Genomic DNA, 72,089 nt, shown 5'->3' on the forward strand with positions numbered 1-72,089 from the left:
ATTTGCAAAATTTGATGCGTGATTTGTGATTTTTTAAATAAACATGAAAATTATTTCATGAAAATCATTTTATTAAAATAATTTACTTGCTCTTCCAACAACAATGTAATGTTTACACAGTTATTTAAATAATACAACTCGTTTTAACAGGTGTTCAATTTAATTAAAGGAAGATATTTCAAACATAAAATTTTTTGACAATAGATCCAATCCAATTACATCTTAGACATTTGCTTAGTCATATGAATAAATCAAGTGGGAGGCATTTTTGCCCGGCTAAATGGTACGTTGAATCTGAGGTAGACTGTTATTATTTCCTTATATAAAACGAAAGAATTAAATTTCACTGTTTAATTTTAACACACTAAATTTAAATTGGTCCAATTTTATCGGCGACGTCAGATCTGATAGGTATTCAAATTTCATCGATCACATAACAGGATGTCAGAATAAAATAAACTATTATTCCTTTTAAACAGGAATCAACAAACAGTTAAATTGACATAATGTAACAAAAGTTTTCGTGGTTACTGTGTCAATTAATTGAATTACTTTAAACTACTGAAGATAAAAAAACAGTGTTAATTTATTTATCCGCCCACATATAGGTACGCTAAATTCGAAAGACATCAAGAAATGTAAATCTAGAGTATAAATTTTCCGAGGAAATAAGTACCCATAAATACCGCCCAACAACCATAACGTCCGTGTAATTGTCACTGGACAAGTAAACGAATTCTTTTACTTTGCCTTCACGATAACGTAATAAAATAAACAAGGTAATGGCTAATGACGCTTGGCAATTAAACAAGCACAACATACGATCTGAATAATACAACCACAGGTCGAAGATGTCCTGCTTAAGATTTAAAATTTAAAATAGCGGACGATTCGATTTTATTCCAACCAACTTATATTAGCATTCTCTGAGTTTTGTCGTTTAAATATGTTAACTTCCGTGTAACTATACCTAGCTTCTATCTTGCTTCTATCTTGGTCAGAAGTTAGAAATAGATTTTTGTGGAACAGCAAGCGAAACGTTTCCTTATTGTTATTCGTCAGACCATCAAATGTAAATTTAATTGTCACTTTTGTGCTCATTAAAAAGCTGTTGGTGCTCCACTGCGCTGTCTTAATTCATGTGGAAAATCGAATTATTCGAGATAAACGGTGGTGACAATGATGAGACCGACAGTTCATTATATGGCGTAACCGCGAGGAAGTTCACAAAGCTAATTTAAAACAGACAGAGTTCAAAGCATCCTAATGTATGGTAATTATACTAATACAATCGTGCGACACCCATACCGGTGATGTAAATAGGTGTAGATGTAGCGGTTAGTATGGTAATTCGCCACCAGGGGCGCGCGGATTCTGTGATTTATTGCTCAGAATATGCATATGTCTTATGTACCAAAGGATTTATAAGGCAAGGATGCACCAAACTTCGCACAATTCACGGAAAAATATTAGAACAATAGTACAGACAATTGTCTACAAGTGCGTAGGTTGGTGATTTATTCCGCTTTGTTTGTCGCATATCACACACTTTCTAATTGGGTAAAGAATATGTGTGGACCATTCCTAGACGGAATTAGCGCAAGAATTGAAAAATTTTTAATTAACATATTAATTCTCATTAGGTGGGTACAAGGAAACGAATGATAGAAGAAACGATGTTAATTTATCGTTTAAGAAAGTGTGAAACATTCCGCGCGGCGCTGAGATCACTGCGGGATTCCATGTTACAATCTTCTTTATCTTTACCATTGGACTACTACAAGTTGGTCATTAACATTCAGATATTCGGTCAGAACATACCACGTGAAACACATAGAAGTTAACTCCAATAAGAGTAACCATCGTATCTAGAGAAATAATAGAAAATACCTAGAGGAAAGGTGCGTTTTGTGCTAGCAATGGACATTCTGAGGGCGGACCACAAGATGAAACAAGGACTACAGTAAAAAATATACGACTTATAATTTAGTTTTATGGCTGATACATAACGAGGAACGTCTTAAATAATTTTCAGGTTACAAGCGAAACGTGGGAATTATTTAAACACAAACACACATTTTACGGTTATATTTATTTTACAGACGACTTAATGTTCTATTCAAAACTGACATTCGTCTTAAGATTTTTGCCTTTATGATAATTCCCAAGTAAAATTCTTTTTAAATTTTGCTGCAAAAATTTTCGCCGCCGCTGTCGGTTTTGCTTGATGTCGTTTGAAAAGGATCGCGACATTTGGTCTTTTGGAGCAGCGAAGCCGCCTTTAATTACGACAATTTAAATTTATAAGTATCGTTAAGGTTCTCACTGAAAATTAAAATAATAATTTTCGAAGCTTCTTAACCGCCGCCATGAAGACAAGACAATATATCCTATTCAATATAATTAATACCAGTTTTAAAATTCAACACTCGACTAATGAGTAACCGAATCCGGTTTTTAAACTTATTTAAATGAACCACTGAAATTAATGTTGCGCCACTTGAAATAAATGTAAATTTACCAAAGAATGCCCCCCGCAAGCGCAAATTATGTCAAACTCGAAATTTTATGAAATTTTTTGCCGAACAAATACAAACACTTTACCTCCGTGAAGCACCCACTTAAAAAGCAGCTCCACGCGCAGGACATATTATAATACAATACAGCCCTTAAAAAAATGTAAATAACGTTAATGATATTTTTGAGATATGTCGACAAAATTGAAATTCTTGCTTAGATTCCAATAACCATAAACCGGGGTTGTGTCTACATTTTAAAAATAAACATGACGGACGGCGGGCCGCCACTACAAAAAAGTTTTTGGTTTGATTTTTTATAATTACTACCTACAAGAACGAAGGCAGAGCATCATAAGTCATAAAAGTTAGCTTTGTAGCCTATTGTGATGGTAAAAAGGTGTATGAGTTATGCGACAGGTATCTTTTACCTGCCGCTGCCAACAAGCAGTTAGTACTAGTATACTAAAAATTCGGCCAGGCTGTTCGAATTTTGCGGTTACAAACTTCTAACCTAAGCGGTTTTTTAATTTTTAATTTTTTTTTTAATTTTTAAACAAATATAAAATTTGATTTGTTTTTCTTTTGTTTCATTACAAAACTCTTTAAAAGCTTTCAACTAAAACTGCAACATTTTCTGTTGGGAAGCTATATAAGTATGCAGCAAACACTGACTTGCCGCTTTTCCCCAAGGAACAAGCATCTTAGGAAGCATGAACAAGTCTATCCATTACTAAATTTGTCTGGAAGCAAGTTCACCATCAACTTTACTAAAATATACGATTTTTGTTAAATTTTAAATTCGTATCTCGTTTTTGTTTTACAAATCGCCATTTTTTAATAACATATTTTGTATGTGGCAAGAATCATATATTTACTGTAATACGTGTAAATAATATTATGAGGTTTAGTACACATGTAAGTAGTTGTGTATGTGAGAAAGGTCGTCTAACAACGAAAGAATGTGAGTGCTGATATAATCGCACTGCATTTCCTTTTGAGGGTGGCCGTTTAATTGATCTAAACTTGAGTGGTTCACGAGTTGCTACTGATTCATGCATTGTTTTGACTGAATTATAATTTCAAATCCAGCATTTGCATGGCGTATGGGGGACAGTTACAAAGTAAACCTCTAAGAAGTTTCAGCTTTTTTAATAGACAGCGGTCAGAGTGCGTAAATTCCGTCGTTTCGGGCCGTAAACAACACCGTCAATGTTGAGGTGTTGGTGTGACCAACAACAAATCGAACATTTCTCAAGAAGACTTGACGTTCAAATCGACACACGTAAATCAGTCTGCTCGAGACAACTCGTCTTCTTCTTCCTTCACGCAGTGTCTTTGTGTCTCGGTCGTCACCGCTAGTGATATCCCAATAGTCAACAAACTGCGTAAAGTTTGTACAAGAACTGCTCAATATGCACGAAGAGTGGGACATGCATGTCTCGATCCTCTTTATTGAGTTTCGATGTGTACAGCCGGCAATTTGAATAAATGAGCGTTCAAACTTGGAACATTCCATCGTATTTAAAGTTTACTTGACCTGTCGTTTAGTCCATACAAATTACCTGATTATAACGTGATTCTTAATAAACTCCTCAATCGTATTCATCTACCACTTAGAGCGCTAATTTGCCTTTATTGAATGTTTACGGGCCTTTCCCTTGAATAATGAACAGAAGATAGGAAGAATCTACAATTCATCCTCAGTCATCGAACGATTTCTACAGCCAATCTTCTAATTAAGAACATTATGTTTGGAATTTATAAGAAAAATTTTGCTTCAAATACACTTTTGTTGACTTTAGTAGTTTTCCGTAGCCTTTGATCTCTACTGTATTTCTATATACTTTACATTTTCTACTTTCTGTAACGCAAAACTAACGAAACAAAATTGGAATGCAGTATTGAAATGCACTTCGTCGAATTCAATCAATGCAAATTTACAGTAGATGATGTTTTAACAAAATTTTGAAAATTGAATTAAACTTTTTATCAGCAAAATATATATGTAGGTACAGGCTGTTTCAACTAAAATTTGCACATCCTAAAATCTCCAATTTTGTCTAAGTTTAGAAAAAATACTAAAACAGATAAAAAAAAATATTTGCTATTTGTTTTTTTTTATTAAAATTGACCTGTTTCAGTATTTTATCCAAACTTGGATGCAAATTTTTGTTAGGACACTCTGTGTATATACCAGGTAAATCACGTATGGTGACGGGTCTTAGAAAAAAAAAATGTAGGTTTTTATTTAATTCTCGATATAAATTTAACGTCCAACTTAAGAATACCTACCTAAAGATTTAGTTTAGTACCTATTTAGTTCCCCGTAGTTGATCGTTAGATTTATATGGAAAATTAAATAAAAATGTACATTTTATTTTTGTAAAATTCGTCATATTACGTGATTCACGTGGTATATACCTATGTATCCTATTTTCCTTGACATAATGCAATAATGATGACAGTTAAACCAACGACAACAACGGTAAAGTTCCCAAGTAGGTAAATATATGTTTTTAACCATATATGTCGTAGTCCATTTTAGACCATATGCTAAATTTGATCTCGTTTTTAGAGTCATTTACATAATTGAATCACGATTTATTGCGCTGATTGTTTAATTTTGATTTTAAGATTGCTATTTTTGTTTTGATATGCGCCAATTAATTTGAGCTCAGAACGGGTATAATAATTTAATTTAATTTAGCTTAAAAAATAATTTTATACAAGGCCTCTATAAAAACTTGCAATGATGTTGCATTGAATTTTTAATTAATTAATTAATTAATTAAATTAATTAATAAAAAATAAAGTTCCGAGCAGCTTACATGGTTCTGTAATTATTTATGTTTTAATTAGTTAGAATTCGTTAATATATTTTCATTAATGGTTCACCTCTCATGACCTCCGATATAAGTAAGGTATGTACACTTGCTGAATTAAAATTTCGGGCTGCATTGTCATTTTCATAATGTAAAGTCTAAAACAACCTTTATAACCTCATATTTTACTCTTGTCATTTTCATTTATGTACTTTCAAAAATACTAATTTGTGGCATAATAACGGGTAGGCAGCAGATCAAAGCGATAATTTAAGTACACTTAGTTTAATTAATACATTTCCTAAGACATTTAATTAACAATAAAAAAAGTTTAATTGTCAAACGCTAGTCACGATGACAGTAAAAGATAGTTTACAGTGAACTTTTTAAAGTGACGGGAAAATACTCTGCCTGAAATTTTAATTCCGCAACTGTACAGGGTGCTGCATTTTGGATGTCCGAATAGGGAATCTCCGAAACTAAGAGGTTTAGCCAACAACGAGTAATACATTTATTTTTTGAGGAAATAATATTGGTTAAAACCTCATCCCGCTATCGTCATATCTTTGTTATTATAGCAGACACAGATTTGAAATAAAGACATTTTATTCGTACAGGCACTTTTTTACGTAGAATTTAATAATGTAGTTAACAATTTTTTTCTGTTGTTCGTTTAACCGTAATAAAATAAACTTGTATTTTTTTTAAATGGGAATCATTTGTCATTTTTAAAAAGCTTGTTTTTTTCTTATCTAAAAAATATATATTTGTAACAAATTATTATAATACACTTTTAGCACAAAATTATCTTTAATATTTGTTCCCAGTTGGCCATGAAAAACTGTTGCATCTTCAACTAACAGGATTTAAACTATATTATTCAACCAGTGACACTAATGAAAGAGTTTTCTAATTACTAAGTAATGAAAAAAATGGAAAATAAATCGCAAATCAACTTGTTCGCGACTAATAACATTTCTTTGTTTTTAAACAAGCTAACATTACCATTGTAATTTCTAGTGATACACAAAGTGTTGTATAAAAAAGTCGCTTTAATTCTTCAATAAAATATATTTTATATGACACAAAAATGACGATATTCAAATACCCAAATTCCGTCTATATGTGAAACGTTATTCTACCTCCATTAGATCATCAAAAAAATGTTTTTCTAATTGTGTTAACTGTTTTATATTTTTGGATTTTTTAAAAATATGTAATAATTTTGTTCTGAGGCGCTCGCATATTTGTTCAATACTTCTAACGTACCTATCGTATTTTTTACATTTTTATAATGTTATCTATTTTTTCATCTATTTTACTATTTTACAGTTTACAAAACTCTTATTGATTATTATTTACACATTTTGAGTGAAATAGTTATTCCATGGCCAACTGTTATCAAACAAAACATTTATTTCATTTTTTAAGTATAATTATAAAAAAATATTCTGTTCAATATACAGGCTGTATTATGAAAAACGCCCCAAGCCATAACTCCATAATTTTTAAAGTTATGACAATACTTCTTAGAACAAAGTTAAACATTTTTTGTTCTCTATCGTTTAGGATAGATGCTAAATTAATGCTGTTTTCTGTTTCACCGGAAATCACATCAACTTAATTTTTTTAATTGGAACACCCTGTATATTTTACCACTTTTGGATTTTTTGTTTAATCGTCTTTTAACAAGTTTTAGTAACATATGCCTAAAACTAACCGTTCGTGAAATATTCACCAAATAATGTATTTATTAAAGTAGGCAGTGGAAAACAATAATATCAAGTAATGTTGACAAATATTATTCCTTTGCATTTTCTCTTACTGTTTTTATACTTTTTAATATTAATCATGGATGATAATGTGTTAACAGACATATTTTGAATAAAATAAAAATTGTAGGAGGGCACTACGCTTTTACACTAGGTGATTTCTGATGAGAGACGTTTCAAATCATCGAAAATTTAAGCGACTTAAAGAAAATTTGAGGATGTTTTGGGCTTTTAGAAAGCCCAAATTAAAACATCTCCAATTTCAAAGAGATACAGAATTAGATAGGTATTGAAGAAAATGCAAGAACATGAATTCAAGAAATTGCAAGTAACGTTGGTTTATCGCACGCAACTGTTCTAATTTGGGGTTTCTAAACCCCCAAACATCCTCAAATTTTCTTCAGGTCGACGAATTGGAACTTCTCTTATTGGAAATCGCCCAGTGTAAAGGCGTTGTGGTCTCCAACTATTTTTATTGCTTTCAAAATATTCTTGAATCATGTCTGTTAACACATTATCACAAGAACACCAAAAAGTATAAAAATAATAAGAGAAAATACAAAGTAATAATATTTGTCAACATTACTTAATATTATTGTTTTCCACTGCCTATTTTAATAAATTTTTAATTGACTCATATCACGAACGGTTGGTTTTAGACGCATGGTACTAAAACTTGTTAAAAGACAATTAAACAAAGAATCCAAAAGTGGTAAATTATACATTAAAAAAATAAAGTTGATGCCATTTCCGGTGAAACAGAAAACGGCATTAATTTAGCATCTATCCCAAACGATAGATGACAAAAAATGTTCAACTTTGTTCTGAGAAGAATTGTCATAACTTTAAAAATAATGGAGTTATGGCTTGGGGCGTTTTTCATAATACAGCCTGTATATTTTTTAGATCAGAAAAAAATAAGCTTTTCGCCTATGATTTCCATTTAAAAAAATACAAGTTTATCTTATTGCGGCTAAACTAATAACTAATAACTGAAAAAAATTGTTAACTACATTATTAAATTCCTCGTAAAAAAGTGCCTCTATAATGTCTTTATTTCAAATCCGTATCTTCCATAATAACGAAGATATGAATTTTTTTAGATTTCGCCGAAATGTCAACTTTTCTCTGTAAGTCGAAAACAAACGACGATAGCGAGATGCTGTCTTAACCAATATCATTTTCTTAAAAAATGAGCCCAAGAATGTATCACTTGTTCTTGGCTAAGCATCTTAGTTTCAGAGATTCCCTATTCGAACATCCAAAATGCAGCACCCTGTACATATTTCTCATCTGATAGATTATCATTTCGACATTTGTCCTCAAACTATCTGACTTCAAAAATTTTAGGCTCATTTCAGAACCTCAGAAACGTAAAGAATTTTAAACCGGGGCGTAAATAATCCACACCTGAGTATCTACAAAGTCTGTTCCACTGATTCTCCACTCTAATGTGTAAATTGTTTCCCATTTATTTTCGTGCCTGAAACCAAATTAAGTTTCGAAATAAGTTTGTTTCAGTCGCCGCTAGTTAGCTTGGCGGTATATCAATACGCACGTCTTCAATAAAACAAACTTCTTTTTATTCTCGCAGGGGTTTTCTTTGTGTATGTTTCAATTTATTCAGCGCTTAGCATACTGCGCGCCTGCATGCACGGTGAGATGTCACGTTTTTCTTTCCACCGACTTGGTTTGCACCACTGAGTTACAAGAAATTTTTGCCAAATAGAATATAATCATTTTTGACCAAACGTAAACACATTTTTATATTAAACTGAATTGATAATTGCATTGAACAGTGGACATGTGTACTTGGTGTCGACATTTATTTCGATTCGTGTTGTGCAAACAATAGAACAGAATTTTCATTTATTTTCAACAATATATTCTGTTTTCGAGTCAATTAATTATTAATTTGATTATTTTCGTTTCAACTAAATCAAATGTATTATTCAATTTCAATTTGACGAATTGAGGACTGTTATTTTATAGTCAAGGTTTGATGGTTATTTATTAATTAAGCTTAAAAATAACACATTGTAACTTTGGAAAACAATTTACATTTTAACAAGAGAATATTATTTCAGTGTATCAGAATATTTTAAACCGAAACTACCAAATGCCAGAGTTAAACTTGATGTGTAACAAAAAACGCATTTTATGGCAACTGATCTTTATGGTTGTTGAAATATAGATCCGGCTAAAGAAAGAATTAAAGTTTCGGGTTATCTGTTTTATCTAAGCTGTAATGTTCGGTACATGTACGTCTTTATTCGTAGTCTGTTGTAGATGGCATAGAGATACGCCAGCGCAATCTGGTGGGCGATGAGCGTGACTTCCTACCGCAACACAACCTCAACTCAAGTGCTCACTTGTCTTAATCATCGGTGTGGTATATGATGATGGTGTAGTTACAATTAGCAAGATAACACGACTAGGAATTTGAAATACATACCTATGTATACAAGAATTAAAAAAATCGTGTATTGTTGGAAGCAAGAAAAATAGACGCATTTTAATTGAAACAGTGAAAACAGTATTATTACCATACCTGAGGCGGCAACGAATTACAATTAAGACCTTCCGGCGAAGGAGTTTTGCTTGCCGTCGATCATTTCCAATTCATATCGGAGCTCAGGAGCACCTATTTACGAATTTCATGTATTATTAATGCTCATAGTTATTTATTTGCTTATTTAAATCAGCTTTTTATTTTTTCTTTAGATGAAATTGTGCTGAATCATTAATTGGCTGCCGGTTTTTAAATGCAGATAATAAGATACAAATTGATAGAGGTGGAAGCACTCATATTCGACGTCAATATTTAGTAATGGGGTTTAAAAACAAATAAAACCAGTGTTTACCACAACAAGACCAAAAGGTAAGGTAAATATTGAAATTTCTGTTGTATGTATGTGCAGAGGATACGGAATACTGTCTGAAGTGGGTTGTTCGACAGTTTTTGTTTTGCTTCGAGCAGGTATATAAGGAACATCTAGTATGTATTTTCGTAATTAAATATTTTCCTTCCCATGTTTATGTGCAAAATTAATTAAATTAAAATTAAACAAAACTTCCATGTTTGTATAAAGGTTGCTGCTATTATGTAAATTGCGCCTTACTCTGTGTTTATCTATTCGCAAAGATTCGCGCGTCGTCTCGTCTAGATTACTTTACGTTTTTTGTGCAATTTCTCATCTGATCCAATTTCACAACTCGATAACCAAAATACACCCCATTACATATGCATTTCCAAGTTTTTTCTTCAGACAGATGGAACTGTTTTTTAAAACTGTCATGGTAGAAATTTGAAAATTAACCCAATTGAGAGTGAGCTTACCATAATGAATTCCCGTCAGGCATCATCAGTATTCACAATAAATTCGCTTAAATGTTTATGACATTACAAACGAGTTATAAATAGCTATTAAAAGCAGATAAACAAAATGCTTAAGATAATCTAATACAATTAAATAGTCAAATATAAATTATCTTGTCGGCAGCTGTCGGGATGGACCTTCGGCGTTCACCTTTCTTCAGAATCGTCTGTCGTCTTAACAAGAATTCACGCACTCATCTACCCATCACGCACGACCTCTATAATCATGCACGTCTATGATTATGATCCCGGAGCCAAATTAGACCCAATACAAACATCGTGTCCGCTAAACCAACAATGCCCTTCCCTCCAGGCCCGTATTTAGGCAGCACACCTGTCTCGCCGCTTTAAATTTACAGCAAATCAGCTGCCGTTTTTTGAGCATTTCTAATTTCGGTTTAGTAGAATTCAGGCCCAAGTAGATTTTTATTGTCAGTCGGAATTTATTGCCCGCTTTACAGTCTCTAAGCTCACGTACTTTCCACAACTAATTGCCATTTTATTCGAATAGTTTTACTGTAGCTCTACCTTTAATTACCATATTTATTGACTCAACTTTCACAGTAGATATCTATATCTAAGCATTTTTTTTAAATAAAACGCAGTAAAACGTTACATTTTGCAAAGAGATAGTACTAGATGTTTAGTTACAAGGAAGTAAGAACGCCTTATACAAGATAAATATTTGAAAAGCATTTGCAAAGGTTCATTGTGTGATTAAGATGATAACACAATCCGAAATATCTTAGTCGGGAAGGTGGGTAATTGAAGTCCAAAGTACTTGGGCTGAAGCAAGTTATGTTTCTGGCCGGCCAGAATGCTTTGGAAAGAGTGTGCGTAGGCTTCACATATTTTATAATATATTTGAACTGACCGCTATATATTTTAACAGATTAAACAAGTTTGACATCCAATTTACTGTTTGGATGGTCTTTGTTCTGCTTTAATTATATACGAAGGGAATAAGACAAACACCGTTTTGTAAATTATTAGTTTGGTCAATTTGTTAGGGTCGTTATTTATTCAAAGATAAACACAGTGTTACTTTTTTCTTGTACTTTACAATTCTCAAATAAACGTCGCAGTCAGTATAAACTCAGGTGTCTTATGACTGCAAATAAACACATACAAGCAACCGACAAAATATTTTTTGCAAAAATGTGATGATAATATAGTTTCTTTTTGAGAAAATGACCACGTATGAGAAACTGCTGGCCGTCTATTTACCATTTATTACATATTTTGATAAGTAGACTCACGTTCCAACAGATCATTTACTAAAGATAGGTTCTCATGAGTCGCATTTCGAATGCCAGGCATTATTATTTCGGTAACCTGTAATTACCGGGACCACCGCGTAGTCCTAACAAGAACAAAAACCCACACCTTATTGAATATCTCTTTCAGCAAACTTCGCGTGTTTACGAATTTGTTTCCTTCCCAAAAATTTACAAAAAAACTTCTTGTTAGCACGTCAGCGTGCCTTTTTATGGATTTTTCACGTACAACTTGCAATGAAGATATTAAGCCGGCGTTCGACGGAGCTACATCAGCTGCGCTCCCAATTATATTCCAAATTGAACAGAGGAAATATAAAAAGTAATAACCGAGCTGCGATACAACTTAGTAATTAGTACCGTTCTTTTAATAACAATGCCTACATTACAATTAATTAATTTTGGCAGAAGCAGACATTCATTTCGTTTATGATTGCTTTATTATTTAAAATAAATCCAATCATTTTAATGCTTAGCTTGCAAGCACTTTCGTTTAAAACTATCGAAAACTTAGATATTTATTTATTGGAGAGGAATTGTTCTCCACACCATATCATCAAGCATCATATTATCATCTTATGCAAATGCGTGATTCGTCTATTAAATCATAATAATTGTCGATATAGGGTAATCATCGGTCTCATTTTCAATAAGCCAGGTTTACACAGCAAGCCAGACTTGAGGCATTTCTTTTAGAGGAGCGACAACCGTTCACGTCTCATTTCATCGGTGTGAATTAGGTTTCATTAGATAAAATCATAGAGAGAAGACGAATGGCCTTTTCGTGACGACGATAACGATATCGAAACTTTTTTATGACCAAACAATGATTATTTAAATAAGTAATTTACAATAAACCAGTTTAATTTATGTTGAAATTAGATGATTAAATGTGCAGTAGCAAATCAAAATTTAATTAAAAACCAAGATTTATTTTATTAGTTTGACAGAACCTTGCGTAAAAGAGAGAATTAATTATTGTAATTTTTGTTAATTACACAGTTTAAACGTACACACAAGATGCTCAGTTATCTAATAACAATATTATTTATGAGATTTGTTTATTATATGGTGTTTATGACTAAATTTAATCTGGTCACGGAATATTTATAAAAATTAATTTAAACGCAAAAAAACGTGACCTAAACAATTTAATATAGTCGAGGAAAATGAAATCATTATAAAGGTGAGGGATTAAGTGATATTACGGACTGGATATAATAGTGCAAAAGGACGAGCTAGAAGCTTCTAAATTTACTTTCTTTATTTTCCATTTTGCTGAGAAAATGTATCCAACGAAAAAACGGTGAGGTATTACAACTGTCGATTTGAAGACGCATACCTACCCTACTATGAAGTGGTTACGCCGTTTAGCGTTGTTCAAATTAGCGTTAAACTGGCAGTAAAATACTTATGATTCACTAAATTTACATGGTATAATAATAGGTAAAATTAATTTAAAAAGAGCAATAAATTACACATTTTTATGAACAATAAAGCCACAACTACCGTCCGAGGAACGTAAAAGGCTATACATCATTCGAGTTATTTGTATAATTAAGCATCACCTAATCTTTCATAAATCCGTTGGTTTTCTATCTGATTTATGTCCTTATCGTAAATTTTATATAACTTTCACACACTAAAGCTCGTCGATTGGTGGCGTTCTTCGACCTAACGGTGTTAAAATACAAAATAGGTAAAGATGAAATCAAGTCAACGGAATGCGTTTATTATTTAAATAATGTGATAATTATTTATGAGTTTCGCATTGTTGATGGCAAAAAGCTCCGCTACAATAAAATTAATTTTAATGCCTTGATAATAATAACGATTTACTGACACGCGAACTGGTAAAAGGCACGGTGAGGAATCTACCGTATGTGTGCTTGAAACTGCCACTTTATACAAACTTTATTAATTCAATTAATAATGAAAGCAGAACATTTTCTAACATTGTTGAATGACTTTATCCACTTTTTTCTGACTTAATAAGGCTAAACAAATAAATACTACGATAATTGTAGCGATTGAAAAATCGAATAATTGTTTAATCAAGTATTTGCCTACTGTTAGAGAACTTTATTTTTATGTTTGTGATATTTTTTATTTATGTATACCTATTTTACAAATATTAATATTTCAGAAACACTTTGTTTGCAAAACATAAGTTTTGCGTTTCTACAATAATACCTACTTTTTTTGTATACGCTCTCGAAAATAGCTGGGAATCAATTGAGTCTTTCCTGGATAGGAAATAATACGTAAAATGATTATTTCAGGTACATACGACGAAAAAGTCGATTTGGTTACTGTGGTGGCGAAATTTTTTTAATTAATAAGAGGTGTGAATTCGGTTTTTTTTTGGTAGCTTTAACAAAAAAATGTTCGTTAACACGTACGTACCTACAATGATTTTGCGAACTCATCTGCTATTCCAGACTCGGCTGGAACTGTATTTTACGTATTTGTACAAGTAACAAAAATAACTAAAACTTGTCTATATTTGCTTGAATTTTATGGTTTTGACTTACCAAACTAATTTAAGAGGGATTTAATGACGGTGGTTGTAAAGCTATTGTTACCAAAGCGACCAGCTAGCCATTGAAGCAACCTCGGAGAAACAAACCAACTGAAGAAGGGCTGGGGTATCTTTATCGCTAAAGGCCCAAAAAATTAATTACCTCTATTGCACCATAAAATTCAAGCAAATATAGACAGACTTTATAATGAAATGAACTATATAAAACTATATTTCAAACATTTTCGCAATTTAAAGTTGATCGACCAATTTTACGATTTTTTAAAGATCAGTCATAAAAAAAAAACAGATAGTTAGGTATATGTATGTTACATGTATTTATTTTCTTACACTTGATGTTTTTGCCTTTCAGAAAATTGCAAAAAAATAGTAGGTTTGTATTGTAAAAATTAATTTTTTGCTTTTTTACATTATCTTTATGTGCTTAGCTAAAATATTAATTCATGTCGTTTATAACCAATAAAAGTAGTTAAAAAAGTATGATTTTTAATTTATATATTATCACCAAGCAGACATGTTATCGTGTCATTATTAAAAAATATGGATACACACTAAACTATTTCTTTTCCGCAGAAACTTCTGGATGTTTTAATTCTAAAATCATACGCTCAAATTCTTTTAGAAACATTATATTTGTATTTTATTTGTAGTAATAGTAATGAATACAGTAATTTTATTTTGTCAAATATAATTGCAATGTATTGATTAAGAAAAATTATTTACAACTATATGGCTGATATTATAGCTATGTCGTTATCAATTTAAACAGCAATTTATAATATGTAAAATGTAAATGGTTTGATGAGACACAGTCTAAAATATGTAAAAAATGAGCGGTAATCATAGATGATTAATGAAGAGAAAGCTAGACGAGTTTTAAACACTCGCGTACTCTATTTGACGGCAATTCGATTAAATTCAGTGATGAGTTTTTGGAAGCGATACAAAGAAAGAAAAACCAAATTTTGATGTCACTTCTATTAGCATTTCTGTTAATTACAAGCAATTACCAGCAGGCATTACATTGTCTGGTTTTAATTGAAGAAATTAACATTATCAGCAAATTACCACATTCGGGAATTTCATAGAGAATACTTGACCACAGAGGGTGCGTTTCCCGATAATGTAAACATAATAACACGCTAGAAATCGAGGAACATAATTATGCATATACACATATATTATTTGTTGACTTTAAATCTCTAGGGTTCTTTTCAATTGACAATGTAAAATATATAAACCATGTAAATTAAAAGTAACAGTTATCGTGAGGTGTTTTACATCATTTTTAATATTCTTTTTTATGAGAAACCAGAGAGCGACTGCAATTAAATTTTATTACAGTTTATCTAAGAATCGGACTTTTATATCCCAGCTCAGAAAAGGATTAACACTGACAGAATTTTTTAATTGGCTTCTTGCATTTTCGTAATGTTGCTACTCCATTTCTGGTATTTTGTGCTCCCCTGTGCCTATTATATCACGTTTTGTCTCTCCCTTCAGCGATTTGTTGAAGTTTTATTGCGTAAAGGGCATTTTTAATCTGGAATGTGTTTGTCATGTCTTTCACAATCACATTTTCGCGTCCATAAATCATGAGTCAATTTCACATGTCTTATCGTCGATGGGGTTATTTTCCATCATGCACTTAGGTAGGTATTTAAAATAAGTCGGCGTATGTGAAACGTGTACGCGCCAACAAGCGTGCCAGAAGTGATTTATCTGACTGTACACGTCACTTGATATGTTCCTCTAACACCCTTGATAAGGGGCCGCTGATTGCACACGGCGCATTCCGAGATACCCGATCTGGAGGTAATTTGTTAAGGCTCGCGGACCCAAGTACCCAAGAAGTGCCCTTTTGCCGACGACAAAAATGGGGAAGAAATGTCGCGGACATAACGCTAATACAACGCAACAATAAGCGGGGAAAAAATAAAACTATTCTCTAGTTAATAAAGAAAATGTGCCGAGGAAGGTTTACAATACACAGCCATAAAACAGCTTTTAAGTAAATTAAGGAGAATTATTCATACCGAGTTAGTGAGTTATAGCTCAGGGAGTGCATATCCTGATTACTTCGTACTTAAGATTCTTCACTCTATGAAAAAAAATAAAGGTTTGCATTGTTAAAAAGAGTAATGGAAGGATTTTATTTCAGGAAGTAAAAACAGTCTGCACAAATTACCACTCATTTTTTTAATTTGCTATTATATTTTTTGTTGCAAACTTTATGCAACAGATAAGTGCGCAAAAAAATCAACTTACGTTTTCGTCGACTTTATGAGTTTATAACATCGTAATTAGGATCCTAATTACAATTTGCATTATTGATTTAAAAACTGTAGTAGACAGGTTCGTAAGTCTCGTTATTTTTAGTGCATAATTCGATTTTAATAAATGTTACATTAGTGAATCATTTTCGTTGATCAGAGGTTATTTTTATTGTACTTTTCTGATTAGTTAATTAAAGTTGTGAATAATGCACGAAAAATGATTTTTACTTTATTTACAGGAAAAATTCAAGTGAATCAATTTAAAACAATTTACAAATTAGTTTAGTGGCATTTGTTGCAATAAACGGTAATCACTGAGCAACATCAGCGTTACGCAATTTTGGTAACAATGATCATTATCCAGAGTAATCCAGACTGTCGATTAGTGGTCCATCACGTTGAAAATTGATTACACTCCACATACATGGAAACTAGAAATTCATTTTACATCGCTTAGAGAAAACTCATTTGTTAACATGCTTGTCTGATTAATTACTTTCGGCTTCCAGAATTCACTAATACGTTCCATGTGTGAAGTGAGGATTTCAGCTATGTTTAGCATACCGGTTGAAAAAACTCCATAAAACTCCAACATTGTGCGACTTGTGAAGTGAGACTAAACGATAATTGATTTTAGTCTTCTAATTAAAAAAGAGTCATCCATTAAGTAAAAAAAGGTGAGGGTATATCAAGTTGTCGCCGCGTTCTCACGAGTACTGGAACAAATCGCAAAAAAGTTCACTTTGGAAACGGTGGCGGTTCTTTGTTCGATTTTATTTTAGTTGGTGTCGCAGAGAATTATTTTAATAGCCAGGAAATGTAAAATTACTTAGGTGTAGTCAAGTTTTTTAATTTCAATTTTTTTACAAAAGTCTTCTTCGTTTTCCTATTTAACAATCATGTAAGATTAATTTGTTTTATTTGAAAATAGAACAATTTTAATCCACCCACACAAGATTGTGCTCTGATAAACCTTTATAAATAATGTCATCCGATTTCTGCCCTCATTATTGCCCAATCAAGGAAGCGTTAAATTATACATATAATTTGTTAATCCAATCAATGTTTTTTGTGGTAATTTCGGGCTAGTCCCATCCAATTTTCCAACCGATTGTTTTCAGTTGAACTGCAAACTCGACATTGAGAAATTGCTTTCAATACTGTAGAATGAAAATTATTCCAATAATCACGCACAACATGTGTTATGCGTGCCGTCATCAAGCTGGTCACGTCCTATTAAATTTTCTAAAGGGATGAAAGTGAAACGGGACTAAAAAGTGAAATTGATTTTTGTATCATAGCGCCACACCTGCATTTTTACACCATCTGTGATTTGTTAGTGTCATCAGATTGAGTCATTAAAGTGAAATAAATTTGCACAACTCACAACTCTCAGAAAATTTCGCCAAACTTATTATCGGTTGGATGGAATGAGCAACGCGAAGAATTCTTATTAAATTATCAGTTAGAGACGATAATTGCTATCCGAGAGGACACCCGTATAGAGCCGAAGGATGGAAAAACTTGTCGACTTGACTAATACGATATAAATTACAGCCGTATCGTAATTATGTTGTCTGCAAAGACATCTCTGATTGGATAATGATATTGACATTGTGCATTGTGTGTTATTAAAGGCTTGTTGAATCGCCGCTCCAACCTGTAATCAATGGACGACATAACACAACGCAAGATATCAGTCATCTCGTTGCCTCCAGTTTTAAAAGCGTCTTCAGATGGTACTTTATGCACGTGAACCGTTACTTACATGCCCATTGTGTGTTTGCTCTTTTTGCATCTCTTCAACCATTCCAACCTCATAAATTATTTCCCAATATTACTTTTGTAAATTACTCCAAAAATTATGCGCATTTTCAAGTTAATCTCGTTACTTAAAATTGTATTCTAAAAAAAATAAAAATTATTATGTCAATTACTTTGGTATTATAGTCGCAAGTCTGAGACCCTAAGTGAGCTTCACAGCTTTGTGCTCGAATCATTGTTTTAAGGCTCTTCATCGTAGAAGATAACGGTAAATCCTGAACTGCAGTTGTATGTTTAATTTTTTTGTGTCATACAACATTGCAATTCGTCATTTTTAACCGATTTTCTATGCGTCAGCCGGCTATCACTGTTGCACTCATCGGTGTTCATATCTCCTTCAACGACAGCAAATTTGAAAGGCTGATAGATACGACCCGGGTACCTACTGGTAATAAAGTAATAAATTTTAGAATAGGGCCTCATCGCAGGGTGTAACCCACAAACATGATCGTTTTATTTCGTTAGTTCCAAGCAAAGATATGCTCTGCACCCCTCAAGAAGAGAATTGTTAGTTCATTTCAAAACTTCAATTTTTTAATTATTCATCTATTTAAAAATAAATTAAAAAATTGATAGGTTTAATATAAAGGCACTAAGTCCAATACGTAATCCTAAAAAAAACTTGATATTTATATTAATTTCACTGAGGACGGTTTGTGCTTAGGAATTATGTGTATTACAAAAAGTTAAAAAAAATAAAAACATTTTGAGAGACAAAAATACTTCACAAAGTACTAATTTTTTGACAATTACTTATTATCATTTATTACTGTCGATTTGTGACTTGTACTCTCCAATCTAGTGATCGGAAAGCAGGGCACTCTCCGATTTAGCGATCGGAAAGCAGGGTACTCTCCGATCTAGCGACCGGAAAGCAGGAACCTTGTAGGGCTGAATTATTTATTTATTTATTTAGCACTTATCACAACAACAAATGGAATAAAAAACACTAACGTTACAAGTTACAAGCGGCTGTACTTTACATAGAGCAACTATTTTTTAAACACATTTCAGCATAAGCTGGTAAATAGTGAATGTAATAAAATTGTTTGATTAAAAATTATCTGAATTTCTTCAGGAGTTTTATTAATTACTTTCAAAACATCTTTGCACAACACAACCATAATCACCATCCGTTTCTTCAGTAATTTTTCTTCTGTTTACTAGATTGTTGTCATTATTTTTATTTAATATTCGTTTTAAATTATTTGCTTTTACTTTTTGTTGTGCATTTACATATGTAGTAGTATAATATCCCCGACTTTTTTAATTTACAGCCTTTTTCAAACAATGTAAATATTTACCTTTAGAATTATATGAAATCAGAGCAGCATTTGGTACTTAAATTAAATTTATTCATCTTTTACATCAATTCTTAAAATGACCTAATTTTACAGCTTGTACTTTTAGTTGTTTCCTTATAGATGCGAAACATCCCTCGTAAGGTCATAAATCAGATAAAACCGGTGATGGGGGTCTGCTTACGGTAAGCTCAGTTTGTTGTGAAAAAGAACTAGGGTTGAGAGAGACAAGACGATTTTCACACTACGAAAGTTAATAATATTTTCCACAAGAGATTTTTCAGTTATTAATTATCCGAATGATTTCATTTTTTTTTCTTAAGGTCTTTGGTACATGTAGGAAGGACATTGTTAGTTTCCATATAAATACTATAATTTTATTATAAAAAATAAGTTAAAAAATATATAAAAAATAAGAATTTAAATTAGCTACATAACAATATCCCTAGAAATATCTAAAATGGTTTCATCAAAAAAATAAAAACCAAAAAATTCCTTATAATAGCCGAGAAAAACCTTTTCGAAAAATGCATTGAAATTCCCTATCTTGGCAAACGATAAGTTAAGCCTTAAGCTCGCTATCACCACTTGAAAACTTTTAAAATTCTGGGCAACATTTACAAGACAATAAATTTCAATAAACGCCAACAAGATAATAAAGGCGCATTAGGGCATAGCTGAATTTATATGCGATTGAGCACAAGTTCTACGAAATCAAGACAATGCGGTTCAACGTCCCCATTGCACTAACCACCTAATCGTAAACTAATAAACCAATAATTCTCCACCATAACGAAAGCTGTCATAACTCATAAATTTCAATCGGGATGGTGGTCCTTCAGCATTGTGCTTCCTCACCCTTAATGGGAAATATTCAATTTTCCGCTGAGCATCTGCTTTTTTCAAATCATACGGCTTGAGGCTGGAACACTTTAGGAGGTCATTGTTGATCATTGTGACGGTTTTGCCTTTTCGGGGTTGTTTTCGCAGTTGGACGCCTTATAAGGCGAACAAATGCGGTTTATTTTTGAAAGTTTGAGGTTTCAAATTATTTCAACTTCTCGGAAAGAAAGTTCGCAAAAAGTAAGCCAGGTGGCTTCCTAAAAATCATTGTATTTTATACTGCAGACAAACTCATCAGATTAGTGAAAAATTATTTAATAGCAATTTAATGAACGTTTAATTGAAACGAAACCAGTTCAATTCAAAGTTCAATTAGAAATTGATGAAAGTATAATAGTTTCATTTCCACTGCAAAATTAAATTTCATCAGTTAAATTTGTAATTATTATTAATAACACTGTTGTGGACAGTTGTGAGTGCGTTTTCCGCCAAAGAGTCTTTCTAAACATCCTGTTCCTTTTAAGCTAACATTTTAATCTTCGTTCAATCAAGTCGTTTTGTAGGTACTAATAAGTCCTGTCATCTTTTAACAAAGACTTGAAAACGTACTTTTGTAATGAAATTTTTCCAATTTTGACCTCGAAATATTCTCCTGTTTGGTTTAGTGTAATCCTCTTTGAATGGAAGACTTGTGTTATTTTAAATACTCGATGAAGGTGTTGAAAAGGAACAATGTAGGTTTTGTATGAACCAAGTGCTCACTTTTCAGTCAAATGTACGGCTTTAATTTAAGCCACTTTTTCTTCTGTTTATTATCTAAATTTTAACTTTTTCCAGTAAATAAAATATCCAATATGATCCAGGTAGAAAGGCCCAACTGTTAGATAAAGCTAATATAATTAATAGACTTATCTACTTAACCACTGGTATTTATACCAACAGCTTCTGTAGAACAATTAGGATAAGATATCGGTTTGTTTACAAGTAAACTATTTGTGCCGAGCGGTATCTAAACTGTCTGTAATTAACAGGTATTCGCACTTAGGTACACTAGTTCGAGTCACACTAATCTCTTCAATTGATAGCAACCGGCTTACAGTGGCACGTCAAACACATTAACGACCATCAAGTCGTGCCCAAGTCTAAACTTCAGCTTCGACCACAGTAAGAATGACACGAGTCATTGGAATTATAAATGATTAAGATAAAAAATACGTGGTATTTAGTACCATTTGGGACCACAATGGTCATTTAAGATTAAGAAAGCGCTTAAATGAAACTGATATGCGAAAGAAGATTGGGGCTAGTATAACAAGCGGCAATACTAAGGCCAAACAACATAATTAAAATACCTTCAAACTTGGATTAAAAAATATTTATTTGTTTGTCTTGCAAATTTAGATTTTTGTAGTAAATCCCGAAATTGAATTAAATTTCAAATGAGGTAAAAATAATAAATAGTGGGATATTTTGATAGGACGCTAGATTTTGAAGACCGACGCGTCCGGTCTGCCAACAATAGAATAAAAGTCTAAATGCCGCCACTATATGGATGCATTGTTTACGGTTTGACCCTCGTGACAAGCTGTCAATCATTCACTCCCTCCGTAGTTAAGGCACTTTGTTAATAAAAGAAAGCTTCCTATGCAACAATGGTTTCGGCAGTGATATGCCTGATCATAACTCATGTAAAAAATGCGAAACTATTCGAATGACTAATGGCTATCTCCGCTAGAATCTATTCGAAACTTATAGAGCAAATTGAAATTATATTTTCCCCATGGTTTATATGATGATAAGCTCAACAATAGGAACGTCCAAGCCAAAGATTATGATATTAACTTTTCTGATTAATAGATTAAAATCTTGGATATTGGCATATGACAGGTCATGGGGGAGATGTCTCGATAGCAGCTTTTATCCTTTCCAGTTCGATTCACAATAAAACACCACAATGCAAGATGATCTCAAGCAAAGCACTTCAATCAATTTACTTTAATTAAATTTGAACTGACCCGCACACTGGTGCGAACTTTATTTGTATTGGATGAAAAATTGTTAACTTAATAGTGTAAAATTTTATCGGAAGGAAGCAATAATTTGACCTTTCCAACCGATAGTTTGGTAATGTTCATTCGAGCTTATAAATTAATTATCGCTTGAGTAAATGACTGCATAAATCTTTCTCATCGCTCTTAAAGCGGTCAGGTAATCGTCTCGATAAATCTTTATTAATACATATTCAATGCAGAATTCGTTTGAACGAGATCGGAGGGATCCTCGTAGCTATTTACTTCGAAGAACTTATTTCGGGTATGTACCTAAAGATCAGCTTTGGGAATTTGCGGTCAGTTCCGACTATTTACTTAATTTACTTCCAATTACCGACCCCTCTTATCTTGGAATTTGATCGCGCTTCTGAATTTTAATTGAACCTCTTTCCCAAACGAGAAAAATCTCATACCTCCATTTGGATGACAGGTAAAAGTCCTAACGAGACCACGATTAAATTACATAAATCTGATACCAAACACTACGTCCATATGCTTACCGTTTCTGCAGAAAAATTATAAGGTGTGTAAAGAACCAGTTTGGTAGTGCTGCCATATGGCGATGGAGCGACGCGATTTCTTCATACTTGGAAGACGTTAACGAGGTGATGACTTACAAGTAAATTTTGGCAAAGATAACTATGTGAAGTGCATTTTTTCAACATTTATGGTTTATTCGAATAAATCAACAAAATATTGATCAATGAATCAATGATTCTTTTGTAGCCGAAACGAAATGTTTTGTCTTGTTTGTTTTTCGTTTTTACTCCCTCAAACAAAAAAAAAATATTCAGAGGGGTCGAGTGATGAAGATCATTCATTTTGTGTGTCTGTTTTTGATGAATAGCCGAAGTTGCTCACTCTTGTGGCGAACGGACCATTTTCATTACTTAATTTGGTGTATACAGAGTAGGACTATTGTGTTCATTGAACATTTTGCGAATTAAATGCTACAGGCAATTCTTTTTATTTGGTAAAATTTATTAAAACTTGAAATCAGATTTTTTCATGTTTAATTTAATTAAAATGACGATTAGAGAAAAATTATTACTATGCGATCCCGCCTTTAACACGGTCTCGCTTGGAAAATTATGATAGATACTGCAATGTTGGTGGTCGGCATGAAGCAAAAGACACCTTCATGCTCATACATAAATAAAGATCGTAAGCTTATGGTACACTCTTCTCCGTGCTGTATACACCACTGGAATAATCTTTGATAATTAATATGGCATTCTGAGCTTTCAAGCTTCTTAAAGCACACAATCGCTATGTTTTCTCTTGTTAGTATGAAAGTTTGTCTCGAAGCATTGACGGTTAAATGAACGCCATCGTATATCACTGGTATTATAATGATGTTTCTGAAATGTATTCCAGAAGCACCAGCAAAAGTCGTGGGTAGATACAATACAATAAATAACTTGCACGTAGGTGCTCCTATACCCTACATGTCGTATTTCAAATTTTTCCAGAATACAAACAAAAAAAATATTGAGAGAGAAAAATCACTTGTCATTAAAATACCATTAAAACAGTTATTAATTATAAGTACTATTGGTGTAAGAGTTAAAAAATTTCACATGCGATCGGCGCGTTTCGTTTTTAACACTGAATTTGATGTTATATGTAACGAAGAATAAATTTAGAGAAAGTGTAACGAACTGGATTAAAAATAGTCTAACTCAATTTTCAAGATTCTACGGGCTAAATTGACCAGATAATTGAGATAATTACTGTTAAAAAGAAACACAGTAGAGATAATTATTGGATTACTAGTCAGAGAGTTTGCAGACTCGTGTTTCCAATGATCCGAAGTGGAAAGGTTGACGGCGTGTGGGCTTCCAACATCCCAAACACGTGGCGCATTCGTCATCCAACCCTGTTAGGCGCTGCCACTCTCCATCTGTCTCTTTTAATCTTTGATATTCGATAGTTGAAAAAGCTGTTCTTAGCTTCCCAATCGGATAACACTGAACTGCCATTAAAACTTTTCATAGGAACCTACAACACATAAACGACAATTTTGAAATAAAGGGAGGAATTGAAAGTGAACAAAAATACAGAAAAATGATTAAATAAGTATAAAAAATATAGGTAATGTAGGTATTTTTTCTTTGAAAAATGTTAAAACAAGAAGATGATGAGTGTTTATCTTTAAAGTTGATGTTTTTGATATACATAGCATAGTTGCTTCTTAATTGGCTACAATGTTTCAACTTCTCGGTAATAAACTGCCGTAGAGATTTATGAAAACGTAAATTAATTTTTTTAATACTTCGGTGCGACTACAATTAGGTTCATCGCTCCTGTTGTAACAACGTAATTACGCTTGTCGATACGGTAATTACCGTCGAGACAATGAAAAAATTAACTTGCTTGTTAAGAAAATACATATCGTGATTACCAACGATGCATCTTCATTTTATAACTTTTGGAAAGGGTTGTTTTGTTTGAAATTTGAGTACCATAAAAGATGCCGTAACAATCAAGCATCATCTACAAATAACTGCTTTAAAAATATTTCTCCGACTTTGAGACTGATGCTGTGACAAATGGCCATCGTTGTCTTAAATCAACAACTTTATTTTGTTACAGAAACGGTATCACGTTTAAACCACGTAATAACAAAGTTTAATTAGTCGCATTGTATGGCATCTTTTAGACAGTAGATCAGTGCACACACAATTAAAAAATTCTTGTCGTTAAGATCTTGCAGTTGACATAAAAAATATGAAACCATGAGACACTTATACTCGTACTAGTTTCCGGTAATTAATTTCAAAACTTTTTGTTAAGATACTTAATTAATTTTAATTTTTTGTTTAAGTAGCTTGTGTTGCTTTCAAACGTGACGAAATTACAAATCGTTAGACGATCATCTGTGTTGGTTTTCGTCATGGCCAATTAATTACAATTAAGGCCGTTATGGGACATACATTACGTGATGTATTAATCAGTAAACGTAACAGAGTTATGCAAGCAGTATAATAGGAGTTATTAGACATTGATTACGTTTAATAGGGTCCGGAGAGCGACGTCCTATAACGAATCATACGCATAGTTGGAGGGTCTGTGATACATGCCTTCCAATTATCTAAATTATTGTACTGTTATTGTTCTAGAAACATAATTAAATAATTTATGAAGATACTGTCACATTAAGGCAATTGAAGCTATGACTTAATCAAGAAGTTCACTTTCTTAAAAACCCCTAAAATTCTATGCGTCTTAACATTTTTTTTATAAATAAATGGGTCTTATTAAAAAATCCAATAACTTACTAACAGAAATGAGACAGGCGGTGTCAACAGTAAATAAATTCTATACCTAATTTCAGGTTTTAATAATTTGTCATAAGTCTTGTTCTATTTATAACTGTGATTTATTACTTTAGTTACACGTGTTCTTTCGCTATGCTTATCAACAGTGAAAATCATCCTTAAAGCCTGAAGATCCGGAATTTGTTACATTTTTCAGGGTGTTGAAATTTTTATAATTTGGTATTTTATATAAAAAATTATAAGAATTAAATTTTTTGCTTGCTGAAAAATATTGAAAATGTAACATAATAAATTAGTAAAAAAATTTGTAAAAGTCATATTTTTTATTTCGGTGGTAAATTACTTTTCGGAATCTTTATGTCAGCAGTAAAAATTGGTAGATGAAATTGAAAACTTCAACTTTCCTTACGGCAATTTGCTGTTTAGATAAAACGTAATTTTCGAAAAAACAAATAATTTCACTAGAATAAATTCTTTAGAGAAATTGAAAAATTTCAACTTTCCCTAGGGCAATTTACTATTTTACTAAAAGAAAAAAGAAAAAAAAAATATTTCACTGGAATAAATTCTTTAGAGAGACTAGTTAGTATTTTAGATAAAGCAAAAACTTTGTATGTATATTTGAAGGAAAGGTGATTGTAAATACAGTTTATTTAATTTTATTTCAAGTTAAACACAATGCCCACATTGAAAGTTGTAACCAAGAGTTCGAGTTGAAGACATTGCATTAAAAGTGTTAAAAGTCTTTGTTTTGAGTGGTCAGATTTGTTGCGATTGTATATTTTTTATAGTAATTGTCTATAAACTCAACAAACAAAGATACATATGTATTTTGGTAACACAAATGATAAAAGTTGTAATTTGAGTTATTACATTTCCAATCACTGTAATACTTGTTTGTCGAATATGATTGGAACTACCAGAGTTTAATTTCAACGTTTGATTTAAAATATTTAATGTTTCGTTGCGTTTTACGTGTTCCAGAACAAATTATATCCGTTTGTTTGCAATAGAAATTATATAATTCAATATTTCGCCTAATGGTTGCGGAATTGTTTGGCTGTAATTATTGTAACTAGAGGAAAGCACATAACAGACGATTTATTTTTCCTAATCCTGAAAAAGATTAATTAATTTTAGTTCAATAAGGATGAAACATTTACAAGTAGTAATTATCGAAACATTTAAATTCTCTTTTAATTAGTAAATTTGTTTGCGTAGGCTGGAAATACATTTTTTATCCAAAAATGTATTACCAAATGCATGTTATTAATTAAACTGGATTCGTTTTTTGCTCTACAATTATTTTATTTACTGAAAACTAAAAGAGATTGAGTGATATTTATGGAAACTCCTTAAGCGACAGAAAAACATCATCTGGCAATTCAGTCCCAAATACAAACTAGAATATTATTGAATATTATGATTCCGCCATCCAATAGCTTTAAAACAAGACCAAAATCATTAAAATCGGTTGACGTAGTCGGGAGTTGTCGAACTTTATCTGGAATAAAGTTCCACCTTCCCCTCACTCCTTATTTCAAGAGAAAGACAATGTCGAATAGATTATTTTATATTATTATTAGGAGAGTCCAAAACCATTTCAACTTTAACTACCTTCACTCTGAATTTTACATTCAGGCCGTCCCACGAGTAATAATGAGAATAAAATTTTTTTTGAAGCAACCAACATTACATTTCAAAGATAACGTGGATATTAAAATATTTTGTTTTAATTAGCTAAACATAGTAATCGTATTTTTATTTTTGACAAATTTCGTTCAGTCAAAATGACTTTAGTTTTTGGGAGCCCGTCTATTTGGATATCGCGCTGGATAGAAACGTGCAGTCTGTGAAGCGTTTTTTAAACATTCTTTATAAATAAATGTTGTTTTTTTCGTCAACATTTTAGTAATTCTCATCAAATTCTCCAAAATTTGATTTAAAGTTCTGTTTGGTCACTATGTTTAATTTATTAAAACAAAATATTTAAATATCCACGTTATCTTTGAAATGTAATGTTGGTTGCTTCAAAAATTTTTTCAGGTTCATTATTACTTGTGGGACATCTGTAATATTTATTTATAAAAAATTGTTAGTAAATTTAAAATTAAAATAATTTTAAGTGCACTTCTAGTTTATGGTTCTGTTACAATGTAAATTTTGCTATTAATTAATTAATTTAATAGTTTACGTTTATTTATGTTAATTGAATACATGTATTTAGGAATACTTGATGATATCCTGAGGGATAATATTTAATTATTGTATATAATACGAAAGTATACAGAGTGTTTCAGAACTCGCGCCTCTGATAAAAATGTCAAATAAGATACCAAAAGCATAAAAAAAATAAAATTCAATTTGTCAAACAATTTTACATTGATTTTTTGACATTTAACTGTGTTGTGTCTATATTTAATGTTAATGCTATGTGCAAAATTTTATTTTGTCAGAAAGTAAAAAAACAGTTGCAAAAGTCAATCTTAAGAGTGTTAGTAGTATTTAATTTGATCGATTTTATATTATAAATGGAGTTAAATCAGATATCTACAACCATGTATGTACAAACTTCCAAAAATTTGCGTGAGAAGGTATAAAAAAATACAATCACGTATGTTGTTACACAAAATTAGAAAGTATTGCTTAGAAAAACCAGCAGTGACAATTTACAGTTTTGTTTGTGTAAATGGCCAAAACCGTAGAATTTTTTTCCCGTATACCGTTGAGCGCGATGTTTAGTTGATAATTATTCAGGTAGCCATGTGGGACGTATTATAGTTAAGATAAAATTTATTGTCGTTTCATAAAAATACCAGGCGAGTCAATTGTCTTTTAAGAACAATCTATCTCTAAATCGCATCCTTTTTTTCTGAGATTTGTTGAATGTGGGAGTTTCCTTTCGTGGCAGTTCCAACAAGATTACGAGTATGTAGTCGATTTAAAGTGATAATCGCAAGTGCAACGTGTTAAAGTTTTTTATTTTGATGTATACAACAATGAGCAGAAGTAAATATGTTGGTGATGTAGTGCTGGATCTGCTAACACTGGCCGCACCTTCGGCTTAAAATCTGTGTAAACCGTACATCCACCCAAAGGAGTGGTGAATAGTCTAGTAAAGGAACCGAAGGCTCCTTAATTCCGGTCGCACCCACGTTCTCTCATATCTGGAGTATATCGAACAGAAAAAGACGCAAAAAGCAAGCACGTTACATAAAGTAGTAATCTCGTCACGTAGAAAAGATCATGGACCAGACAATGCGGTATAAAAGTAGCAATGACGAAACACGAGGCAACATTACGCCGCCATTGAAGACGGTAAGCCTCTGTCATAACGTCGGGGAATTCTTGAGTAAGTTCCTTAGCAGCCTTCTTAATTATGTTATAAAATGAGTAGTCCACCGTATTATGCTTCGTACATCTTCTTGTTACTTTTGATATATTTAGTCATTTTATGTACAATATGATCTCAACGCCGGAATGAAATCGTGTTATAGGATTCAGCATCATTTTTACGGCTGTTGGATTCTCTATTCGTAATTACAAGCTAATTAAAACGGTATTAACTTCAAAGCGTCCAAAAATTATTTAATTGTTTCTACGAAGTCGACAAATTGGAGACCATTTAGTACTTTGCATTGAATACGCGATTTGTTCCCTGTCAGAAACATAAAACATTGTCATTACATCTTCGATTGATGCATCACGACTTAATTTGAATAAACTTATTAAAACATCTTAGGCATTCATGGTTCATGTACTTGTTGTCCTTGCATTTATGACTATAACCCTCATTGTAAATTTAAGTATGTATCTCGAGAGAAGCGATACACTATTACGTGAAACTGCCTTTTTAAGCAAATATATGAATTAACTATTTTAGTACACACTTTGCGCTTTATAGTTTATTCAATATCTGATGCTTTCTCATCGGTACCACATAACTGGCATTTTCATTATATTGAAAACTTGTCGCTTTTCTTTAAAAAGAAAAGTAGTAAAAACAATAATAATCATATTGTTGTCTTTTTTTTTGTAAAAATCGTGAAACGAATGAAGGGAGCGTTGCACCCGTTGTCGGCACTGAGTTTGAAGGGGTTGTTGAGCGTGTGTATGAAGTGATGGCTTATAGGATTGAGGGTCGATAGGGTGTCTGTAGCCTCCACTATGCATGTCGATCTGCACATAATACGTGTACAGAATCGCTATTCAACTGATTTTGTGTACATTTCTGTCTGTCTTATTTTGCAAAGACTCGAGGACCTGACCGAAATCCATGCACCTAGAACCTGCTTCCTTAGAATGAATCATCGGAAAGTTACAATGACGGAATCGCCCGGAAAACTACCCCATTGTCTAGTTATCGACGTTTTAATCACAAATTAACACAAACCACTACTTGAAATTCACTGCAGAATTCCCTTTAGATCCTGCGGTAAACTAGTCTCGAATTAATTCGGCTTCTCTCGACTGAATTATGCAGATTTTCTCAGAAGCAGTGCCCATAGGAAGGAGTTTCACTTAAATAAACACTAAAATTTCACATGTCGGCTGCGTAAGCCACAGGTCATATTCCTTATATAGATAAAATTGTGCGAGCGCGAGGCGTATGCTTCATTTAATATTAAATTAGATTGGGGGCTTGTTACGGCCAGGAAACTAAAGAAAAGGGCGAACTTTGCCGGAAGGGCGGGTTATTACATTGTTTATAAACTTGTTAACCTGGTGCTTAATCGGTTTCGTGTTGACAGGTACCAATTACAGTGTAATTTTTCTGTCTCCTTGAATGATTAATACGAAAATAATATCACAGACTGTTTACTTCAAGAGTTAAACATTGACGCATGTATTGCATATACATTTTTAATACATAACAGTCAGATTAAAAAAAAAAAAAACTGAGTTTATTATTGCGAATGAATAAATAAATATAAAAGTAGAAAAAAGATTAAAGCTAATTATCGATATAGAGATTATTAACAGGATATTTTACCTTCACTCTTCATAGGAGAGTATTTTTTATTCACGTTCGTTGTATAAAAGTAGATTACAATTAAAAAGCTAATTAAACAACCGGTTCTAAAAATTTTAATATTCATATTTTCAGGGCATTTTTTTACATTAAGCTGGTCTGTAACAAACAAACTAATTCATTGCTGATATAGACATTATTAAAGGTAATAATAACAACGAACAATTTAAATATTGCACATGAGTTAACAATGTAATAACACAGAGACAAATTAGTCGCCTTTTAGATCAACGGCTTATTTATGTATTATAAACGTGAATCGATTAAAGATAATAATAAGCTAGAAGACTGTCTCATGCTGCTTTTAATATTGGAGGAACGTTCAGACTCAATTAATCAGAAAACAATAATTTATGCCGCACTAGGTTCATTCACATTTATTATAAGAAAAGATTTTCTGTATTACTGGCGATGACACATAAATAGGTAGTGCAGATGTTTAAAATCTTAACAATTGAATTTCCAATTAGTCACGATTATGTTATTGCTCTAAATTGTTTTGTACTCAATTGTTATTAAAGTGACGATTTTATGAATGTATATCTGACAAGAGTCATTATTTGTAAAAGTACTACAAAAATTTTCATAACGTGATTAACAGCCGTGAAATATAATTTTGACACAAATTAGTTATTAATTAAAAATTGTTAATATGTAATTTGTATTTTATAGCAGCAGCTAAAAATAATAATGACACGTTTATAACAAGTTTTGCCTAATAAAATTATGTATTAATTAAGTGTTTCGAAAATATGTAAATCATAAGTTTATTACAATAAACAATTTTTAATTTTAATTTTAAATGTAGCATTTAGGTTTTGATTATTTTATTGGGTAGCTGCAAGAGTTAAAAGTACACAAAACAACTGGAAATATAAAGAATTAAAAATAAAATATTCAGTCCCGTGTCTAGAGAGTAATTTAACTTCATATTATTATGCATCATTTTTAAAAATAAAAAACATTACATAAATGCATTCATTTTCACTGAAAGGATTTTAGTCTCGAATCAAAACAATGTAAGCAAATATACAAAGCATTTTAAATCTTTTATTCGTTTATCAGCACAGTAAAATTTTACTTCGTTTCCATATTCGAATGCAAAGGTAGCAAATACGATAAAATGTTTAGAAGAGGGTATTTAACCACCCAATAACAATACTGGAGAGAATCTAATATGGAAGGATCCAATACCATTCAGTGGAAATTGTATCGCCCGGTTTCAATAAAACTGTCTATTCCTTTCTAATTCAGAGTTGTTTTTGTAAGTTGGAGTAACGATGTAGCGAGAAAGCTCATCCAGCTTAAAGTTTTAAATTAATCTCCAAACATTGTCAGAAGAAATTATTATTCTTGGTCAAAATTAGCACAAACCTGTGCTAATTTTCCGTGTGTTAGCGAAAATTGCGCGTAAAACTCGTCCGTAACCGAATTTTCATGCAGTTGCCTTCGCAAAGCAGTTTATAAAATCTCATTTGATAGCCGAGCTCAAAGCGGCACAGTGACGACTAATTACTCCAAGGGCCGGTCAATTAAAGACTTGCCGTCCGCGGGTAATGGTCGAGATTTGGCAAAGTGACCTCAAGGGGTCATAGGTCAGTGCGACAGATGCTCCGGAACAATTTAATATGGGACGCCTAACAAGACAACCTAAATGAAATTATGACCTAAAAAACGCAAACGAACCAACACTAGCTCAGCACGAATTGTACAAGCAGCTCCACATTCCGTACGGAATTAACCCCGACCCCGGTTTATTGTCATTGCAACTAAATTGACTCATGAATCTCAACGTAGCCGCAACTTTTCACAACGGCTCGATTACAAAGCCTTGCATATTTGTTACGAAACATTTACAGAGGACTTATTATGTTAAATTCAGATTAACTGCATTACTGCATTCCAGAGCTATCACTTTAGCGATCCTGAAAAACACTAAATTGTCTTTTAGTAATCTCGGTCTTGTCTTAACAAATTAGAATGTTTTTTAACCAAAGTTTACTTACTTTAAAACTATGGTTAGATTTATTTTCCTTTGGTTTTTCGAATTGTCTACGTACGTTGTATGTACATTGTCCGATATATGTATCTACTTATTCAAACAAAGTATTGCTAAAAATCTTCTTGAAAGTTGGCACAAAAGGGTATTATTAAGAACTCAAATATTTACTCTTCATCAAGGAGATGTTTGTCTTATTGAACATTTTTTACTTTGTTGAAATAAATATTTTATAATAACTGATGACCACATATTATTTTCATATTTTTGTTTACACTGGACATTATTTTTAGAATACGCCTCCTAATTGGATTAATTTTTTGTAGATGTATATCAAAGTATTTTATTTTAAAGTAAGTAATTTCCATTTTGAGAAAGTTTATTTAAAAATCGTTTTTACCGCAACTTTCCGGAATTAGATTTTCGCCATTCGAACGCTATCACGATTGAATTTGGTCACAAGAAGATTGTATGCGGTGCTGGCCAACAGAAAATTAGGATTCAATTTCGCAGATGACTGCAATACAAACCCTACTTTGCGACATCAAAGACTGTTCCATCCGAAGAAATTGTTCTTTTTTTATATTTCGTATGAATTTTTCCGGTATTTAATTGACAAGCCACTGAAAGCAATTTTATAAATAAACAAATGGATAACGAGATTCTTTTATCTTTGCGGTTTTTACACTGTTGTCCTCTTGGTTGATGTGCACGAAATCTTTCGTTGGATGGATGCATTATTTAACCACGATTTCAATCCAACTGCCTCAATTATGCCAATCAAAAACAAATTGATCCCACTAGAGCTGCTTCGATTTATAACATTCCAGGGCGGTTTTTCTGTAAGTCTTCGAGAACGTGCCTTTGTTCGATCACTAAATATATTTTCAACATCAAAGAAGTTGTTTAAATGCTGAATAGATTTTCTTACAAGGACCTAATCTGTAACTACTAATTATCCTTAATTGTCTATTCAAGCAACACATTGTATGGATTATTGGGTGAAGATTTAACTGGCTTTTTGTACTGCAAATTTATTTAACTATTCTTTAATTAAGAGTACGATTTATAGACTTAAAGCTACATAAGGGTGTTTAAAGTTTCAAAACAATTTACATCAAGATTATTAAGATTATTAAATTACCCTTTATTGACTTTCAATTTAAAATCAACTGGTTCAATAAATGAAAATGAACCAACACCAACATAAAACGACAATCAAACTTAACATTTACACTTTATATTACTTTTCAATAAATCAGTAGCGGTATGGCGGATTTATTGCTGCAAGAGTCTCGAACATACCTATAGAGTTGAATGAAATAAAAACGTAACATTTCTTGAAATGTATTTTGATGAAGCCAATAATGTAAAATGCCAACCCCTATATTAAACACGATGAGATGCTAAAAGTAATTTGAATAAAAGTCTATTCACTCTTTTTCTTCCTACACAACATTAACAATTATGGCTTCTAGTGGAGATTTCAGACATTATTTTGCTAATAGTTTTGAGTGAATTTGTTGCAATTATTTTAACATTTTTATAATTAAATGGCTATATAGTTGAAACTGCATAGTGCATATGTTTGTTTACATTGAGCGTAGAAGTTAAGTGCTACATCACTTCATTAAACACATTAACGCAGCAACCGCAGTGAGTCTACATTACAGCAATTTGTTAGTTAAATTTACATCACATAATTAATTGGAAACTTAATTACGAAGATTCTAGGGCAATTGCGCTCTATATTCTCGTAGAGTATCGCTTTCTTCGAATAAGAAAAAGAAATAAGTTTTTTATGATTTGTACCTATTGGATTAAATTTAATCAGTCTGAGGTATTAGAACTTGTGCATAGAAGCAACGGTTTGTCACATAATATCTCAGTTGTATCCATTTATCTAATCTAAGTGAACACCAAACTAATGGTAGAACACGCCAAAGCGAGACGACAAATTCTCAAGTGTGAAGGCGTGACAAAACATGATCTAAAACAAAACGTCTCCGATCTCTTGTACTGACTTAACGAGGATGTGGTAAAAAGCGACAATAATTATCCATCAATTTCAACCATACCGTGCTTGGAAGATTTTCCAACTTTTATCTCCAAAAACAATCAATAAGTTGCCAAGCCTTTAAATTGTGATGACCTACCATTTGTCTTTCAAACACACGATACAATCGCGTTTCGTTTACAAAAAATTCATTTTGTCTCCGATGGCAGGTTTGAGATTTCAAGAAGACACTTTAAGGGTCATTAATTATAGTAGTTTTGCGTTGAAAGGGTTTTAGTTAGCTAGACGATGTGACGATAAAACCTTCGAAACATCTTCTACCTGTAAGAATCCAGTGGCAGCGATTCGAGTCCAAATATTTGAATAACCAACCCACCGTGAACCTAATTAAAATATATCGCCGATTTGACTTAAATCCATCATGGTAAGGAGGTGTCGGAGATGGGTTGTTTTGAGCAAATAAAATCGTGATCACCAACAACGCTTTTTATTAGCTGTCAAGCTGTCAATCGTGTAATTCATTACCTGGAGGTCCAAGTTCGACTTCTGACCACGTCATGTTCGTAATCTCGCATATTTTATGTCTTCTTATTTTTTATAAGGCCATGCTGTCGCTTTACCTGACGCGCAAGACATGCAGATGCGTATCGGTTCAACCCAAACATTTCTTTAATCTCCTTTCAGACACGGTGCAAATATTTATTCAGTATGATCATAAAACAAGATTCTTGTTACGCCACTGAATTCGACACTGAGCTTAAAGGCTTACAATGTTCGGCATTGTTTGAATGCACAAAATAATTTGATTTTTCAAAGAATCACAATAAAATAATGTGTAGGAATGTGAGTGCGTAGTAAAGTAATTTAGGTTTGTTAAAACAGTCCACGTGACATTAACTTTTGTCTTTGGCGGATTATTACAAGCACCATAAGTAATTCTAGTGGTTTTAACGACCACAGATATAATATCCCTTTCACTAGACATGTCTAGCACATGTAAACGCATAATTAACCAAGTTTCTGCACTCTCGACCCTTTTAATGTCTCTGGGGTGTCCCTAAGACGTGACCACGGATTCCCTAAAGTATCGCTTGTATCACTTACCACTTGCTGGAGCGGTCATTAGCGTTTCTATGAGCTTCTACATTAGTGTATGAACTTTGCTCCAACCACTAAGGATCTTATGGCAGATTGAAGCGAAAACGGACCTCTCTTGTGGTTGGGGCTTTAAGGAGCATCTCAGATTTTCCAAGTTATGTATATGTATATGTTGCGCATTATATGCCCAACGGCTTTCCAGGTCGTCCTTTCAAAAACCTATCAATCGGTTTTTAACTTGAATTTTCTTCTTTAAATCTGTCTCGATGTAAATAAAACAAATTGGTGGTGTTGAGTGTTTTACGCCGCTGAACAGTTAAACTAATATTAATGGCATTTTGTAGCTGCATATGCCTGGCAGACAAAGTTATTTCAGATGATAATTGCCTTTTCGTATGCGATGTATCACGTGTTGCCTGCCTCGAACATTACCTGTCATCAATTCGAGCCATTACTCCACCGCCTACAATAGCCACGAAACGTCGGCCCGCCTAAGATCCATATCTCTATAAATACTGGCTGCTTAATTATGTCAGGATGTTTTATAAAATATGTACTTTGACGAAATTATAGCTTGTTGGCAGATCCGATGATGCAAGAGAAATTTGAACTAATTTGGAATATCTTCAGGCCCCATCGTGGTGGACGACACACGAGCTACGCTTTTTTATTTTCCACATTTTTCTCTAGTCTTGGGCGGAATAAAGTTATTAAATATGGAACTGACAAAATAATTAAGCAGTTTTTAGAGTGAATCTTCGACCGGTTAATGCTAATTTGTGTTTGCATATAATTAACATAATAATTACAAGAACCATTTTTCATTCCACAACCCATTAATAATAGACAAGCTACATTTTTCAATTATCGCATTTTATCAGATTGTAATTGTCTGTAGTTTATTCCCCTCACTTCCAAAATTCCTACTTATTAATGAGAGTAATCAGTTTCAATCAACTCTTCAGCTGTTCTCATCTTGAAACTCAATCTATTTACACCAACTGTATAATTACTGGATTTTACGATATCCGATCAAGGCCATAACTATACTTTGGCACTACGCAAAGCTGTAATTTTATCTATTGTTACTGCAATGCTAAACAGTTTCTACCTCCCCATTAAAAACTTAACGATTCAATGCTTCAAAATTGTATTACAAGAGACAAGGCACTACCATTTTCTTATAAATTAATGACAGAAGATAACACCTTTTGATTTATACCTACTATACAGAAATAGTAGTTAGTTTTATTGACATACTGCTGAATACATACATATTACAACACAAAAAAGTTTGAGCGAAATAACTTTGTAACACATATTTTTATAACTGGAAGTAGCAATAAAATTCATCAAATGGATTGTTATCTTTACGACAGAAAAAGTCCAAGACTTGAAAGTCTGTCTCCGTTCACATTTCACTGAGAACATTCGTACCACTGATTTGTAAATAGGCCATTAATATCAATTAGCGTTCAATTTATCGTCGTCTCTTGTGAAAATTTATATTGTTGCGTCTGGAAATAGAACAGGTGTGATAGTACGTGTAACCATCATGTCACCGACTCCCGGAAAAGTAGTTAAAATACCTTTATTGCCGGAAACTTTTTTGTGAGCGTGGGCGAGTAGTATTATAAATCAAGTCTGATTATTTTCATAAAATTATTATATCCTTTGAACATTTATAGCAACGGTCGGCACCTGGTATAAACTTTTGATTAATACAGTGACATCTAAGACACTGTCGAATTTTCAGTTAAATTTTAAGGCTTTAATAGATTTTGAATGAGAGACGTCCGGAATGCAGAGAGTATTTAAAAATGCGTTGTATTTATATAGGCGTCAGTGTTGAGTTTGCAGCTTGAGCAGCGACAAATTGTGTCATTAGTCATAATGACACAAAAAGCGACCGCAGAAGTCACACACGCCGACAAGATGATCATCTTTGCCAACAAACCGTAAACATGTGCAAAATAATTCACGGAGAGTTCACCTGTCTGGCATTAAAGACTTTAAGCAAATCACTAAACGGATTGATGGTTATTTGAAGAGTAGTGAGCGTCAACTTTAGTATAAAAAGCACAGTTCCTCCAAATCATGATGTGACTATAAACATTAATCAATAATAATAAGTAGTAACTGTTTTAAATTTGAAGTGTCGTTGCTCTTGAATGTGTGGAACATTCCTGCAATATTGACAAATGTGCTTTGAGGTTTCGGGATTCAGAGATTTGCAAATAAAACAGTTTGATAAATTGCTGCAACGACCGATATCAATGCTTCAGCAAAAACAATTATTAAGGTTTTTACTTCGTAATTGCCATGTTTAACGTCCATTTATTACATCATAAATTATTCCAGCTGCGATAGCTTATATCAAATAAAGTGCATCGCGTTGCACCAAATTCCAACCATTTCACATGCAATTTAATAAACATGTTTGTATAGTCTGCAACAATTCATTGCTTCAATATTCCACTCAATTGAAAATCGTCAATTGGCGCGACCAATCATTTGCGAAATTAATCTCAGCGTTATTGGTTGTTATTAATTTTCATCTGCAACTCTTTGAGATAGTAAACTGATTGTATGAACGGTTTTTTAAATCTAGGAGGGTGATTTTCACCAAGCTATAGTGTACTTGATTAAATATGCCAAACTGCATATCTACGTCATGTAATGAAATAAATGTATATTTATATACATTTGCCGGTAATCACGCAACATCCTTTTGTGAAATGGATGTGATTTATATACTCCATAAAATAAGCATTTTTGTTTAAGAATAAATTAAACTTTTAGAAATAATGACCATTTTTTTTAAGTAAATACAACAAAATTTGCAATTTTAGCCAGTCTTGGCTTTCATGCGTCTAAATGGTGTAATAAAAACGTTTTAGAGTACCTACTCAAATTTACATACACATTTTAATTATATAACTTAATTTCGTAAAAAAAACAATCTTGGATAACTAGGCTTGTTAGTTTAACGTCAGAATAGAAGCAAGCTATCTTATACATACTTTTCTCCACTGTCTCTCTACCATATTTGTCTTCGTCGACCCTTTTGTCGGGTAATTCAATCTGTCGGCTGTTATTTTGATGGCAGTTTGTATACACATATGACGAATGAAGTCAGTTTAAAATATATCTTATTGGGTCTCACTTTATCTTACTGTTTTCTTTTCATCCAACAAACGGTAAAAAGCGTCGTATTTAATGGACGATTTCAAATTTGATTCATATAAAGTTACTGCGATTGTACGAAAGCAACAGAAACGATGAAAAAGTAATAAAAGTATGTAATTTTGACGTGATGCTTTTATTAGTTTAAAGCAAGCTTTTAGTTTAGAAATTAATCTACTACTACTTCTATCGATGAAACAAGCCGGCAAATGTCAAAACAGTGTTCCATCTTGAGTCCATGAATCTCTATTTGCATGAAGAGCATTGTGGCGCCCCTAATCAAACAATTTGTTGTTTGGAATTCATTTGTTTTACCGTGTTGAATGTTTAGCTTACCTTCAACGAAAGCAAATATTTATTCATTTCCCGAATTTAAAAACTTCTATATGCCACTCTGGCTACCTGAGGAAAGCTTTTGGCGTGGAAATCTGATACTATTGTACTGTTTTAATTACACCACTCTGTTGCAACTAAGAAGTCGTCTAAAAGCACTTGATCAGTGATATGAAAATGGGCCATTAGTATTTCACTATCAATTAAATTGTTGGCATTATTACACACAATTGTGGTGCATTAATACACCGTCATTTGTAATTTGGAGATCTGAAAAGTCAATACCAGTGGGTGTTTACCATTGATGATGATGATAATTAAATTAGTTAATTATCAAATGGATATCAGCGTACGCTTTGTTTATCATGTCTGCACTACATCGAAATAAAGCAATAGTATCTGTTCACGATGTTACATATGCTACTATTGTCGAGTTATGCTCAATGTTGAACATGTATGTTCTGTAAATAATTTATTAGAGTACAATCTGAACAACAGAAACTGGAAAGTTCTCTTTATTGCGGCGGGAGTTTATTCACGTGAGAAGCACTTAACGTAAACGTATTATTAACGCTGGCTTAACGCTTTAGCTATTGATTGCGTTGCGTAAGCTTTTCAGTAATTGGATTAATGTAAGTCATGTGAATTAGCTTTTGCTTTTGAATAAAACTACAACCGACATTCAGAGATACACTTTACAAACTGTTCTAATCCTAAGATGTGAAATATACAGGGTGATTTTGATATACTTTTCGTAATTTTTTGTATGATATTTGAAGAAGCAATGTAAACTTTGGGCAGTGTCAAAAATTTGAAATTCGCTAATGTAAAATTAACCCCGTCCCATCCTATATTCACTGTTTTGCTTAAATGAAAATGAAATGCAATAAAAAAGTAGTCGACAGAATAGACGTTTTTGTAGTTCAATGATGACAAAATTTCTCTTTTAAAAAAAACTTCATTCATTAATTACTTAAACGTTACAATTCTACATTAATTAATAAATTTATTAGTAAATAAAACAATAAATTAATTATTTTGTGAAATGGTGACTTTGGACATCAAAATCATGAATCAGGTAAGGAATAGACAATGTGCCCGCTGGCCATCCATTTCCATTCAGCAAAATTTTGCCATTCTGTGGTCAGAAGTATGAATTGGTTCAGTTCTAAATTTACAATGTCTTATACGATACGATAATGACCGCCCCAAATCACAGTTACCAGACCGAGTTGTAAGATAGGAGTATCTGTCTTAATCATTTGTCGCCTAATGGAAGGAAAAAATTTATTTTGTAAATTATTACACTTTTTCAAAAAACTGAATGATAAATGATAAAGTAGTAAAGCTGAATATTCCCATTTTTTGATTTTAATCGATAACTTTTGAAATAAGTAAAAACTTGTTAATTCTTTATATAAAGGTGGATTTAGGTAAAGAATTGAAAATTAACAGTGATTTCAATATATTCCAGGCAAAAATTTGTCGTTGAGGGTGTTATTTGCCTAAGACATTTTATGTTTATTATCAGGATTCTAATACACAGGGCAAAAAGTTTTAGGCCAATAACACCCTTAAGGACAAATTTTTGCCTGGGATAAACCCAACTTAGCGGCATAATTAGAGCCACCCTATAAATTTAAACCGCACTCCTTGATTTGGAATATTAGGCATTGCTGTAAAAAAAATTATTTGATTGAAAATGAAGCCACAACTCGAATTCTGTGAAAAATTTTACCAAAATCACATGAAATCCTTTACTGTTGATAAATAGTAAGCAACCCTTAACTTCTACATTAATTATTAAATTTATTGGTAAAGAAAACAATAAATTAATTATTTTGTGAAATGGTGACTTTGGACATCAAAACCATGAATAAGATTAATTTTTAATTTTAAAAAAACGTTTCAAATATTATTTTACGAGTATTCCTTTGAAAACAAGTCAAATGCGATAAGTGATTACTCATAGTCAAAATTCTTAATAATTTGAGCAAACGATTTATCAATTTTCGTCAACTCTCCATCGACCCATCCCAATGCCGAAAAACCGACAACTGCCGACCATCGGCTCCATCCCATCTGAAACGGTCGAACGTGCCTGCTCGAGAGCCGAGTTTTGTGTCATTACTTCTGAAGCAGATTGTACATACATACATACATACAATACAATAAACGGGCCTGTTCTCCATTACCGTCTGCTAAACCATAACAGTACACTATGTGCGCGTACTTGATGTTAGTGTAGGGCATTTTTCGACTTATTAAAAAAAAAAAAAAACACAGTAATTAATCACAAATTTGTACCGAAACACTGAATGCACAGGCGATTTTATCACTGATTGAAAAGTCAACAAACGACAAAGCTGCAAAAACGCCACGCGATAAGAGTTTTTATCCGTTTTTCTTTTGCAACCTTAAAAACCACTTGAAATGGAAAGTGAATATCTGTACTTAAATTTACTACCCAAATATTGATCATAATTTTTTCGTACACTATTGCGTTTTTCCAAAAATTATATTTTTCTGTTAACGTACCCAACTGTGGGACTTATTAGGTAAAATTACGAAAAGTATATCAAAATCACTCTGTATTGGATATTTTCTCATATAAAACTAGCAAATCTTAATTTACCTACTTATGTAACACCTGTTTATTTCTTTCTAAATAAAAAAGATTCTTTCTTTGATAAAATATTCACATAGTTTTTATGTAGCAGAATTAATTAAATAGTAATAATAAGTTCACTACGATTCTGCTCTTTACAAAAAAAACCACCTTTGAAATATTTATTACAGAATAAGTGTATCTGTATTTCAATAAATCCAAATATTTCCAAATTCTTCACTTTTAATTATACGGAGTGAATCAGTAGATATTTTTTATGCATTTAAACAGGATTTTAGTTTTCATTTAATTAAATTTCCGGAGACGGGAGTTGCTCGATGCTGAATGAACTCTTAAACAATGGTGCTTCATAAGACTAGATCAATACGAAATCTCAATAGATAGGAAAACTGGAATGCAGAGTTCCGATACTGTCATTGTGTCGTCAAAGCTTTAGTTCGAGTTTGGCGTGAGGTATCGGATAGTGCAGGCATGTTGAAGGAGAATACCTTTACCTTTGAACAACCTGAACTTCAAAGACTGACCTGTGTGTGGAATCTTAATCTTGGTCCCCAGAATTTCATTAGCTGATTAATTTACACCGAGTTTAGATAAAGCCGGGTTGTTTTTTGTTAGAGATGCGGTCGAATTGTGATCCAAATATCGGTTTGGTATTTGGAGATTAATTAATCTACTGACAACAATTTTATTTTGAAATAAATGGTGAGGTGTTTTCTCTTTTTGCGGATGTTGTCTAATGTAGCAAAGGTCTGCAATTTGTTGTGATGTTGAAGCTCGCATATTTTAACCTGTTCGTTGTCACAATGAACGCTTTTAGATGAATCTTGAAAGAGGAAAATGATATTCCATTCAGTGCGAACAAAAATGACTTTATTATTATTTATCTATCCCACTCATCAGAGTGTTTTCTTTTCTGTGTTAAGTGCATTGCCATTGTACTTCATTCAGTATACTCTTGACGAACTCATGATGACAACATCAATGTTTGTGTGTAAACCTCGCCCCATTTGTAAACATTGAGCCTTTTATTTCAAACGATTATTATCGCGTTTCCTACAACCCCTTCTAAATCTTGTTTATCTTAGTTTCCTCTCCATCACCGGCAGACATCTTGTCTTAGTCACGTGATCTTAATCGAATCATTGTTCTAATAATTTCTTCTCCACACATTTAATTTTTGATCGATTCACTTATTTTGTGTTAATGGTGTCGAATACGCCGGAACCGGCCAACTCGTATTACATTGTTGTCAGTCTTCATTTCTTGTGTTCAAATGCGTCAGTTCTACTTTAATGGTAAAGTTAACTTGTGACATTTTTATTATTTCGAGTCGGTGCTGAAAGCGTGTAATGAACTCGGATCAAATAAAACCCCCACATCACGTGATGTATAATATGTAATAGTTTCTAATGGTGGTTGGAGGTCGCATGCTAATGTGTGTTGAGATAGGACCTGCGTGTCGGTTACTAATGCTCAGGGATAACCAAGACCGAGGGTTACCACAACCACCACTTTTTTTTATTTGCTTTGCACTACAGGAAACCGTTAATTTTTTTTACTTGATAAGATAATGTGCTTTACCGACTTCCACGAATAATATTACCTTTAAATAAGCGCTTTTTTATATTCGTGATGTAGATATGCGAGCTTTATTTCTCTTTTATTTCACTGCTAAATGTGGATACTTACAAGAATCTTCAAAAAAGTAATGAAAATGTTACTTGAGAGCAAGTACAATTTAAATTTGTAACCAAGCTACATATCCTTTTTCCCCTTGAACAGCTTTCTGCAAAAGCTTGTCAGCCGAGGGTGGTATTTTTCGACAACATATGAAAAGGTAGGATAAATCTCCGTCAAATTCCTTTTCTCCACATTTCTATGTCAGTCACGCTTTGCGCTAACGGCACATATCATTGCAAATCCGCTGACCTATTTCTGTATCGATTGATTCTATTCTAAATAAATTATGAGAAAAACTGAGTATAGTAAAACGTCTTCCACAAAAAGATTATTTATTATCAATAATCGTGCCCGAGTGACCTTACTTTATCGCCTCTTATTCCTATAAAAATTCCACATGTAATATAAAAAACAAATTATTATTTCAGAATACTTTACTACTCTCCATTTGTGACTTTGCATGTCGCAATGTTAAAAATTATTTGGAATAGTGGATACGTCAAAAGGGCAAGTGCCCGATGGAATGATATGCAATGGCGTGACTCGTTCCTATCGACGACATTTACCTGTCGGCAGCTTCATAAAAATTACAATTACACATTAAATATTATTCTTCGTACTATGCGTGATAAGGCATTATGCTAATACCGGTTAGTGAAATTAGAAATTATCGCTTAAATATCAGATTTTTTTACGATTTATAAGTTATTGATCATATGTTATACCTAGGGGACGGTTTATATTGCTTTCATAAATCACAGATTTCCGTGTTGTGACATGCGTACAATCCTAGATTTGCAAGCTTAATGATGCCAAATAAAATGAGGATTACACGATTAGAGCCAATCACATCACTCTATAACAATGATTATGTGAGGGTTAGCAGATGTTACTCTATAAAAAAGTGAACAATATTTGCGACCCTCTGTTTAAAATCTAGTAGTGTTGTGATTAAAATTTGTCATAATACAAATGAACATTCAAAAAATCAATCAAAGCAAATGCAGACTTTCTAGAGAGAATCTGCAAAAATTACTTTGAAACTTTCAAATACAATAAAAGGATCCACTATAAAGAAGTTCAAGGAGACATATTGAATTTTTCTTATTAAAGTTCCAAACAGTTTGAGTCTGATGTCTGTTGCATAAAGCTGACCCAAAACGCCAATTTTTCGTCGAATAAGGTTAAAAAAAAAGATTGGCAGCAAATTTGATAAAGAGGTCAATATGTGTATGCCGGAATTAAATAATTTGTCGGTCGAAACAAGACAATAAATATCAATAAATCAGAGGATGCGTTAATAATTAACCAAAACATAACAAATCGCGCATATGTTACGTTAATATATCATCAAGTTGGAGCCAACATTTGAGGTATGTTGTGTGACACCCCTCCAGACTGGCATTACTAATTCTAGACACCCTTGCATAATCATTTTAATATTTTAGATGCACGGTTCATCGGGGATAACCGAGATTTGTGGTCGTCTGACTCATACTCCCTGTAATGGCTTTTTGAAAAAAGAAAACGCGAAAACACCAATTGAACAATCCTATTTGAGGGTGCCAACCAGGGGTGCAGTTTATGATGTGCGAGTGTTTTATAAAATATTAAATTTTATGTAATAAACAAGACGGAACGTATACGTAGTATAGGGCAAATTTCGCTGAAAGGCTACAAGTTTAATTTGTTACCACGGCATCTCGTAATTACGAACTCGTGAATTAATAACATCTCCAACTTGCTTGTCTTAGTGTACACTTCAATTTGCATCTTTAACTAGAATCTTAACAGTAAATAGTGACTTTATTAGATATTTAAGCTCACTCTCTATACAGTTGACGATGATTCATTTTAACCATAATTAAAAGCTTTATCTTATAATGGGATTTTACCCCGCGATTCATCTTGATCGAAGTGTTGGCTCGACTAATATTAGCTTTTGCTTTGCTGATTTTTTACCAAAAACTTTGCAGAAATCTACAATCTCTTAGGCTTGCTTTCATTATTTCAAGCAAAAGTGAATTACAGTTATCAGAAATAAAGAAACAAGTTTCTAAAGCTCTAAATGTCATAATTAAGTAGAAATTTGTACAAAAGACGAGGGCGCCATATCTCTGACAGACATTAACAGGTGTTACATGTCACTCCTTTAGCTAAGTTTGTGCTTTAAACTCCCCGATAGTTATCTCTCAACTATTTGCAAAACAGCTGCTTTAGCTAACTTAGTTAACAAGCTGTGTCACCTTAAGAAAGTCTTCTTCAGTTCTTATCTATAAACTTCAGTCACCTGATTTGCCACGTTGTCACAATGTGAATCTATTTAAATACCTCACCGATTTAATTTCCAGCAGGAAGTTGGCTCATTCTATTTCAACCACCAAGAATAATTCTATGTATTTACCTTAGTGGTGCCGATGATGGCTCACACCTGTTTTAGCCACGTCTCATGTTGTGAATAAAAACATGGTTCTGAGAAAAAATTAACGAAACAATTTGTATACAGTTACAGCTGAAGTGAAAACAAATGAGCTGTTGAACTAGGTGACAAATTTTTCTCTCTTTGATTAATTCAAGGTATCCCCAAGAAGACTATAGGTAATTTTTCACGACTGCAACGAAATACTTTATTGCTTATGCATCTCCTGGTGTGGTTTCGAATTGTCACGTAAACTTAAGTGTTTCACACATATGGCGTAAAAGTGCTGGAAATATCCGGAACTTGGAGACTATTAAATTTACAAATTGTACCGTTGAGGATATTACCTACTAGGAAGGTTACTTTTTAAGAGTTTGAGCAAAATTGTTCTAATTCATACTGTTATTATTTTATAAGAGTATTTGTAGTGTTTTTGGTTAAAAACATTGCAATACCTATGTACATTTTTTTTTATTCCCTAACCCCATCTGTGACCGAGACACAAGTGGTTTTGTGAAATAGGAAAACACATTCCGTGATGCTTAGTTGCATTAATAATTAAACAAATTGGTTAAACATTAATTAGATTAGAAGTTTTACCACATAAATATCAGCCCCAAGAGAAGTAACAGCAATAAACCTAAATTAGCTGATTAGTCTAAACCGACAGATACGCTTAATTTATGCAACTTTTAACTTTGAATGAAAAAATAAATCTGTGAAACGGAAAGCGACAGATGCAGTTGTCATTACCAGAGCTTTGTGTCACAATATGCACATAAATATTGACTGTAATGCCGACCATACGTTTGCGATATATTAGAATGTATTATGAAATTATAAACTGTAGGTATTTATAGTGTTATTTAAATAAATAAAAATGCCGTCCTGGTCGTGTGCTTTAAGGCAGATGTATCTTCGTAGACTATTCATCATGTGGTAGCTAAAACAAACATAAATCTTGACGAATTTGTTGCCATTAATGGTATACAAAGTGAGAACATATTTTGGAGATGTCACTTCGGCCACCGGATGTGCATCCGATCCTAACACATGGCTCTTCGCTATGCAGTTGTTTCTAATATTTTAATTTTTGACCTGGCAACAAATTAGAATCGGATGGGAGACTCTGTTTTAATTAAGATTTTTGTTTTGAAACATGACTTTATTACACCAACCATGATGATATTTTATTAGAAGAATTAAATATTCCATTATTTTTAATTGCTAATTTGGACTTACCTCAACGTGCAAATAAACTAATGGGAAGATTGTTGAATTTTACACCGCTTTTTTAATTTGTCTACGCACTGTTACTCCCCCAAAAAAGCTTTATAAACAATGTCCAAAGTTTGTTTTTCAAAAAAAAATACTGTTTATTTTTTTAAATGGAAAACTTTTTCAACCAAACTGCATTCTATGTGCATACAAATTTAGCATAACAAAGAGTTTAAAACATGAAGCCCATAAATGTCATTGTTATGTTTCGAAGTTTGTTGTTAATAATAAAGGTTCTTGCTCCGAATTATAATATCATGAGTCATATTAGCACATACGGATGCGTAATGAAGAACGAATCTCGCCGCCAAAATTTATTTTATATTCTCCATAATTAAACGGACTCAACTGGCCTCATAACATTCTATCTTGTTGACTTTTATACTCTTCCAACAAAATTAAAGTCAAAATACTCTGGCTTCCGTTCGATATTTATGAGAAAAATACCCAAATGGGATGGTAGCGCGACTACATAGTTGTGTGAATTGAGCCCCACACACACAGGAACGGCAGGTGACAAAACAGGTCCACCAACTTATCATAAATTATTCCGTGTAGTTTCATAAAGGCTAACAACAGTAAAGTCGCCTTTTTATAGATTCGCGGTGTACAATCGGCATGTTTCTGTTTCGCGTTTAAAAAATTTACGTCGTCGTTAAAATTTTAAAATTATTCAATAATTGTGGACTTGCTGTTAGACCAACAGCAGAGTGTAAATTTTGGCGATAGAGCTAAACGGAAATCTGCACAATCTGCTTGTTATTTTACTGTTTTAATTTTAGGTCTGTCCAGAGTTTCAATGGTTTTTAAGCATGATAGGATCCGCTACGCGATTTTACTGCATATTGGAAATATCATACCGACAACTTGTTCGACAGAGAACCAAAATTAACAATTAACCCTCAACATTAATTTTGCACGAATTAAAATACATCTTTAGAAAGGGTTAACATTTCTTAGTAAAGTTTTGGAAACTTGATCACCCCTCGGTAATTTACATCCGATTCTTGGTAAATAACAACACAGAGGTTTTAGAAGAACTTTTCAGCCACTCTCTTTCGTCATAAATTATTCGCAAACCATCAATGTGGCTGGAGCTTTCAAGCAAACACGCAGGTACCTTGATCAAATTACGAAAGCTCGCGGGACGAGAAGCTCGTCTGATACAGTTTTAAGTGGAATCACTGGGCCTCCCCAGCGATTGACCTATTTCATTTTGATCTTTAACGTTTGTCTTGTGGTAAAACGAAGACAAACACTCAACAGCTTTACGGAAATTTCGCTTAAATTTTGTGCATGTTGGCAGGAAATTGAATTCGTGAACAGCACTAATAGCAAATTTTTATCAACTTTCCACTGCACACAATTTCCTCCATTATACCACGGAAGTTACTTAACGTTCATTAATAAAAACAACACCGTAAAAGTAGCAACACATTATAAATTTCGTACTTGTAACGATATTAGGGCATTATTTTGCACCTGGGTGTAAAAATGCGAAACTTATAAAAGTTTATATTAACACGGTTTTTAAATACGATGCGAAAATATGGACTTTGTGCATTAACAAGATAATGGCTTGTTCTTCCACCGAACATAATTGGAGGTCTGAGATTGAAAATTACGCTGTTTCACCCTTCATCTAACAAGTGAGGCTCTCTAATGCTAGGAAAGTTGCTTATTGTATTTAGTTTGTTTTATTCCACCGGAAAAGCAGAATCAATTTAAATGGGTCGCTTTTAATTTAAAAACTCTTTGCAGTTTTTGTAATTATCACTTCCTGACCAGTCAAGACAAAATATATAAAAATAGTCGTTTCTTGAACTGTACCTACTTACAAATAATTAAGTGAGTTTGCATCGATTATAGTCGTAAATCAGAACTTTGTAGCGATTGCAATGTCACATCCTATTCAGCAGTAAAACGCAGGTAATGCGATCATGAATCGCATTGGGAGTGTCTCCTATAGCAGGAACACGTAGGTTCATTGCAGTTATGCTTCAAATCACATTACTCAGAAAGTAAATATAATATTGGAGAGCAATAAATTTATATTTTATAACATGTTTTTAAGTCGCACTTCGGGGAACACGACATGACTTCTGATTGTGGGTGGATTTTATGTCTCAAAAATCTTTCACTCTCATGATTTTATGTAGAAAGAGATGTAGATAATTTGTTGAATCAAAGCGGCACACTCGTGATACAAAACTATAAACTTTCGTTCTGTTATGTGAATATGACACCCCGAGAACAATATACATGTAAGGCTTTTTATGTATTTCTACTAAACGCCAAGAAGTGCACAGAGCGTAGATATGTGCAATTATAATTAATTAAATTCACAAGTTTATGATTACAGAAGCTCACGATTTAATTAATATAAGGCACTTATTTACAGCGGAACGTGGTCTAAATGAACTGATTATATAAAAAATCTTCTTGTGGAGCGTAAAATGACAGTTTGTAAAAAATGTGAAGTTAATTTAGATAGTTATGTAAGCAAAGCTCAAGTTCGCGGATATCTTCAGGCGTTTAGGCATCAAACTTGAAGTTGTTCAGTCAAGTGAACTGAACCTTTTGTTGGAATTAGTCTGGTTTAGAGCAAGAAATTCAATCTTAATGAAAGTAAATTTAATTTATTTGGTTTATCAGATGGTACCAATCTTCCAGCTTTTACGTAAAAGAAAGCGATAAATTAAAATATTTCAAGCAATAAAGTGAGTTCAAGTCGCTGATGTTTAACAATTCGGCCTTGAAATATTTTCCAGTTTACTCTCGTCGTAAATTGCTAATTAAACCGCCAATTTAACCATCAAACCTCCTGTAAGAAATCGGAGTGGTACTCATTAGGAGTGAGGCATCGCAGCACCTAACTAGATTCCTTCGACATAGATCTTTTGAAATTCTCTCTGTGGTCCGCATTATTCGTTTTGTGAACACATGGAAGTGTAAGCTATTCCACCTAAATATCCCTAATTACAAAAGGCAACGATCACTCATTGGTAAATTAATGACGAGCGGTGGCATCAAAGCGAGCCATTTCTACACTACCAACAGCTACCGAAGATTGGACCAATGTTTGGGTTTATTGGCATTTTCGGGACGACTTGAATACTTCGTGTGGAAAACGACACGGTGGTCGAGGTGTCCCAGAAAAAAACTACACACAGATAAAATACCGTGCATTCTGCGATTCCACCGCAAAAACGCACACTCACCTATCTCACTACCAAAACATATAAATTAGACGTTTTTGCCTGAAAATTCCTAATTTCATGACTGAATTTTATGACGACTATAAACACAGCGATTTGCCCTGATTTAATGACCCACCGAACTCATTTCAATCTCACTATAAGAAATCGCAATAGTTTATTTGTTTCAAAGAATATTAAATAAAAGCCGCGTTTTTTAAACAAATACTATGAGCAGAATGTAATTTTAATGCAAAAGTAGATTTGCAAAGAATTTATTGGCGTGGATTAGAAGTTAATCCGTGGTCAAATGACAGAGTGACCATCATTCTCAGTATTTATCATTAGGGCCATATGCACCGGGTGGCTAAGTCTGCTATTAAAATGATCAGATGCACCCTACATCACGGTCTCACATTCATGATAAATAAGCTTTTGTGATATCCGTGAAACGCCCCAAAATGAAAGCCATTAAATTAATCCTTTCTATGGGAGGATGTGTATTTATGGCAAATGAATCTTTGTGAAGAGTTGTTTCAGGAAATGGGGGTTATATCCTGAACAGCAGACGTCTGAATGGTTTCAATTAGTTCTGGTGAATTTGGGAACAATTATTCATAATTGGCAGATGCTGAAGATAAATCGATGCCATCGTACAATTGTACCGAATTTATTTAAATTGCTTTAGAAAAGACGAGGGTAGAGATGCTTGCGGAAAGTTTTATACACATGAGAATTTAAAGTCGTGCGGGTTTAGAGAAGAGTTACTTTATTGGGAAGTTTGGTTTTGTTAACATGAAAATTTATGACTTGACAAATGTTTAAATTAGAACTCATCGAGTCTTAAATTAACTAAAGATATAACAGTATTTTGGCTAAAATTTGTCACAATAATTTGACGTGTTGACACTCGATCTGAAATCTAAAACACCCCAAATCAAGATAAAATGCTATAACGGAACAAAAAGGATCAGAAGTTGTAATAAATTTTATCGTTCATCAACTTCACCACCAATAAATTTGATACTTTAGTCGATATTTTCTTACATACCTTGCCCTTTAAAAATGATAAAATCTCGTGCAGACGCAGACGTATTCTCAACCTTCTCGGGAGTCGTCTAGTTGAGAAAGGTCAGCCTTTCAGGTCTGTCGATAGGACCCCCATTATAAACTTCTTCAATTTGGAGCGACAATAGCCACTGCAATTAGTTGCAGCAAAAAACAGTGATGTTTTGTCGCAGATTTCTTGCAAATGCTACTAAATAACGTCGGGAGTTATAAAGTACATTGTAATTCAAATACGTACGAAATAAATCATCCCTTCTAACATCTGCTGGTTTTCAGAAAACCACTGTAGAATATAACTCTCTTAATCATTCCTCAACCGGGTTGGTTCCACATTAAATAAATACACGTCCCTACGCACACTAATAAGTTAGAAGAAGATAATCTTGATATAAGAAAGCAAAACGTTAGAATCAACGAAAGCGTGCGAAATCTAAAAACTGGTTCAGACACCCTCAACTCTACTCATTTCTAGTCTCATATTTCATCAAGTTATTCCAGTATTATAAATTATTAAGTTTGCCGACCGCTGCAGTGATATTTTCTCTAGAAGAGTATAATCGTCGGTAAGAGTTACCTTAGGGGAACCAGCCCCAACATCCCTATATCCCTCACCAATTCGGCGTGACAGTTCCAGTATTAACATGAATGTCGTTTCAAAAAAGTTGCACAAAGAGAAGATGCGCTGTGTTTGTACAGATCCCACATATGTTAAACTGAATGAAAAATGTCAGTTACAGAATTCCTAATAATACTGGACGTTTGTTGTGTTACATTTCACAGAATGAAACAAATACAGATAAACTTCGAACTGATAATATGTCTAATTATTTTCCCACAACTTCGAACGAACAAACATTCTCGTTCGATTAATTGCATATTTAGCTTTCATTACGATGGAACAACAAGCACCAATACCAAAGGTAAAGCACGAGTTGGATAAAAATAATTGTCTTTCGCAACAATTGCTTGTTCAGATGGTCGTTCAAATTAAATGTAGCGATCCGGCACAAAGAAACTAACAAGGGTTTTGCAAAATACATCCAGTAATCAAAGAAAATTTATTTTAAACAGTTAATTTAACGAAATGTTGTGAATAATTTTTGTAAATTAAACACAAAAGCTATTACATAAAACTATAGCTGTTATAGAAAATACATTCGATTAATTTTTGATGTTTATCTAAGAACTGAACGCCCTAATAATATACGTTAAACACCTTAGAGGGTGGCCAGTTCGGTCCACATACAGAATAATACATTACTGTCTAACCCACCCACGTATTGACTGTAAACATAGTCTATGAATAGTACAATTTGTATTGTCCGGGTCTAAATTCTATCACTTAGTTGTGTCTATGCAGAGGTGGGTCGTCTGCTTTATACAACATAAATTATTAATGCTATGTTGTAATGGGTTCATTTAATATATATATGACAAATAACAGTAAATAGTTGTGGAAGCTATACGATTTTTTTGTCACCGCTTTGAATTGATCGAATATGGGGTGTGCTTGGGCGGAGAGCTCGTTATGCCGATCGAGAGCGTTATGGGTGGTCGAAATGCCGGTAATGATTTTAACTACTTGTTGACATTCAAATTATCTCACGATTTTTGATTTGCCAATGATACTCTGAGGTTCTGCACCGTCGTAACGTGAGCAAGAACGAGTTCATAGCTATTTCTCGGCTATTATTCGAACCTTCAAGGCCACTTTTAAGTTTTGAAAAATTCGCTCCAAACTTGATGATTGAATCGAGTTGCTACTTCGTAACTTGCATTTTTTAAGATTTGCCAACTTTCATGGTAATTACTCGGCGTACCATCGGCGTTTCATCGCCGTGATATCTTCAGCTTTAGTTTTCGTGACGGCGATCCGACGTGCAGACCACCTCGATGGCCGGATGCACCTGAGGCTATTACACCATAATTAGTGAGATCGCTAACAAATGATTCGCGTTTGCGCTGACATGGAAATTAGGTTGTGTAAACAGAGAGATACCGGGACGCCCATCTGTTGCATAACTCAGAACTCAAACCTCAACCGGTCATCCCTATCACATGATATCCTCATTGATCTCAACAATTAGAGATTCCCAAGTAAATGCAAATTAGAATTAATGATTACCCACTCATCGCTGCAAGAAGAACTGTGAGCCAACTAAGTGGTAACTGGTACTCCAGAGTTCCTGCTGCGTAATGACGTGAAGCAGTGATTGGTTTAACACTTTTATGCAGGAGGGTAAAATACCAATTATGTCTTAATTTAGCTCCATGTCAAAGTGATAAGTTTTTAACCTGCGGGACGTTCATTGTAATTATTACGACTGCATATCTGCCTATAGTTTAAAATATGAAAGACATACGCTATAAATTTATCTCAATTATGATGTGTTCCTTAAGTAAATTCATAGCCGTAAAAGCATTAAATAACTTTTACGAGTTGTTCAATCAGAAGCAGTACTTCAGACACAGTGGCAGGCACTTATTATAACTATAAAATTGTGTAAACGCGGCAGGTGTACCGCAACGAAACAAGATATTCATATAAATAATAGATAATCTTCTCCAATTAGTTGCATTGTTAATTTTACTCAAATTAATTGAAATATGTAAATAGTCTACCCAAAAATGAGGCAAAGAGTAAAGAAGCATGAATAATGTATATAGCGAAGCACAATGAGATTTTTGGAGGATTCAACAGGTGACAAAGGTGGCGGCGAACGCCCGGAACCGATTTGTCCGTGGATAAATCATTCGACGCTCCAACTATCGTCACATATCTAGAGTTAGAAATATGGATTTCATCGAGCAAACTCAAACACCAAGTGATCATTTTTTAAAACATTTCCAGATTTATTAGTACAACAGTTATATTCTTTTTCATATTATTGTGCATCAAGTAGGTTGTAGAAGTCTAAATAAATCTTTAAGTTAAAGGCCTATTTACACAAAATGTGTCATTAATGTCATTCAAAACTAATTTAATCACATCAATAATGACAAAAATCTTTAAGTTTGCTACACTATGTTAATTACGTTGTTAATTTTAATTATTTTTTGCTACATGAGGTACACATTTATTTAAAAAAATAATTTTTAGGAAGGTTGAGGTTAGGATTGTTTAAATTTTCGCACGTTTGCCACCTTAAAATGATTCCTTTCAACGACTACTTCGATGCACATTAATAATATTAATATGAAAACGAGATAGTCACATCTATCTTGCCTTGTTCTAATTTGTCAGCCGTCACCGCCCATATGTAGTGATGACTAAAAAACATCTTTATTTTGTTTTTTTTTTCAAGAAATTAAGGGTGTAGACAGACCAAGGAATTTGAGGTGCGTTTTTCACTAAACCGTGTCGTTGCTTGAAATCCATTAATTTTACAACTTGCGCCGCCAAGAAATCACATCGGAAAGTAGAAATATTCATGATACAACTATTTCCTATTTAATTTAATGTTTAGAGCACGGTCTGTGTAAGTATACTTGTAAACTTGGAATTGCCTTTGATACTTCCAATTTAGATTGGTTTTAAAATCTACATAGAAAATATCTTGGAATAAACCGTTTAGAGTTATTTCAAGTATTATTCAATTTAATTAAGTGGAAACTTCCGAAACAAATTATCGGGAATGCATTGGAATATTAAAGTATACACCAGATTCCAAACTCGGAAAGTTCATTTCATGCAGTTTCTTCTGCATTCCTTTGACTCGAAAAACTAAGGGTCCATATCTCGCAAAATGAAATTCAGTGGTTTTAGCATCTTCGTGCTTTGATGCGTATTTAATTAACACTAGTTGTGTCACTACACATCAAAACTGCAATAGTTTTTGCTATAAAAATTCTAAACACCTGCAGCCCTAAAGGCTGTAAATATTGGAAACGCATTTCAGCAGAAATTGCAACATAAAACTCGACAACAAAAACTGAACAAATACGGGAACAATACATATTTTAGACCTGCCTACATAGGCCCCGATATTTTTCTTCCTGGCTGTATTTGTGGTCGACGAATAATACACTGTGGTATTGTATTTTGTTTTTGTTCCGGGAGCTATCTTAAGTCCGTTATTTTTAACATTACTAAATCTCGCCGCCGGTCAGGATAAAATGTCTAGGTATACATACCTAGAGACATGTTTGCTTACTCCCGTTTTTGATACAATCTTTTTAAAGTTACAGTTAAACTGCAACCTTATAAAATGCAAATAGATAAGTGATTATCCTTGGTATTAACTAGATACTCGTTGTAGTAATTAACAACTGAAGAAATTACGGTTTCAACTCTGTATGAGCCGGATTTAAGGTCTAAGTCATTCGATTCATCAAAGGATAGCCAGCCGTTGTTCGCTTGAAAAGCGAGCGCACTAAATAATAAAGTTATATGAAATTAATTAGTTAGGACAGTTTTATGTTGAATAATTTAAGACAAATTACCAAGAACTAAATTAATTTGCCTCTGGTGATTCATCCATTAAAAATATAAGCTGTTAAAAGAATTCCCACTGTTATAATTTATTTGGGTCTATAGAAAGACTTACATTTTATCATTTATGCTCACATTTTCGCAGATAACAGAACGAACTTTAAAGTTCAATTATAAAATTTTATGCTAACTGTACTTAAAGTGCTGCGCTAGTACCGATATCTGTTTATTGTATCTTTATATGACTCAAATCGCATTTTAGTCTCTGCGATAATAGCATAGATCGGAGAAGTTTCTCGGATCAAATCCCCATTATCTGTATTATAGGTAGTTGCACTTTTCCGATCACAAGCAGTTTACAAGCTGCTTCCATTACATAAGATTAACAGTTATGAGAATTCAATCTGCTCATTACCTGCCAAACCAGTAAACAAATCTAGGTCAAGCAAAATTCTTTAAATACTTTTTCACTCAGGTGTAACATTTTTCTAAAAGATCGAATAGAATAATATTCGTAAATTATGATAAGACGCAATTTGGTGTAAGTAATGATCCACTGATTCTCGACTGTCTTCCTCTCTACGATAAAATCAGCGATTTGTTGTCAGTCTTAATTGAAAAAATGTATTTATAGTCAATCTCTTTCGCGGAAGGAAGAGCGCACTTGGCAAGATCTTGCTAATATTTTATTAAAACCGCCACGTTTGGAGGAATATTGGCCGGAACTTTTGTAGATAAGACATAACATACTACTTTTTTTTGAAAATTTATGCTTTATTTTCATTTTCTTTCAAAAATCACACTAATTGCGACTGTAGCGAGTCGTCTCATAGAAAAACTCAGTTAGAATCGCGTTTATTCGCTGTAATGTAAATTTTTAACAGAGAAAACTGCGTCCTATGCTAATGGAATCGGTTATAATTAAGTCTGTAATCTCGTTACGAAGCAGGAAACTGGCTCCATCTACCTGATACTTGCACCAACAATTTATTAACAGTCGCTACGTGTGGATATTGCCGTTTTTAAATGAAAATTTTGTAACAAATGAAATAGTCTTTTTGAAATCAGCTCAGATGAGTGAACTTTGAACAGTCACCGATGTCTACAAATTGTACAATTAAATCAAATGTGCAGAACTGATTAACATAAAACACGAAAAGTTAGTAAAGTCACATTAAATTAACATAAGAACCGTTTAGAAAATACAAATTTTACGTGTACGAATGTTACGTTATTTTAGAGGTTCGTAGAGATAACAGACACTAATTTTATTCAGGAAATTTTATTTAGAAAGCGAAAAGAACAACCTATTGAAAGTTAAATTTTAAGTCAACAATGCTTGTACTCGTATTTTGTAAAAAAGAAAAATACATAAATATAACAAAAGTGTCTTCTTTTGTCTCGATAGTTGGCCAACGATCTTCTAATGATAATATTGTTAATTAAAATTAATTGGTTTTATTTATTTTCCATATGGTTGATTAGTAACATCTCACGTTAATTTAAGCCAATTATATAATACCTCGTTGCCGAAAAGATATTTTTTGTGCCTTCTGATCAATGATGGACGTAAAATAATTGCCCAGACAGGCGAAAAGTGATGCTAACAATTCAACCCTTATCAGTCACTATTACATACCTGACATTTTATCGTGAGTGATCTCTTTGAGTCGGTTAATTTCTCTAAATACCCTTGTACTTGCAAGCAACAAGTTAATAAACCAACGTTGTTAGTGATTTACAAAGCTTTTTTTAGCTATAAAGTTTCAAGAAAAGTTTAGTTGTCTGATATTTGCTGATGTGATTCCTCATTATGACAAATAAAAATTGAAAATTTAAAAAGAGAACAATCTGAAGCGACGTAGTGTAAGTAAAGATTATAAAGACCGACCGGTCGAGATTGGAAGATAACAAGGGTATTAAGATGTCCAGAAGGAGGGCATCTAGTATGATTTTATTTCGGACGCTTTGGAGGATTATCTGCAGACGAAGTGAACGTGCTACTCGATCTGTCATATCGACGAAATCTCATTAATAATGTAATGAAGCATTTTTGAAATCCATCTGCCTGAGAAACATCACTTTATATAAAAAGTTGTGAGACAAGAGTGGCCTAGATTTGACAACTGTTCAACAATATTTCTGAATAGTGAATGTGTGGAATCTAATATTTAATTGTTAAAAGCTCAACAAAATTAAACAAAATTAATTCTCTCGAAAGTGCAAAGCGATTCCGATCAGGAGCACTCACTCTGTTAATGGTTTTTGCTAACACGCCTTTTATTTTATTCATTCATGAAATTTTTTAAACAATTGGTAAACCCAAGTTGGGTCCCATAAAATCGATTATGTATCGATTATTTCAGGTGTACGTTTTAAGCTCGACAAGAACGACGTTTTCACGGTTCTGATGATGTTCCTAATAAAATCAATTGTTTCACTTGATTGATGAGAAATTTCCGTTTCTTTTAATTTTGAATAGGTTACACGGTCTCACACATTTACGTTCGAAAAAGTGCTGAATCTGCATCCGACATAGTGCATACATTATAAAATACATGTGCCGAGGGAGCCGTACAGGACTGACCAGTTCACTAATTGAGATAATTAGAGAAACGTGTCGAACGGACCCTCCATTTCATTTGACAACTTCACATGTGCTACAAATTTATGATTTTAATAGCTTCAATAAATTCTGTTTATACACTTTAGTTAACAAATTGTAATATTCTGTTTCACATAACTCTAGTATTGTTTCAATTCTAATGAGAAACATTAAACTGCAACACACTTAATAGGGGCGAAATTGTAGAGCAATTTTTATTTCAAAACAAACATTTTCTTTCAAGATTTATTTTTAATTGATTTTAAATTTGCTTTAAAAGGGAGAGGAATGAATAATGTTATTATTGTACTTAATGAAATTTATTTTGAAATGCAATTTTGGGTTGTCAATTAAACGAAAAGGCCATCAGCGGAATCTTTATCTCATTGTGCACAATGAGTGTCCATGGCTTTCCTTTGCATTCGGAATTAAATCAATTATTCGTGCAGCAATCGAGTAATATAATTTGCGATTTGATAAGCTTATCTATTTCGACGTTTTATTCAATTACCCGCCCCCATCCTGTCAACCCTTCCGTTATGAATCATTTTGAAGTCAGTCGTGTTTTCTATCGTTTCCTTATCCTCGTCCCTTTGCCATATCAGGCCATCTTTCCGCCCCGATTTGTTTTTAATAATAATTCAATCTCCCTCCGGATATCAATTACAAAAGTATTTTTCGATGTCACATGTCTTTTATAACGGCCGTCACCGGCATGGCTTTTTTACCATTTTGGGGGTGCGTCCCCTGCATTTCCAACCAGGCAATTAGACGATTTGCAGTCAAGAAAAACAATTTTCACATACGGTGCCAGAACCAATGCATTTTAAACATCTCGTACTGCGAAAAGTGGAAAACCACAAAAGGCCGTGTATTATTTCCGAGTCTCCTTTGAGCCTTCGCTGCGGATATCCTGAGGTAATGCATCGACTGAAATGTCAGCACATCGTCACACATACTGTTCAAAGGCTGGCCATACAAAGGACTCAAATGATATAAATGTTTTGATCATTGACGTTGATCTAAGAACGAGCGAATCGTATTTTTCTCCGCCGAGAAACGGAAACGGAACTGATCGCTCCGTGGACACATCAAAGAGATGCTAATTTATTTAAAACTTGCGGTCTGTTCGCCGTCGTTGTATAGCAATTTCGTTTTGTTTTGCAGATTTCTAACGCGCGTTCTACTCAAACATGCTCTGATAACTCAAACAAAGTACCAAACTTTCTGCTCGTTTCGATAAATGTGGAAAGTTTTAATGCGCTCAAAACGCCAGACTACTGCATTTCCAATTTTTATAAACGCATTCTACCAAAGTTGAGTTTAAATGCTTTTTTTTTACAAATACAAATCCAGTACAAATATGTGATTACTAAAGAGAAATTATTACTCGTGTTATTTACCAAACGCAAACCAGTTCTTCAGTTGGTTTATTTGGTGGCGACAGTGTCTATTTAAATGAATCGAATGCCATTGACTCTAAAGGGTCTTTACTATTTTTATACCAGAATTTCCCTTTACAAGCGGATACAAATTGATTATTATTGTTTGTTTTCAATTATAATTAACAACTAAAACGAGCGTATTCGACCACGCCAGTAAGGGGGTCTGTAAATCCAACCGATCAGTTCGACCACGGTATTAAATCTAAAGGATTAACTTAATAAAGAAGATAGATAAAATTTAGCAAAGATTAAAACCCGGGACTAAACAGAAAGTTTAAATTTGTTAGATTTGGACCTTGGGGAGGATAAAATAAACAAAATATCAAGTAAAAGGTAAACTAAATCATTTTTATTTTATTTTATTAAAATGAATTTGGCAAATTATTGCTACATACTGATTTAACAAATGTTTTCACATTATATTCATGAATTTTTTGATTACCATAATTTATTTTATTTTCAACATTTTTTTTACTTTGCCCTTCTTGATTTGCCATTATTGCTAATAACAAACCGCTTCCGTCAAAGCAAACTGAAAGACTAAAATGTGACTGTAATAGAATTTTCCATGTTAAATTTGACCACTGCCTTAAACTACCCCTCTCTTATTGTTTATATAAATCATAAAAACCAAACCCGTCTTCTTAATCCTCAACTTTTACCGTAAGAGAATTAAATTTATTTGGTGGTCGAATTTTCCAACTCCGGCTACAACAAACACCTCGTAAAACAACAAACACACGGATACGAGTACCTAATTTTCGCATAGAGTGATAATATTTTTTGAAAAAAAGTTTAAAAAGAAACATTTCAGTTACTAATTTGATTGACGAATAATACGTTAGTCAACGCGTTGGTGAGAATGATGGCATCTTGTGAGATAATCGAAAGTTATAATTAGTTCGAATTTGAATGACAGCATTTGAAATGAGCATTTTATTGACTGCAATTTCTCGAAAGCATCTGCAGATGTCATGTTGAAAAGAAAAATGAAAATATTACAGTTGGTGTGTCATTAAAAACTCATCCATTTGCCTTTTTTCCAGTTATCAAATGTGGCAGATTTTCCTGTAATCTTATTGGAATTTTTTCCCCACGTTAATAAAAATGCAGGCGATGATGCACCTGCAATATTTATCAGCAATTTCTGCGTCGCGATATTGGACAAATTTTGATTTATCCTAAGTCAGGGTGTCGTTATATGTGGTGCACATATTAATAAAAAGAAGATGCGTCGTGCTCAGCATTATCTGTGTCTGTTGAACCATTAGGGGATCGTAATGGCTGTTCAGAGTTTTTTTACTTTAGGGGAAACTTTTATCTCATAAAAGTGTGTCTTGGCAAAGTTTGAGCGTTACATTTTGAAAGCAAAATACAACAGTGTAGTTTTCGTCATAATCACATTCTTCGCAGTGATCAATCATTTACGAGTCTCCCTGTGTAACGCGACAAATAAGAGTCAATTAAAATTAATTTATTCAACGGGCGACTTTTGTGCGCTGGAGACGTGCCATTGATAGCTAAACTTCGTAGCATAGCAAATAAGATTACAAGATAAAACATATATTTCTTGGAACAATTGGTCTAAGACAGGACTTTTTACGGTTTTTCTATAGCTGCTATAAACCTTCCGTTACGATTTTGACAAGTACACGGGTTGATTAAATTCGTTTTTAACCGGCAAAGGCCAGGGTTATCTCAATTCGCCCTTATTAAAATTCGATTACTAGGCGGAGAGAATTACTAACGAGAGCACGTCCGGTCCTGTAACCGATAGATTCGCCATGTACGGCTTGAGGTGCCATTTGAATTCACTTTTCTTCACGTACATCATGTCCAGGAAACCTTCTGCCGCCGGAATAACCCTCAAGAGAAATCTAAAATGACCACAAAAAGACATACCGCGATTCTAGGAAAATTTATAAGGAGAAACAGCCAGATTAAACTTTGATCCCTTGGGTGGACAGATAAATTTTCTACGTTTGACCGGAGCTATCGCGCTTTTCTCTCTATTAACAGTCTTCTTATACCACCACTAATTTCGAATAATTTTCCTTAGCAACACAAATGCGGCCAAAAGCTTTAAATATTTTGACTGAATAAACACTCAATTTTATCCACTTTCAATTGATATAGAGTATACAGAGTGTTCCGTTTTTATTATTACAAATTTAAACAGGTGATAGAATATTCAATTTTAATTTAAAAGTTTCCTATAAACATGTATCAAAAAAAAAATCAAAAAATCCTGAAAGAGATGCGTTTTTTAATGGAGTTTTCCTACTATTGCGGAATAGATAAGATTACAAAAGTTGGTACAACTGGTAACCTTTAAACACCTGAAGAAATTCAAAGATCAGTTGTCGAAATTTTTAATCACGGGCGTCTTAAACAATAAAATAAATTTAGTTTTTAATTTTTATAGTTTTTATAATCTGTAACACATACTGTAAACCGATTTTATTTAAAAACGGGAAGTTGTATCGAATAAACGTAAGAGACCTCTTTTTTGTGAAAAACTATGAAATGTGGAATTTTGTTGCTGAAAGTGGCAAGAACCAACAGCCTAAGTAGTTAGGATAATTTTACCCTAAACACCCCCAGTTTAGGACGCTTCTGAGTAAAAATTTCTACATTTTATCTTTGAATTTGTTTGAGTGATGTATAAAGGTTATCGGGTGCCGGTGAACTGCGCTCACTTCAAGCAGGACATTTTAATCCCTACAGTGGACTGCGCTCAGAAAATTTTTACTTACCTGTGTTGCGTTAATCCCTATGTGAACTGCGCTCAGGTCAGTCGATATATCTCAGCGTGATGTAAAAAATTAGATTATTAAAAATCAAATTCCCAGGCTAAAGAAAATAGGGATGAACCAGTTGCTAAAATGTACTTTGCATTTCGAAATAAACAAAAACGAAATAGGTTATTATTGACATTTATTGAACATGTACTTATGAACATTTATTTATGTATTTATGAACATTTATTGAAATATGTAGATGTATATTACATAACAGTGTTTAAAAAAATTTGGTCAAATGTATAAGATAGACATTGCCCAAAAGTGGATCGCTCTTTCATTATTTTTTTTTTTAATTAAAACATACCTTTTAATACAGGGTATTTCAGTACTCGCATCCCAGAGAATAATGTCAAGTGCCGGCGGCAATAGCTTATTAAAAAATACACCCGAAGAAGTGCTCCCTAAAAGTTCGAAGCACCAACCCATGGGTGGGTACCCCGTTGTGATGCTACTAAACGAAGTTTACCTTAAGGATTAGCGACCCTTATTGGCTAATAAGGGTCGCTAAGTATAATAAATTAAATGAGGCTTTATTATACCTGTTTCTAAAACTGAGCGCAATTCACCCTGCCCCAGGTTATCAGTACCAAATTTTGTAATTTTATCTACAATGGTTTCTGAAATCGTGGAAAAATCCATTAAAAGATACTCCCCTTTCAGGGGATGTAGATCCCTTACATAAATTTTTTGATACATGTTCATAGGAAACTTCAAATTCAATATTCTATCATCTGTTTAAATTTGTAACAATAAAAACAGAACATTCTGTATATTAAATAATTTGGTTCCAGTTGTAGATGACAGAATTTGGTCCCTACCCATCATAGTTTTTAATTGCGAACGCAACTCCTGACCTCTAGTCGATCAATTATTCATTCAAGATGACCAAAATGAGTTGGGACTGAGGTCCCTGGAGCATATAGGGCACAAATCTCACTTAGGTATATACGGTTAACAATGATGGATCACCGGACACTAAACGGCAGAAGCAGCATGACGTCACCGGATTTAAGTCTCGTTCCCGAAAAAAATAAGGGCAATAGCGTCATATAAGACATCCCTCACACCACATACTTATCAGTACGCACCGAAATTCCTTATTTACAGTAATCAGCTCATCAGATTCCTTGGATCAAGGGTAACGCTAGATGAAAATGCGGACGAAGAAAGCTCAATTTTTTTTTCATTTGGTTTAGTGACTTTAAAAGAAAGCCGCGCGGATATGTTTGATGTTGCCTAAAATAAGATTCTTTTCGTGCATTTCCGGACCGATTCGAAGCGGATTTGGCAGATCCGGAGGGGTTAACTCGACTTTTTTCAGTGTTTCATATCTAAATGTTAATTTTAGTTTAGTTGAACTAAATTCTCGGGAGCAAAACGAAGTTAACAAATGTTTAACATCGTATGAGATTATCACAAGACAAGTTGAGCTTATCCAAGTTCTTTAACCTCGACGTGGATCACTATAGGGTGGTATTTTTAAAATAAAAATAAGTTTAATGTACGTTTATCCGCAAACGTCACAAAATTTATTACTAAATGTCACAAGTAAAAGTTTTACCTTTTAGCCATGGAGTAAAAATTCTATTGCGCTTTTAACATGACATTTACCAGTGTTGTGTCTTTCTTGTCTCTTTTGTTGCTTCAGCAATTTTTGGTGAGGCACATACATTGTAGGTACACCCGGGGAAAAAACTATTCACCAGTCTAACTTTGTACTCGGGCTGCGCTTTGTCGCAATAGCGTTTCAGACTAACTAGTTGGAGAGCAGGTCAAAAAACCCTTATTTAGGAAGTTGGTCCGAACTCGAAAAATGACTTTTTGTGAAAATTACTTCAATGAGCATAGATTATAACGTATACATTAAATTGTGATTATAATAAACAAGCTTGCTCAAATCATTTAATTACAAATACATACATTTATTTAAGAAATGTATTTTGCAAGTATACAGTTCCGGATTAAGGAATTTTTTTTTAGCTTGACTTGACTTTTAAGATTTTTTATCTACAACTTTCAAAAATCAAGATTGGAGAACTAGTTTTAAATGCCAGAAATTTTAAATAAATTTTGCCAATTTCTATCAAGTTATTTCTTTTATAATCAAAATTCTGAACTTAATACATAATACATTTTATAATAGACAGTCAAAAGGAAACAAGTTTTTACCTTTGATTTTACGCCCAAAAAGCAAAGGAAATACTTTTTTTTTCTATATCAGATATTAAACTATTTCTTTATAAATTCTTTTGAGTAGATAAAGTAACACTTTAACAGCAAGGGTTAATTTTGCTTAATCTGAAACAAGCAAATCTGTAATTAAAACTTCATTATTCTGACTCAGTGGAAAGAAAAGTTATTTTTTTTCTTACTTTTGAACTTGTAATAATAATCTTTCTTTGCTTTTCAAGTCCCATCACATTGGCGATTTCATTTTTTTGACCACGATGTCACTTTGACAATTAATTAATTAATTAATTAATTAATTAATTAATTAATGAAATAATGTTTGTTTTTGTTAAAAATGACTGTTTTTTTAGAAGATGTTTTTTTTGACTTGCCATTTATTAAAATTATCTTTTTTTACAAACATTTTTGTTATTTAGCTAGCTATTTGTTAATAAAATTAAAAGTAAATCACAAAAATTTGTTTGTTAAGGTAATGAAATACATAGGCATGCATTTTTTTCTCTAAAATTTGCTTAGTGTCATTTTGAAAATTATTATAATCACCATTTAATAATCTATATTCGTTGAAGAAATTTGCAGGAAAAGACCGTTTTGAAGAAACGTGTGTCCCCGAGTCCGGACCAACTTCCTAAATAAGGGTCTTTCGGCATATTACCTGCTCCCCAACTAGTTAATCGGAAACCCTATTGCAACAAAGCGCAGTGTGAGCAGAAAGTTAGACTGGTGAATAGTTTTTTCCCCGGGTGTACTATAATTTTGTTTAAACAAAAAGTTTAAGCTAATATTTAAACTTCAACCAAATTATGCTCAACTGCCACACAAAATATGTTTAGATAAACTTAGAACGTTGTATATCGAATAACATTGCTCATGTTTTTGGTGTTATGCTATAAACCGTAATCTCCTGATCCGGCCCTGCAGCTGTTTTCTGACAAGTTTGTTATAAATTCAAACATATTGATGAGAGAAACTATAGAACAATCTTGATACTTCAAGTGGAAAATAATTATTCAAAAAATAACATTGTAGTAAGATGTTCAGACTCTTAAAGTATTTTCCAGTGAGTTATTTCTGTGGTGGCGTCTCGCCGCTTAAAGCAGCCACCCCTTCACGCTCGACTGTCTTTAGACCTGACGTCTCCACAATTCGTGTTTCGTTTTCAAATTATCCTAATTTTACGACTTCCACTAATAGCGCGTGTCTTGTATTAACAACCGGAAAAACCTTTCCGGAACCATTTCATTTAATAAACACACCCTAAAATTTTTAATTTTCGCAAATTTTATAGTTAGTAGGATTTATCCAATTTAGTAACGAATCAATACGGCTTGTTATGTCTCACGTAGCGCTCCCTCAAACAAAATAAACGATAAATTCAACCACAAATAAAACCTAAACTCAATGGAGTATGTAAACTTTAAGATTCCACCCTCTCTCTGACTGCCGCGATCTTTCCGAGCAAGTTAACGCGAAATCGGCGGTGAAAACGGTCGTATTTCTTCCGAGTCGTTCAGTTTTATTTTCGGATTCTTTTATGTGTCGTCGCTTATATTTAGATTTTACAATTACAGACGAATTATTGCTCAAAACAAACAAACCGCACTTAAATTATGCCGCGGATGATCAGTCTGCTGGGAGTTGGTGGGACTGCCAGTCAAAACTGAACGAATGTTTTGAGGGAACATCATGCTTGCCGCAGACGGTTCACGAGTTCCGTGATTAATTAGAGTCCACAAGCAAAACCACGGCAAGACGAAACATTGTTACGGTTTATAGGAAATCGTGAAACGGTATTAATGATTTTGAAAATTCTTCTCACAGATCAGCTAACAAAATAAAAAAACTTAACATCTTTGAATTAGGTATTTATGATGACACAAAAAACATCATTTCGAAAAGAATTTTTTTTGTGTGTTTTATGTTTATGATTGGATATAAAAATAGCGGTAATAAAGGGATTAGTCCGAAAGCTTCTCCAAGTTCCATAAAGTCGAATTCGAAGTCTAAATCCACTTATAGTTGGAGCCTTACTGATGTTTGAAGCGAATTCTATCAAAGTATATAAAGTCACGACACTATTCCGCTCTTATTTCTTCTTGAGATGAATGCCAACTGCTATTTATCATATTTTTCTTAACACCAAAAATTTATTTATTTTTACAAAAAATTTAACCATGAACATGTTGTTTTCTTCCTGCAATCAAACTAAATCAAAACTATGTATTTTTTATTTTACCGAACAAAGACTCAAGCCAAACGCAATTATGCAGTCAATTTGTTTATTTTAAAACCTGTGTCAAAGTAGGGTTTGATAGATTTAAATATGAAAGTCACGACGCGTCAGCAATGTTGGACGCATTATGTAATTAAATTTTGTAATAAAAGTGCCGGCGTTTGAACATCCACTGTTTAACAATGATTCCTCTTCGGTATTAAACAGATTTTCTAAATTGTCTAGAATTAATTTACATAATGTAATTGCAATTTTTTTCCAATATAATGAAAGACGTATGAGCTGATCAAAAGATCGATGCTCAAGTTTTTTTTTAATAAGAATGAAATTTTCGCTTATATTTCTTACAGATTTTCGCAATTTTAATCAAAGGAGTACCTGGTTCAATTTTCAACAAAGCAGTTCAGCTAGTTTAAAATCAATATAAGATGCAGATCGTCCAGTAATAAAATTATATTTGCGGTTCGCATCTCAAATAACGGCTATCGTTAGCGGTAATTGTAGTTGTTAGCGGGGCGTGGTAGAACCTATACTACTTCTTAACAGTCTCAATTTCACGAAAGCGGCTTCAAGTTCTGAGTTTTCGAACGCTTGTTTTGTGTTGTTGTTGTTGAGAAAATATTGTGGCAGGTGCTATGCTAAGATGATATATAATTAACCCAGACCCTGTTCAACGTCAATTTTCATGTATTTCGATCCTGTAGAATTTGGATGATGGCCTCAAAGCTGATTCATGAGGATGGTCCAACGAAAGTTGGAGTATTGTGCGGATGCTTGGTAATTATGGTGTAATGCAATACCTAATTAATATGATTTTAGAGATTTATGAGTGTTTCCGTGCAAGCTCTTTCTCAGCAATTTGCACAAAAATAAATATTTATCTTATTAAATAATTGAGTCCGTTTATTAATTTTTTTAATTAAGTCTAGCAGTAATTACACTGCAGGGTGACTTTAACTGATATTTTGCTCAGTAAATATGCTTTACAACTAGAGACTTGTCGGTTACCTTCTTCGCAAATGTATGCATTCAAGGCGAATGAAAGATGCAGTTAGAATAAGTATCTTATTGCATTTTACGATGCTGTTATAAAAGCCTGATGATATCTCTATGTTGGAATTATAAAGTAGGAGGATATGTTTTTAAATTAATTTGTAGCGATTTAGTTTTGTTTTTGTTGGGGATTGCTAAACTTATTCATTTTAAAAAATTTGAGTAACGGATTAATTAACAACGAGAAAATTATATCGATTTATGTGGTAAAAATCCGCCCAGCGCGAGCTTTGATGTGAGACAACAGATGGATCTCATCAACAAAGCAAATATTAGCCCCATTAATTACGTTTAAACCAACACAGGGTGAAATTATACATTAATCCTATAATTCCATCCCCCAAAGAAAGGTGATGTCAGTTAGGTAATTAACCTTATCTGGCATCTGTTAGAGCCACAAATTTTATTGTTTTTTAAGTAAACCCTTCCACATGATCAGGTAAATTTCTGCGGGACTATCAATTAGCTGAAGGAGAGGGCGGCTAACGGTCACCGTGTGACATTTTGATAGAACGTAGTGATTTCATGCATCTCGAGGGAAATACAAGAACCATGGGGAGAAAAGCAATGATAAATGACAATATAACACGTCAGACATGTGCCCTTCATCGATGTCAATTTTATTATCTCTGACACACTGGAAAAATTAATACAATTTTTTTCACAAGTGGTAATTACTTCTCGTAATAGATAGTTTGATTCAAGAAGTTTCATTGTGTATTGGTCAACTTCAACCAGGTTATCGTCGGCATTGTTTCCCGATCTAACGGACGCTATCAATTAAACAAAGTGCTTATTATGTCTGTATCCTTAAGACAATGGCTGTGATATGTTGATGACATCACCTCGACCAGTTATGGTAAAACTAACTCATTATAGCAGCTTTATTGGGGATTTCAGCGCTTCGGGAACATATTTACATAATTATAGGCTTGCTTGAAAATTTTTCCAATTTAATATGGAACGGAATACGACTTGCACAAAGTTAAGTTTAAAACTAGGTACGAGAGTATCTATTTATTTGTTGTGTACTTTATATCAGATGAGACAGAGTTTTTTATTACCTTTACAGTGGTAAGGAACAAAAACTGACTTAAGCGAAGTGTTGCTTAATTCATCCAGGGGTCCATCAATTCTTTAAAACGAAAAAGGGTAAGGCATGTGAATAAATTGTGCACATGAAACGTGACATTCCGGGAAGATCAATAATTTTGCAAGATCACCAAGCACAACATTTCTCTTTTTCGTCCAAAATATATGACATGATGTGGGAGGTAACAACAAAGGCACAAGAAGTACTGACATATTACACTGGACAACTGTACGACATGAGACATAATTCAATATTTAAAGAGTACCATCGTCGTATGACGTGTGTACATTCTACTGTATAATATTATATGCAGCAACGTATAAAAGAAAACTGGAGGGAATGTGGCTGGGTTAATAATAAATAAATCTAATGCATTTACAAGTCAGCAATTCCACAAGTAGACTGGGATGTTTTTAATGCAAAACGCTGGTTTTCGCTAATACATATATTGGAGACGATGGTAATGTCCGTCGCTTGACTATGCCATGAGACAGCTATGGTCGTGTGTAGTGATTTACTCTGGTGGGTGGTCCGTGTAATTGAATGTTTGGTCGCGGCCAGTATTAAAGTTGATAATTACAGGTCCCTGCTTACCTGCTCGTTTATTATTAGGAACATGACGGTTCTAAATTATACGTTTATTATAAGAGTCATTCCCGAATTAAAATATTACTCCCAAAACCAGCTTTATGCTGAATAAAATAATCGATTCTTAATAGCTGATTGATTTATAGAAGACGGTGGCGAACAAGACAGTTCAGTTACAAAGAATTTTAGAAATGCAAACGGGGTTATAAAACGATACGGCATCATAAAACCGTGTTAATTCCAAAATACCCCAGCCGTATATTAGGCAAATTACGTTCGTGAAACTGTCACGATATTAACCCACCCATAGGCGGCAAAATAAAATTAATGCTCTGTAAACGTAACGAGAATTTCGATAATACTGGTCCAGTGCGATTCACACCTTTAAAAATACATAAACGATCATTATTTCCACTTACTTTCAAACTCAAAACTTAAAATATGGTCCTACTCATTTTCATTTATTTTATTTATTTTTCGATTTAAATTTTTTGTTTCAGCAAAAAGTAATATATCCTCTCTTTTACTTTACACCAACTTTATAGGATTTGTTGAAAGAATATTTTTACTAATCATTTATCTTGCCAAGTCAAGAAGCTCTGAAATGGTGATTAATAAGGTCTATTAGAGTCAGCGGCAGAAAATCAATTAATGCAATCAAACATTTGGGAATGATATTTCAATGCACAGATGTTAGAACCAATAGTCTGTAAAAACCTCGCTCATACCATATGGCCATCTGAATGCCGGCAAAAAACATAGAAATTCACTTCGGAAGTAATTAAGAAAATTGCTAAAACAATGGAATAATTAAACAACGAAAACACACAACCAAGTTTTGCGAGTCTTAAATTAAAATTACTAAATTAAAAATGAAAGGGAAAGAGGTGAAGTGCGTCCTTTCATCTTCTCCACTCCTTACCCTTGTTAAAAGTGCCAGAGAAAAATTGAATCTTGCACACGTGAAATGTGAGTTATTAGAACTAAATTTGTTGGAGCGTTTCAAAAAGTTTAAATTGCTTTTTACTGTGCAAGTTTATTAATTATAGAGGGTAGTTCATTGCGAGGTTTTTCCAGTATTGTGCGAATAATCGAACGGTTTATCAAGTTGAAAGCAAGTTATAATTAAATCTATCAGAGAAGTGTGGGTGCAAGCTGAGAACTTTAGCTTTCAATGCAAATCTAGATGCAACGGCAACCAATAGAAGTGGTCTCCCAGAACCCCGATTTGACGCGTAGAAATTTCAATAAGAAACCCTTAGAAATATCACGCGTTTTCGGTAAAGCCTTCATCACACAATTGGATGACGTAGTATCAATCCAACATGTTTCGACACACAAAAATAATGGCTGTCTATACGGCACTTAACGAATTCCACCTTTTCCGTGTCTTTAGTTGATCTAACAACCGCACAACCGTGGGACCGCCACTAACCGACCATCGACAGGCGAAAATTAACAACTGACATGTCTCATTCGAAAATTCTCACACCGACTTTCCATTTTTACATTACAATTTAAATAAAAAAAATTAAAAATGCAATACTGCTCCACACTTCTGACGTAAATAGCTGTCCGAAGAATGTAATTTATTGAAATGAAATTCACTTAAGCAAGGACAACATATCATCTTAACATTCCGGCGGATGATTGGCGTTCCAAAAAGACACCGGAAAGATGTTAAACCGAAGAAGCCGACTAACGAGGCCCCCGTTGATCCGTCGATCTTGGTGCAGATATGGGGATTAGCAACACGTTTGATTGCGTGGTACTCTGCGACGACCTCAACGTTTCGTGTGTTTGACCTGCGTGTCCAGTTCACC

This window comes from Tribolium madens, unplaced genomic scaffold (assembly GCF_015345945.1).
Source record: "Tribolium madens isolate multiple individuals breed KSU strain unplaced genomic scaffold, Tmad_KSU_1.1 Scaffold_3;HRSCAF=73;Tcas5.2_LG2, whole genome shotgun sequence".
In the NCBI taxonomy this organism is placed as follows: domain Eukaryota; kingdom Metazoa; phylum Arthropoda; class Insecta; order Coleoptera; family Tenebrionidae; genus Tribolium; species Tribolium madens.